Here is a 72089-nt window from a genome sequence, read left to right as displayed (position 1 = left end):
AATAGTTATTTCTGGCCTAAAAATTGAACTGTTTTTCACTCTCTTTCCTGCTGCAAAGATTTTCAGAGCAGAGATAGACAGTGGAGGTTACCTAATACTAACTAAGTGCTGTCACTTAATAATAACTGAATTATTTAGGAGGGTTTCTTTTTTCTTTCTTTCTTTCTTTTTAACAAAGGTAGGGTTATACCAAATGGTTACATAGCCAAATGGGTATGGACTATGCTACTATGTATAGTTCATACTGGCTGTTGCTATAAGTAGGATCATAATATGTAATTTCTGCATTGTTTCATGTGTCATGTTTAGGGTTTCCAGATTCTTCTCCTCCGGTGTAGGGTTGCCAGGTGCCCGGTGGTGGCAGGCAAACCTCCGGCAATTTGCCCCTTTGCCCGCCGACCAGTTGATGGTTGGCGGGCAAATGTACATGCGCTTACACGCCGCTGCAGGTCACTTCTGATTTACAACCAGAAGTCCTGCCTCGCAAGGGGCCTTATGCCACTCAAACGAAGAGTTTGAGTGGCATAAGGCCTCTCAAGAGGCAGGATGTCCGATTGTAAACTGGAAGTGACAAGCATGCGCATCAGCGCATCCACGCGTTGCCGCACGATCCTGAGATGTGCTTTAAATTCTCCCGCTGAAGGAGAGGTAGGATCTGGCAACCCTACTCCGGTGGGAGACTGTAGTGTGAAAGCATGCATGCGAGCGCCAATGCACACACATCACTTTCGGTTTAGCATCGGAAGTGCCGCCTTGCAAGGGGGCTTATACCTCTAAGTTTGAGTGGTAAAGCAGCCCTTTACCACTCAAACTAAAAGGAATAAGGCCCCTAGCGAGGCGGAACTTCCGGTTCTAAACCGGAAGTGATGTGCGTGGTATGCACGCGTGCATGCACATTTGCCTCCCAACCCTCAGGTGGTCAGCAGGCAGAGGGGCAAATTGCCGGGGGTTTGCCCGCCCCCAGTGGGCACCTGGCAACCCTAGTCATGTTAATGTTTATCCTTTTTTCGTTGTCATTTCAGTTCTCTGCACTCCAAATCCTATTGCATTATTTTATTAGATGTCCCATCCTGTTGATTTGCATTGATTTACTCTGAGTAATCCACCTTGAGTCTCAGTGAGAAAAGTGGACTATAACTAATGTAATTTAAGAAAAAAGATGTCTTCAGGTTTTCTGTGATGTTGGTTTCCTTCCATTTCTGCACGAGCAGCTCTGAAAATGTCTACAGGCCGCTTCCTACTTGTAGGGTTTCCCCCTCTGGTTTGGGTGATTCCTGGAGTTTTGGGGGTACAGTCTGGGTAGGGCAACGTTTGGGGAGGAGAGGGGAAGCCAGGTATAATGCCTTAGCTCACCCTCCAAAGCAGCCATTTTCTCTGGGGAAGCTGATCTCTGTAGTCTGGAGGTCAGTTGAAATTCCAAAAGAATTTGGCCCCACGTGGAGGATGGCAACCCTACCTTCATGTGTTCAGCAGGCCTTGTGTTAGAAGCGATTAACCAATAAAGAGTGTTCTTGCTGTCTCCGATGCATAGTCCTTTCTAATCAAAGGATGGTATTGATTAGAATATGGGTCAGGACTTAAGAACATAAGAAAAGCCATGCTGGATCATCATGGGACCGAGGCCCATCAAATCCAGCAGCCTGTTCACACAGTGGCCAACCAGGTGCCTTTTAGATTCAGCTGTCTTCTGGACCTTATCTTGGAGGCTGTGTGCAGACAATGCCAATGTTTTGCTTAAACTTGCTTAAAATTAAACTCCCATGTTGTTTTAGGGTTGCCAGGTCTCTCTTTGCCACCGGCGGGAGGTTTTTGGGGCAGAGCCTGAGGAGGGCGGGGTTTAGGGAGGGAAGAAACTTTGATGCCTTAGAGTCCAAAGCGGCCATTTTTTCCAGAATAACTGATCTCTATCAGCTGGAGATCAGTTGTAATAGCAGGAGATCTCCAGCTACTACCTAGAGGTTCAATCTAAGAGATTGATACGTATGCTGAATTAACCACTGTTGAAGAAATCTACAGCACCAGCTCAATAATTTAAAAATATCAAATAAGCCCACTAAATTTCTTACTATCTGGGCTACGTATTAAGGCATAAACTTAAACCAAACAGAACTCCAAACACTGAATATATTGAAATCAAAATGGTTACATCACCAGGCACTTGATGTAAAGGGAGAAAAACAATACTAACTGTTCCAGAGAACCAAACCACGTTGCAACAGAAGTTTCAAAGGAAATTAAGTCCAGCAGAATGTTCCATGGTAATAAGGTTCAACATAACATGGTCCCAAATGTTCAATCATGAAAGGTAAGGAGAAATCATAGAATAATCCAAGGTAAGTAGGTATTCCAAAGAAGTATATTTTAAATTGAATTCCAAAACGCCACCTCCGGATTTGTGTACGTTTCGCCAGCAAATGCTTCTTCAGTTGTAATGTTCAATTAGATGGGTCCATAGACCTCTGTAAAATAAGTACATGCACCTAATACCAAGAACTCTATAAACAAAATATTCCAGGGCCATATTATATATATCAATACATACCAATATCCAGCAGACCAAATGGTTCTAACTCTCTGAGGGCTGGTACCTGTAAAGCTAGGTGACGGCATAAATTGTGTGTCTCTCAGCTGAAGCTAATATGTTATTTAGGGGGATACTGATCTTTACAGAAACTTTCAGAGGAAGCAAGAGAGATCGAATTCGTTGTTTAAACCCATAGGGGCTAGTGTTTTAAAGAAATATATAAGACGCATCTCATTTCTATGTAGAATCTTAGACACATCCTCCAATTGATATCTTCGTGATTTATATTGCCAGAGTGCAAAAAATGACAAGTCTGAGTCAGAATGTCCTTTCTCAAGGAAGTGGCTCGTGAGCGGTGCCTCCAGGGTCCTAGCGCGAATCCTCTCTTTATGCTTGTCAATACGCAATTTTAATTGGCGACCTGTGGACCCTATGTACATAAGAAAACACGGGCAAATAATTGCGTACACCACGTTTTTGGATGCACAGTTAGTAAATTGTTGTAGTGTGTACTTGAAGTTGGAACTAGAAGAACTTACTTCTTTGATCGGCAAGCTAAATGGACAGAAAGCACATGCGCCACATTTAAAATGCCCGGATGGTAACGATTCTTCCCGTTTGGGAAGTCTATCAGTCCTTACTAAAAAATTACATATTGATTTAGTTCTTCGAAGTCCAAAAATTGGTGGTATTGAGCATCCCGGTATGTTCTCTAAAATGTGCCAATGTTTTCGTACAATCTTTTGTATTTCAAAGGACAGATGATTATATTCCAAAGAAACTGGCACTCGTAAAGGTTTGGTAGTGTCTCCCTCATGTGGTTGAAGTAAGGTATCCCTGTTTTTGGAAGCAACTTTATTCATGGCATCTGATAAGATGGTTTGATCATAGCTTCTATCCAAGAGGTTTTTATTATACACCTGAGCAGCCATCAGGAAATCTATATATGGTAAGTCTTCTGTTCCATTTCTTGATGTTGAGGTCAATAGGACCCAGGAGAATCAGGTAGCTGTAAAACCTTATCGAAAGCAGACTGATGTAGGAGCAGGGCTTCATTTTACATCTCATCATCCATTACATCTCAGGCGTAACTTAACATATAGCCAACTACTGAGGTTAAAACGGAACTCTACCTTTCAAAGTGATTTCCTGATGCTCAGGTGTATAATAAAAACCTCTTGGATAGAGGCTATGATCAAACCATCTTATCAGAATTCGATCTCTCTTGCTTCCTCTGAAAGTTTCTGTAAGGATCAGTATCCCCCTAAATAACATATTAGCTTCAGCTGAGAGACACACAATTTATGCCGTCACCTAGCTTTACAGGTACCAGCCCTCAGAGAGTTAGAACCATTTGGTCTGCTGGATATTGGTATGTATTGATATATATAATATGGCCCTGGAATATTTTGTTTATAGAGTTCTTGGTATTAGGTGCATGTACTTATTTTACAGAGGTCTATGGACCCATCTAATTGAACATTACAACTGAAGAAGCATTTGCTGGCGAAACGTACACAAATCCGGAGGTGGCGTTTTGGAATTCAATTTAAAATATACTTCTTTGGAATACCTACTTACCTTGGATTATTCTATGATTTCTCCTTACCTTTCATGATTGAACATTTGGGACCATGTTATGTTGAACCTTATTACCATGGAACATTCTGCTGGACTTAATTTCCTTTGAAACTTCTGTTGCAACGTGGTTTGGTTCTCTGGAACAGTTAGTATTGTTTTTCTCCCTTTACATCAAGTGCCTGGTGATGTAACCATTTTGATTTCAATATATTCAGTGTTTGGAGTTCTGTTTGGTTTAAGTTTATGCCTTAATACGTAGCCCAGATAGTAAGAAATTTAGTGGGCTTATTTGATATTTTTAAATTATTGAGCTGGTGCTGTAGATTTCTTCAACTACCTAGAGGTTGGCAACCCTATGCTGTTTTGAGGGTAGGAGAGGATAGAAATCATGGGGTATATGTGGCTTGCTGCACATGCATAGAAAAGAAACTGTTTGGCATGACAGAAGGGGGAAAGGAGGGGGCAGGAACTGGGTTTTTTCTTAGGTTGGCTGATGTTTGAAAACCCAGAGGAGTTCCCAGATTTGATTAAAAAGCCTAGCTTGAAACCTCTCTAATTTGGGGTCATGGCCCCACTAGTTAACAGCAATGTATGTGTATTGCACGGATGTCAGACTCCTCCCCCAAGTTCCAGAAGCATCCAAACTGATGCATAAACCCTGGTGGGGTTGAGCAGAAGGAGGTCTTCATGCCCCCCCTCATGCCAGTGAATATATGAAAAGCAGTATTTCCATAACAACAAATAAGCAGATGGTCAGCTGCTGAATACTTCTCAAAGGGCCCTTCCAGGTATACCTGAGTAACCAGAAACTGGTACTACTGTAATCCCACTTTGTTAATTTTTCCATTTTCAGTGAGCCTTTCCATTCAATATTTGCAGTATAGAAATGTATAAAAAGAAAGGAGCTTGATTTCCAAACAGAAACGTTTTGTTTCTTTCCATTCTCATTGTGATTATGCCAGCATGGTGTAGTGGTTAATAGCATTGGTTTGGAGCAGTGGAGTCTGATCTGGAGAACCAGGTTTGATTCCCCTCTCTTCCTTGTGAGCAGCAGAGGCTAATCTGGTGAACTGGAATTGTTTCCCCACTCCTACACATGAAGCCAGCTGGGGGACCTTGGGCAAGTTACAGCTCTGTAGGAGCTCTCTCAGCCCCACCTACCTCACAGGGTGTCTGTTGTGGGGAGGGGAAGGGAAGGTGATTGTAAGGCGGGTTGAGTCTCCCTTAGCTGGTAGAGAAAGTCGGCATATAAAATCCAACTTGTCTTCTTCTTCATAGGGGACGTAGAAACCATGGAGCATATTCTCATCCATTGCCCTTATGATGAAGAGATTTGTGGCAAATTGATTTGGCCTTGGACTAACAGGCTCTCGGAGTCAGAGAGGGCAAGGGAGTTGCTCTCAGATGAAAAGCCAAGGATTTATGTTGACACTGCTAAATTTTGTGCCGCCGTGTCCAAAATTAGGCACAAATTGTTGGGATGGCCTGCCTTATTATCTATGTATATAGTAGTTTCCTCTTAGGATTTTATGTAGTCTCCAGTACATTTTATACTTGGAATTCTTGGTTTTAATGTTTAATCTTTTAACTTTTTTTTGTATATGTCTGGCTAAGTGCCGTATCAATAAATGACTGACTGACTAATCACAGGGTCTGTAACAGGAGTGCTGTGTTATTATGAGAAGAGTATTACTATCTTTGCTTCTGCTCCAAGGAAGTAATAAATGCAGAAACAGAGAAAAGAGTTTATCTCTGGAAATTAACTGAAACTCTTTGTTACTGAATCCATTGGGTTCACATTGAGATCGCCCACGGGGGAGTCCTGTTTAAAGATAACGCTTGTTTCTCTGAACTTTGCATTATACTTTGAATGTCCTCCAGGACATATTAAAAAGTTCTTTACCTGCTTGTTAGCTGAAAAAAGTTTTTAAAATATTGGAAGAATGTGCGTTTGGTACTGACTGATCAAAATCTGAACTGAATGCACTTGGTTCTTTAATATAGTTACATCTAAACCAAACTGGGAAATTAACAGGGCAATTCTAAGCAGAATTACAGACTTCTAACAGCACATTCCTGAGACGCGCCAGCGTCCAGGGTGAAAGTCCCTTAGGAGGCCTGGCAGGACCTACGCCAGCATACGGGTGCACCACGCTGGCGTCCAGGCAAGGTACGCTGGCGTTAGTGGCCCCAACGCTGGCAGGAAGGCCAGGATGGCGGTTGCAGGCAGCTGCTGTGGCAGCGCTGGGCCGGGATGCCAATGGAGCATTCTGCGGGCGTCCAAACACCAGCAAAGGCCACGTCGTCATCCCAGGAGGCATTCCCGGGGCGTTACGGCATCCCTGGGGCGTAACGGCATCCTGGGAGGCGTTCCCGGGGCGTAACAGCGCTTGGCTGGGGGTGAGGCTGCCATTAGGCGGCCTCCTAAGCCATTTTGGCCTGCGAATGCCCCCTTTTTTTCTGCTGAGATATGCCACCTTTTTTGCGCCAGGAGGAGGTTTCGGTGGGGCTGAAACCTCCTTAGGAGGCAGTGCCGCTGTGTTGCCTCCTAAGCCCGGCGCAGGCATTCCGCTCAGGAATGCACTGTAAGTCCACTGTAGTCAATGAATTTTAGAAGATTGCAACTCTGTTTAGGATTGCACTGTAAGAACACTGGGTTGTAATGATGGGAAGTCATCAGTTCTCTGTATTCTTATGTCTCCTTTTGATGAGAACAACACGAAGGAGAGGAGAACCAGAAGGGAGGGAGTCAGCATGTCGCTAACCATTATAACACACTACCACTAAAATACCCTATTCCATGGGTCCCCACTGTGGTTCCTGTGGATGCCACGGCACCCACCGACACCTTTTCTGGTGCCTGTCAAGTGTTTTTAGGAAGTGGGGGGCCGGGCAGGGCCAGGGTTGCCAGGTCCCTCTTCACTATCAGCGGGAGGTTTTTGGGGTGGAGCCTGAAAAGGGCGGGGTTTGGGGAGGGGAGGGACTTCAATGCCATAGAGTCCAATTGCCAAAGTGGCCATTTTCTCCAGGGGAACCAATCTCTGTCAGCTGGAGATCACTTGTAACTGCAGGAGATCTCAGCTAGTACCTGGAGGTTGGCAGCCCTAGGTAGGGCTTTTGCTCAGCAAGGCTTCTGATCGACTATTGGAGATTTCATTGGCTATGCATATTTTTTAAAATGTTGCTTTGGCAGCAGCTGCCACCACAACAGAAGGATCTACGCTGTGCTACTGAAGTTCAGCTGTAGCAACCATTTTGTGGCTGGCGCCACCTTCTGCAGCAGCCATTTTGTTGTTGCACCCACCATATGTGTGTGTGTGTTTAGTGCCATCAAGTCGCTTCTGACTCATGGCGACCCTATGAATGAAAGTCCTCCAAAATGTCCTATCTTTGACAGCCCTGCTCAGATCTTGCAAATTGAAGGCCGTGGCTTCCTTTATTGAGTCAATCCATCTCTTGTTGGGTCTTCCTCTTTTCCTGCTGCCCTCAACTTTTCCTAGCATGACTGTCTTTTCCAGATGACTCTTGTCGTCTCATGACGTGACCAAAATACGATAGCCTCAGTTTAGTCATTTTAGCTTCTAGGGTCATGCACCCACCATGCCATGCCAGAATTCCAAATGTGCCTGCAGGCTCAAAAAGGTTGGGGACCCCTTCAATCCCATCCTGAAAGGCAAAAGCCTCTTCAGTCAATAACTTTTTATTCCTCTAACCATTCCCAATCAGCAAGACAATTTCATGTAACATAAGGTCCTGGCGAAGGGAATTTGAGGCTGCTTTCACAGTAAAGCCTTAAATCTGTCCTTCCCCCTGTATTTCCCATGTCTCTGCAGTGACTTTGCATAGAGGCATATTATGGAAGTTTGAGAGTCAAAGGGTTGGATCCTAAGCAAGCAAGTGCAGCAACATGAGCAAATCCGTGCTTCCCTCTTTTCTGCTACAGCTTCTTGTGCTCCCTGAAATCTCTCCCCCACCCCAGGGTTGGTGTCTCCAGAGTCTAGAATGATGGTCTCCATAACCACTTCTTACTTGCACTGCATACAATAGTTACAGTTTTAGAATAGAAGATGGAAAGGAAAATCCACATACTCCTGTCTGCCAAGAAGCACTTTGCAATAATGTGGTACCAACGAGAGAAAAAAAAGAATAGATGGCCCACTATTGCTCTCTAGTGGACTAGAAGGCAACTGCAATGTACTAAGCTGGTGTGGACAAAGGATTTTGCTACTGCAGTCTTGGGCAGAAAAACCTTCAAAGGGAAAAGCAGAGAAGCCAGATTTAAATATCTATAAAACCTGTATAAACAAAGGGGATCCCTCTGCTTCTTCCAGAATCTTCCTGGAGACGGAAGAAGTTGAGGTGTAGAGAGGATTGGTAGCTCCCAACCCTTGCCCAAAGGCACCAGAAGTCTATTTCATTTTTCCCTCATGGGTGTTCGGGCTTGGCAATACATTCCTCACCACTTCAATGATAGGAAATTAACAACCGGGAAGAGCCTGAGGAAAGAATGTGCTTTGGTTTGCCTTGCCATAACTATAACCCAATTATATATCAAATAGACAACAAATCTATAGACAACCAAGCAAAAGATTTAATAATAACACATGGTACGTCTCCGTCTTTCACAACTATTTCCCTCACAAGTGGCCTTTTTTTTTTTTTTTACCACAGCTTGATTCAAACTAGGAAGGGCTGCTAGGGACCTGATATGGCTGTTACTTTAGCCCTTTCCAATCACACATAAGCATTGTTTTATCTGAAAGAGGTAACACACATCTTTTCATTCTCAGGACACACATATTGGGAGGGAAGGTGGCATGGTGTAGCCGGATCTCAGAAGCTAAGCAGGGTTGTGCTCATATGGAAGACTGCCAAGAAAGACTCTGCAGTGAAAGGCAATGGCAAACTAGGGGCGTGCAGCTTCTTTCCAGTATTTTTCAGGTTCGGGTTTAATAAATGCAGAAATTTTTGAAAAACTCGAAAAGCCAATGGATTCGGCTTTTTTGGAAAATTGAAAATTTTCGGGTTTATAAAATCCTATACCAAAAAATACATGGCTCAAAGCTGAGCATACAGTTCTGCTCTGCTGGGGGGGTTCAGATTGTTGCTGCTTGCCAGCTCCTACCTTCTTGAGCAGCGCGGATCTGATGTCAGCCGGCAGGTAAGTAAGGTGAGAGGGATGTGTGGAGGCAGGTACGAAAAGGTATTTTTGGTTTTTTTTTCTGGTTTGAATGCATACCCCTATGGCAAACCATCTCTGCTTCTCACTTGCCTTGAAAGCTCCTTGCTAGGGTCACCATAAGTCAATTGTGACTTGATGACACATACATACGTATGTACACACATACCGGAAACCTTCACGATTTCGCTGTTCAGAAAAAAAATAGCAATTTCACATATTGAAAAGGAGTGTGTGTAGTGTGTTCTCCCCATGTATGTGGTAAAGCATAATTACTGAAAAGGGCTATTTACAGTTGACCATCCCAGTTCTAATCTGGGAGGGTGGTTTGAGTTATGCCTCAACAGCATTAATGTGCAGAGCAGGACATTGTAGCCCAGCTTGTTGTGTCCCTAGTCTCTCTCCAAATACAGTGGCACCTGCAGCATTCAGTCCCCAATTGAGTGGGATCTAGAGTTGCCAACCTCCAGGTGGGGCCTGGAGATCACCCAGAATTACTACAGATCTCCAGACTACAGAGGTCAGTTCCCGTGGAGAAAATGGCTGCTTTGAAGGGTGGACTCTATCACTGAGGTCCCTCCCCCTCCCAAATTCCCAAATCTCCATGAATTTTACAATCCGGAGTTGGCAATCCTAGTGGGGACATGGAGGATGGGTTTGGGTGGACTGAAGGAAGAAGACGAAGGAGGAAGCAGAAGTAGAAGAAAACTGGGAGAGGAAAAAGATTCTCCTTGAATTTTCACTGGCCTCAGTTTGCAGACATGGGACATTTCTTTTTGTATTATTTGAAGTACTGTCTGCTCTCGTATAAACCTACCTGACCACTGTGGTTAGGTTCAAGTGACCTTCTTTGGGTGCCCTCGTTGTCTGAGGCTGGGTGGGTGGCAACTTGAAAAATGGCCTTTTTAGTTGTGGCATCAAAATTATGGAATTCCTTCCTGAGGGATGGGTGAAGACTTACCTGTTTCTTCTGGCATTTCCTCCCCTTCTTCCTGTGTACCTGTTTTTACTTGTGTGCGTGTTTTAATTGTGTTTACATTTTGTTTCATTGTTGTTTTTAATTGTTTTTGTACGATGTATTTCAAAAGCAGTTTTAATGTTTTGATTGTTCACCACCTTGAGGACCCTAAGTTGATTGGAAAGGAGCCATGGAAATGTTTGAAATAAATAAAATAAACATATAAATATACAAAAGATCCCTTGTTAATGAGCTCACAAATCTGACCTGGACTGTATGTTGATAGGTCAGCAAATTCCCTGCTTTTTGGGGTGTGTATCTATAACAAACATTTGTTGTAGTCTTATATCAACTCTGACAAAAAAAATCAGATTCTTTCTTAAAAACGGTGTTTTAGAGAAGACAGTTGCCCATTATTACTCTGAATTACAGGCATTGGGAAATAATCACTGGTCTTGAGTCCTAGCCTATCATTTCATATATGACAAAAGAAATAATCTAGCACAAGTTTTATTGCTGAGGGTTCTAGTGAATAATGGGCCAGTGTCCTCCACAGACTATATTTATTTTATACCAAGGAGGGGCTCGGCTCCTCCCACATGCTTTTCTTTATTGTACCAAATACATGGTCTTTGTTCCTGGTTTTAGTATTTAAGTCAGTTCAGCTGGCCTTTTCACTGTCATAGTTGGGGAGAAAGCTTTTGTGTATCTGAAGACTCCTTGCAGGTAAAATATTTGCTATGACTTTACTGCTTGTGTAGACTGATATTTTTCCCCCCTGTAATTCAAAATGACTTGTTCCTGCATAAGAGGGTTACCGCATTGGACCAAGGTCTATGTGGTCCAGCATCCATTCCCCAACAGCAGCAAACTGAAAGTTTACAAGTAGAAGATGAAGGTACCAGTCTTCCTCTGGAGTGGCCTGCCAGAATGGGTGCTAAAGGCCCCTTTTCTTTCTGCCTTCAGGAAAGCTTGTAAGACAGTTTTATTCCAGAGGGCAAACTGTTGTGGCAGATTTGGCTGAGCTTTTTAGCTGTGCATTGTTTTAAAATATTGCTGATGGGTGGTTACGAAGTTTTTATGTTCTTGCAGCTCTTGTTATTTTGCCAGCTACCTTGACTCAAAGGAGACCAGGTGGAGCTTCGGTATTTTTAATATAAGAAAATAAATAAACATGGAGCTGCCACCGAAGGCTTTATCTGGCTCTGTAGTTTCTGGCGCCCTAACATGGATAGTCCAGGCTAGCCCGATCTCACAGATCTCATTAGATAAGCAGAGGCAGCCCTGGATAGTACTTGGATGGGAGACCACCAAGGAATACCAGGGTCTGCTATGCAGAGGAAGGCACTGGCAAACCACCTCTGTTAGTCTCTTGCCTTGAAAACCCTACTGGGTTGCCATAGGTTGGCTGTGACTTGACAGCACTTTACACACATAGTTCCCTGGCACATATTACTCTTCTCTGGAAAATGCAAGATCTCTGGTGCTTTTATATATTTTAAAAGAGTTAGGTGTCTAATAGTGAGTTAGGTGTCTAATAGTGCATTCCTAAGGAGAGCTACTCCAGTCTAAGCCCATAGAAATGAATGGGCTTAGACCGGAGTAACTCTCCTTAGGAATGCACTGTAAAGGTATAGTTATCAATGGGAATAATACTGCTGATAGAACAGAAGTGCTGTTAATTGTTGTCAATATATGCCTGCTTGTGTGACAACTGTCCCTTGTGGTTGGTAGCTGATGAATGGGATAGAATCATAATCAAAATCAAGACCTCCTCCACAAGGCCATGTTATGCCCTCTGCTAGGGAAAGAGATTCCCACTTTAGTAGCCAATGAGTCTTATTTGCTTTTGTAAGTGTGCTATAAGATATTTTCCTTTGTGGCAGAAGAGGAAAATCCTTGTTCTCCCTCTGGTTCTACAATTGTAATGGCCCTCGTGCAGAAACAGCCTGTGTAGACCTTCGCTCCAAGATCCTGAATGCGCTTTCTGTCACTTCCTGCATCCTAATCTTTTAGCTGTAGTTTTCAGACTTTGTATCTTCAGGGAACCATTTCCATCTAAGGAACATCATTCATTTTTTAAATATTTTTTGCATATTATTATGAGCCTTCTCATTTTTCCCCATTGTCAGTGCTGCAATTCCAGATTAATTGCGTACAGCATTTTCACACTATTGATATGCAATTTTGATGGCAATAATTGTATCAAATGTTATTAGCATGGCCAGGGGAAAAGTCTGCTATCTATGCCATCCCATTTGGAGTGAGCCTTTGTCAGGAAACTGATCAAAATAGCGTGTTCATGAAATCTGGTAACATTCCAGCTTTCCACATCAGCTTGTCTTTTCAGGAATAACTTTGTATCAGCCACAGAGCCCCAAACATATTCCAATTAGTGTTCTGGGACACACGCTCAGTAACTGCAGGGTTCTGATCTATATGAGGATGTGCATTAGAATGTGTGTGTGTTAAGTGCCGTCAAGCCGCTTCTGACGCATGGTGACCCTATGAATCAATGACCTTCAAAACATTCTATCATTAACAGCCTTGCTCAGATTTTGCAAACTGAGGGCCGTGGCTTCCTTTATAGAGTCAATCCATCTCTTGCTGGGTCTTCCTCTTTTCCTGCTGCCCTCAGCTTTTCCTAGCATGATTGTCTGTTCCGGTGACTCTTGTCTTCTCGTAATGTGACTGAAGTATGATAGCCTCCATTTAGTCATTTTAGCTTCTAGGGTCAGTTGAGGCTTGATTTGAGCTATAACCCACTGATTTGTTTTTTTAGCTGTCCACGGTATCCATAACACTATAATACACTAAAAACAAAAAAACAAAAAACCATTTCACTTGACCACTTACGAGCTAGCAGTAGGGCTAGCTGTCTACCAAGTTGCTTCTGACTCATGCCGGAAGTTCTAGGGTCAGTTCGGGCTTGATTTGATCTATAACCCACTGATTTGTTTTTTTGGCACTCCACGGTTTCCGTAACACTCTCCACCAACACCACATTTCAAAGGAATCTACTTTCTTCCTATCAGCTTTATTCATTGTCCAGCTTTCATACCCATACATAGTAATAGGGAATACGATGGCATGAATTAACTTGATCCTGGTTGTCAGTGACTTGCCCCAACTTATTCTGATGGTGGTGATGATTCCTTATTTCAATGGTCCATCCAGGCCCAGGGTACCAACTTTTCTTCTCTTCTTTTTCTCTGTCCCTCAGACCCTCATTGTTCTCAACATTGCAGGCTACTCATGGGTTGATTTGTTGTGACAATATGGTTATAACCATAGAATCATAGAGCTGGAAGGGACCACCAGGGTCATCTAATCCAACCTCCTGCATAATGCAGGAAATTCTGAACTACCTCCCCCATCCCCCCCCAGTGACCCATATTTCATGCCCTGATGAAGGCCAAGATGCCCTCCCTTCTCATGATCTGCCTAAGGTCATAGAATCAGCATTGCTGACAGATGGCCATCTAGCCTCTTCTTAAAAACCTCCAGGGAAGGAGAGCTTACCACCTCCCGAGGAAGCCTGTTCCACTGAGGAACTGCTCTAACTGTTGGAAAATTCTTCCTAATTGATAGAGGCTGAGTATGACTCAGCATTTGAAATAAATGGCCATGTGGTCAACATTTGTTTTTTTAATCCAGAGAGGTTATATGCATTGAATCAGTCTTGCGAGTGATCTGACATGAGCTTGGCCTGCAACTCAATTGGTATTGTATTCCACTTTTTTGGGGAGGTCCTCAGCTGTAACATATCTAGTTCTCTTCTCAAAAGGTACAGACAAAATCACAAAATAAGTGTCACTCCACAGATCTCACCCCTATTCTATCTAAGTTCCCAGGAAAACCTGGAAAATTCTACACATATCTCCTCCTTGCAGACTGCTCCAATGAGTCCACCTCTAAAGTGGCCAAACTCTGTGCTGAGACCTTGTCCATGAGAATGCAGATGTTCCAAATGTTTTATGTATAATTAACTACAGCACAATAAGGTTATGCATTTTAATGGCTGTATATTAATTTTATATATGTATTTAAATTGTGCTGTTAAACTGATGTTGACTGATCTCTTGATCATAATAAATGTTGAATGTTAATTGAAAATAAGTGTCACATGGCTGATATCAACCGCGAAGGTCAACAGTACTGAACTGGTCCTCAGTCTCTCTCCACATTTGTTAATCATCTCCTTGGAGCATTCTCTACTCTGCTGTAAGCTCATCCACTTTCCTCCTCTGGCTCTTTCAGTACTCTCTACTGCCTTCACAATTTGGTGAAAAGCCATAGTGTCTTTTAATAATAAACCCCTCTCTCTCTTCAAATTCCTTCTAAAAGTCCACTTGTTTGGCAGAGTCTTTCTTTTAAAAGTAAAACAGCTATACAAATGCCAAATGATTCAAATACATGCACTATTTCTGATACCATTACAATAACTTTTCTGCACTCTTATTTTTGTTGCTGGGGTGCCTATACTGCATCTTTTTTCCCCTTTTCTGCACGTGTTTTGCTCCCTCTAATGGTCACTTCATTTCATTGCTGTATGACCAGTTTATTCCCACCCACTTTAAAATTGCAGGGAAATAAGCCAGAGACACAGCAATGAAATATTGAAGGAACCACTAGAGGGAGCAAAACACATGTGGGGGGGGGGAACCCTAACACAGTATGGGTGCACATGTGATGAAAATAAGTGTGGAAAAGCCCCATATCTACAGTAGAGATGTAAGCTGGGGCTGTGAGACAGCAAATTCCTTCAGGCTGCCCCATAAACTAATTGTTGGCCAAGCTGACATTTGAACCAAGACTTCCAGCTCAAAGCCTGATTACGGATTATGGTTTCTTCCGCTTGCAGGCTAAACAACCCCTTTGGATACAAATGCAGTCATGTGTATATTTTATACAGTGGTAGCACATCACTAGCTCTAAACAAGGATGTAACTACCCAATATGCCTGACACATACAGGGTCATGGGTGTGCAACCGGACTCACAGTACATCCGGGCAACTCAGCTTAAAAAGTGCCTGTTTGCTTGGTGCTGCAAGAAGGAGATTCTGGTTTCCCACCCTGCTTTCACCAGCAGGAAGGGTGATGGTGGTGGGCCTTTTGCACCGTTTCTTGGGCTCCATGTGAACACTTTTTAAGGTGAGTTCCTCCAATGTACATCTGATTGCAAGTCTGGTCTTGCAGCTATGACTTGGCTTGTGCTTTATGTATCATGTAGCTCGGCCCTCAGTGTGAAGCAGGAATAAACCAGGAAAATGATTCTTTCATAATTAGTCTTTCTCTCTCACCCCTGGAGAAGTATGCTTAATAGTGAACAAAGATACATAAATGTGCATCTCCCTTAGTTTTTCCATCAATATCTTGTTCTTTCTCTAACGGTCTGGTTACATGATGCATAAGCAGCAAGTTGGGTTGGAGAATCCCCAACCATACCTGCGTTTCATGTATAACCTGGGACTGTGTGTATGTGAGGGGCCAAATCAGCTCCAGAGTGTGGCGTGGTGGCAAGAGGGGCTTCATCATTCCCTCCTTTCCCAAAAAATGGTAATGTGGGGGGGAGGCCTGTTGTTCTTGCTGCCAGTTCCAAGACTTGTGGGTTCCCCCAACCCATGTTTCACCTGTGATGTAATCAAGAGTTCATGGTAGTCGTTTCATTTTATCCTCACGCCAATCCAGTAGGCCAGGCTAGGATGAGATGAGACCAGGATGAGATAAATCACCCTATTTCCTAGCTAAGTGAGGATTCGAAGCCTGGTCCAAATCTGGTACTCTGTCTACTACACCACTGGTTCTTGTTCTTCTGAGGTAATATGCTGAACATAATCAACCGTCCTTTCAATTAAATCACTGTAGCCCCTCTATCAGTATAAACATAGGCCAATAACACTTTTGGTGCTTTTGACCTGATTTCAGTTTAAAATGTTGGGTTTTTTTTTAAATTTCAGACATGCTTTCCCTACTCCTGATACAAGCTCTGCTCTCCAGCGTCATTTGGAGTCCTGTGAGAACAACAGCCATCTTTAGCACTCCTCCCTCTCCGCCTTTAACAATGGGGTCACTCAGCAGCGCCACTGAAACTGAAGACCCTAAACAAGCCTCTGCTGTTCCCCCTGATCAGAACCCGAAGACAAATGAAAACAATCCAGTCACAGATGGTGAGAGTCGAGCAAGTTCCCAGATTGTCGTAACATCTTCAGCAACCTCTTTCTCTAATGGGGCAGGTGGGGTGGAAAATAGGAACCCTTCAGAACCAACAGCTACCTCCATGGGACCCAAACAACAAACAGCTTTAGAATTGCTCACTGCTGCAGACATGGCACATACATACCCAGGAATAGATGGTAGGGAAAACAGCAGTAGCCGTTCTATGCCATTTCCTGGCGCTAACAAAGGCCCGGCATTTGCTGACGGCTTAGCTTCTGCCTTCTCAAATACACCAAACAGCACTGACACCGAGAGACACCGTTTCTGTAAAATTCCAGGGACTGAAGAACAAAAGGGAGCCCAAGGTGAAAAAGGGAGTACGGGTAATTTTATCACTTAATGCCTTTGGCTTGCTGAAATCTTTTTTTAATGAACGCCATTCATTTATTTCCTAATTAAAAACAACCGGATCAGTATCATACTGAAAAAAACAACCCAAATCCAAATTCTGTGTGCAATGAAGTAAAAAGATACTCAGTGGTGGTAAATGAACAAATAGTATCTCTTGTGGCTAAACAAACCGCTGGTACACAGAACTCCGAAGGCAAATGAAGCCGTGGGTTGTAAACAAAACACACAAGGCCCCTTGCCCTGTTGAGCCCAGCTGTGGTATCACATGTCTGATCCACACGGCGTGCTAACTCTCCTAATCCGATAGTGTTTGGTAGTACGGTATCCAGAACGTTTTGATCAGCCAGGTATTATGAACTGTTGTGTACCTGCAACAATGGAGCATGACTTGGCCTTAAGCTGCTTATACTGAGGGGAAATCGTTGCTTTTGGAACCAGCTTCTGGGAAACCTGGTGGCTCTCCAGAAGCTTAGCAGGTGTTCCTCAATGAAAGACTAATAATGGCAAATACACTTCGCTAAAGGCAATTTATCTACCGTTATCGATTGCTTCCTAAGGGACAAAAACAGACAAGAGGCTGGGAAATCAGTGACTTGATCTTCCAAGCATCTTTCAAAGCAATATTTCCCCTGCATGATTTCCCCTATCAAAGCCACCCCCTCACCCCTGCCTGCCCTGGATAGAAAGAAAGATGGGCCAATTCAAGTGGGTTACCTGTATATTATCTCAAAGCAGAAACAGAGGCTCCGTGGGGCCATTTTGGGTTGGGAATATACTTTAGTGGAGAGACTTTCCTTCCCTTCACACCAAAGTCCTGACCAAATTGCCCCCCCCCCCACGCTGGTCAAATAACCATAAATAAATGAACTGAACTCCCCCCCCCCCACAAACATCTGATTTTTACAGGGGGAATCAAATGTCGGAACTCTCTTCACAGAACTCCTAGAACCAATTATAGTTAAACAGATATGCAAATGTGAGACTTACATTGGTCAGAATGCTCATTTACATCACAAATTTCAATCGCCTGCTTCCTTTCCCACACAAACTCGGTGAACATAAAGTAGTACGAGAAAGGCTCGAATGAAGTAAAGGGGGTGGGGAAATCACCTAGATTCATGCACTATATCCTAGTTTGGACAGATCTGCTTTACAGACTTCAGCAGTGCTTAGTTTGGAGGGGAATACAAATGTGTTAGACGCCTCCTGTGAAGCAATTAAAAAAAAGTTCAGTCTTTTCTAGAGGGGTATATAATTCACCATGATGAGCTATAATGGCTCATTTGGAATCTCACCAGAGCACTGTGTAAATAAGTACATTTTAATGATACTTTAAATATGATCTCTGGGACTCCTACGGCTGCGATCATTGACCCAAAGTATGATGTTGGCTTTCATGGTGCCCTTATTGCCTTTTCATGCATACTTTTAATAATAAGATCTATAATTATATATTTAGATATTCGATTTGCACGCCTATCATAATAAACCAGTATTTAAGGATTCCCAGGATGATGTTAGGTGATTTTTTTTTTTTTAGGCAGAATGCAAGACGGTGACTGTTTGAGAATCAAGTAGTACTGTAGTTATTTTTTTATTATCTTAAAATTCCCCCACCAACCAGCAGGATTATGGGATACATGCCTATTTTGATGTATTTTTTCAGAATATGAATGGAAAATCCATCAGGCCAAGACTGTCCATGAGTCTAATCATGTTACTGCCCCGAGTAAATTTCATATACAGAGTACAAAGACTCAGCTGCAGCTGCTGGCTGATTTTGCGATGAACAAAAGTTTCTATAGATGAGTAACATATCCAGCTGTATTCACATAACCCAGTGTGACCTCAAAAACATGCTACTGATGATACAGCTCACATTGGGAAAGGATTGATGCCAGGATGAAGAGTTCTGTACCGTATCCTTTCTTTTGCATGGATCTCTCATCTTATTATTTGTACTCATGTCCCAGCTCAGAAGATATTACTGTATTCAGCACTGGTTCTACACATTATTGGATATTATACAATTGCAATAATGCACCATCTAATGGTAAATGGTTGTAGGAGTGCAAGATCCTATGATGTGTGGCTCCTATCCAGAATCTTTTACAAGCGAACAGAGCTCATATCGAAGCTAGATGGTATATCATTCATTGGACACGATACCATATTCCTGCACCAGAAAGGAAAGGAGAATTAATGGCACTGTTAATACTTGGGCTGAACTTTATTTTACTGTTTTGTTTGATAAAGATATTTAATTCCTTTTCTGTGGTAATGTATGACAATGTGTTTCTTTTTCTTTCTAGATCAACTAAGGCTTGCTAGAACTACAGGAGAAGCTGGGAACCCTGGCCCTATTGGCCTTCAGGGACTGAAGGGAGATAAAGGGGATTTGGGGGCGTCTGGTCCAAAAGGTGACCCTGGAGTAAAAGGAGATCCCGGAGAGAAAGGAGAAAGAGGCCTAGCAGGCGAGACAGGAGCACAAGGTTTGGCAGGGCCACCAGGGATTCAAGGGCCTCCAGGTATGAAAGGAGATCCAGGGGTAGATGGAATGGCGGGTGTTCCTGGAGAACAGGGGCTGATTGGACTTCCTGGCAGAAAAGGAGAAAAAGGACAGAAAGGAGACTGCAACCCAGTCGAATCCATAGCATTCTCAGCTGGCCTTCTGAAAAGGAGAAGCTTTCCCTTGCCAGGATCCCCAGTGAGATTTGAGAAGATTTTCCTGAATGAAAACGAACCCTATCATGCTGAAACTGGCATATTTACTGCAAGCACAGGGGGTATCTATTCTTTCAGTTACCACTTGAGTGTTTCCACCAAACCATTGAGGGCTGCGCTTTTCCATAATGGCCAAAGAATTCTCCAGGTGTCTAGTGTAAAGGAATCTCCACAGGGTGTTACTCAGGTTTCTGGATCATTGTTGGTTCAACTCTCCGAAGATGATGAAATTTGGCTTCAGATTTTGAATGGTTCTGCGAATGGCCTGATGGCTGATGAAACTACTGATTCCATATTTTCTGGGTATCTTTTGTACCCTGAATAAAAATAATTAAAATTATGAATGGGAATTCTGAAATTACTCAAAATTTGTCAGAGTCTGATACAAGTTTTCTGACTTCAGTGAACAGATTTCCCACTTTCTGTTCCGGATGATAATGAAATGTACTTTTGTTTATGCCACACCTAATGAGTTAGATCCCACAGATTTCCACAGGCACAAGGAGAGGGGTAGTCTTGCTGAATCCCTCCTACCATAGCAGTCCAAGTCATCCCCCCCCAATGCTGCTCCCGGTGGATGGGGGACCCCAGGAATAGCTTGAGGGGACTGGTGAAAACCACTCCCCCTTGTGCATGCAGACATCTCCAAGGCTACATTCCCACATTGTTTCCTCTCACATTTCAAATTTAGTGTTAAAGTTCGAAGCTATAACACAGCAATGGCCAGTTTTAAAGTAATATCAGTTGCCTAGCAAACACAGAGGATTCTAACACGAACATCTGTAATAAAACCATGAGATTTTACACTAGATATCTAGTTCTCTCGAGAGTCTTCCAAGCAATACTGCTAAGTTCCTTCACTCCTGGCCTGACAATGTCCTTCCAACTTGGCCATTGGACACCATCACAGTGGCTTTTAAAGCAATGTTTTGTCAGTGAAAGCAAACCTATTCTCTGTTAGACGTGCTGCTTTCTGCTGTGCTCAAGCATCTCTGGATCAAGGCTTTGTGCTCTAGCGTGCATTTCCTCCCCTCATAATTCTAATCATAAACACAGTTAGTTGGAACTTAAATCCCATTGATTTCAGTAGAAAGTGCTTCTAGTAAAAATGCTGAAGATCACAGCTGAAGGGAGCTTTATTTTCAAAACAATAGTTAACAGCATATGGTTTTTGCAGAAACGTCTGTTTAAGCTAAGATACGGTTTATCACAGTTACATGATTGTCGTTATTAGAAATGCAGGTACTGAAGTTACACTAGAAAGGAGAGTTTTCTGGACCGGGACCAAATTATTGATCTTTGTGCAAAATAAATCTTCCTATGGATGTTTGTGATAGTTGTTGAGGCATAAAGGTGGACAGCAAAGGACCTCTAATAATTTTTCCTCTAGAAAATTGATACTGTTCTTTAATTTTAATCGATGTGTTGTGACCTTGTTACTTTATAGCAGAATGATTTCAAACAAGTTTTTCGTGCAGTGTTTTACTTCCACTGAATATGTTAATGGCTTGTGGACAAGTTGGCGTATCGTTAATAAATTAAAACTTTGGACATTGTAACCTTTGAATAAGAATGTGTTTTGTCTTTGTCAGTATTTGGTCCAAATCTCCATAGCTGGTTTTTGACATTAAAAAAATACACTGGGAGATTCAAGCTGCAATCCTAAGAACACTTTCCAGGGAGTAAACCTTTTTGAGTAAAATGGGACTGAGTCCCAAGTAGACCTGCTTAGGTTTGCTCACTCAGTCATAGATTTTTCCATAAAACACAGAATTCAGTGCCGTACTGGTGATTTTCTTCACTGGATTTCATAGAGAAAGTAGAGGGGGGGAGGGCTAGGTCAAATGTGGCAGACACAATCCATCACAGTCCCTGTCCTCTGAAATCTCTGTTAGTACCCCTTTTCGTGGGAAGGAAATGTACAGATGCATGCATTGGCTTCCTTGCTTGCAGAGGGCAGACACACGAGCCATTTAGACAGAGGGAGGATTAATCTCAGTCACAGGAAAATCCATGCATTGTCCAAGTCACACAATACAGTGATGGATCATCACACATATTGAGGACATCATGGAGACTGCACACTCCTGATATGTGTGGTTTCCAGGCTCCCACTGCGAGTGAACATAATATCTGCCTAGGTTTATAGAGAGATAATCCTACCTCTTCCCCTCTTCTAGACAGTCACACGGTCATGTAATCCAAGAGAAACATTTTGTTTGGAAACAACCAAGGAAAGCACAAAGAACAAAATCTGGGTATGGCGTCAAGCTTAAACTGGTGGATAACTTTGCTGATACATAAGTAACATTTAAACTTTTTGATTCAAAGTTTGCATTATAATTAAGATGCAATTGATTGAACTGAAGTAAGCAATTTACTTACAAATTGCAAGTGCAAATTGCCCATTTGTAATGACATTGCAGATTTTGTGCCTGTTATTATATTTCATTTCGTTTTCCAATTTTTGGTTGGAGACCATTAACAGAAGTGGATTCACCCCCCTCTTAATGCAGTGGATGTATCACTGTGAACAATAAATGAAAGGCAATATGAAAAGGCAATATGCATTTTATTGGTTTCATACTGTTTATTGCTGATTGCAATGGAGTGTAATTAGAAAAATTTAACTCTATCAACATTAAAAGGGATTTTTGGGGCCATGCATCACTAACAGATCATTTTGGCAGAAGTTCAGACTTTATCCTAAAGTTGTGATTTTGCTTATGATATTACCACTGTGTAGAGAATATTTGGACATGTGCAGGAGATGCTCAGTCTCTCGTATCCCCAACAGAAAATGTGCAGTACCATTTATAAGAGGGGAAATGATTTAAAATCCACATTGTCTTTGAGCTTGAATACGTTATTCTGAGTCAGACCATTAGTCTATCAAGGTCAGTATTGTCTACTGTGACTGGCAGCAGGGTTTATGGCAGAGGTCCTTCATATCAATTACTAACTGATCCTTTTCTTAACTGGCGATGCCAAGGATTGAACCTAGGACCTTCTGCATGAAAGCAGATGCTCTACCACTGAGCCGCAGCTCCTCCTCCTAACAAGAACACATGACACTGCCTTGTATACCATGGAAGATACTCATCCAACTGTGGGTGTTCTACTTCTAAATCCTCACCCAATGGTTCTCTTCCTCCACTTCCCCAGAAGGTTGGACCAGAACCAACGGGTTAAAATCAAAGGAGTTTCCATCTAGACATTAGGGAGAATTTTCTAACAGAGCGGTTCCTCAGTGGAACAGGCTTCCTAGGGAGGTGGTAAACTCTCCTTTCCTGGAGGTTTTTAAGAAGAGGTTGGATGGCCATCTGTCAGCAATGCTGATTCTATGACCTTAAGAAGATGGTGAAATGGAGGGCATCTTAGTCATCTTCTGGGCATGGAATATGGTTGCCAGGTCCCTCTTCACTACCACTGGGAAGTTTTTGAGGCAGAGCCTGAGGAGGGAAGAGTTTGGGGAGGGGAGGGACTTCAATGCCATAGAGTCCAATTGCCAAAGCGGCCATTTTCTCCAGGTGAACTGATCTCTATTGGCTGGAGATCAGTTGAAATAGCAGGAGATCTGCTACTACCTGGTGGTTGGCAACCCTAGCATGGAATAGGGGTCACTGTGTGTGTGTGTGTGGGGGGGGGAGGTAGTTGTGAATTTCCTGCATTGTGCAGGGGGTTGGACTAGATGACTCTGGGGGTCCCTTCCAACTCTATGATTCTATGAAGTCCAGGGTTGCTATGCAAAGGCAGGCCAAGTCAAGTTTTATTCATGTTGTGGTCACAGACCTTAACATCCCAACTACTCCCCAAAAATTTAACGTGCAACATATGTTAATCCAAAATCACAGTCACGTCTGCAGCCACATGTCTAATAAAACAACTAAAGCTCCCCCCCACCGCAGTCAAAATAATTTAGCAGCATATTACAGACCATATCGAGACATAGTTTGCCTCTATCAGGCCTGTTAAAAACCTTTCCTTAGTTTGAATGCTATGGTGAAAAAGGAGGCCACTCTCTGTGCCACAAGTAAATTTACATCCACCAACAAGAATCTTACTTGCACTTCTTCTGAAACCAGCACCTGTGGGATGCGCTGAATCAGTCTAGGTCATTTTGTAGTATACAGGGAACAATGAAAGAGGATACGGGCAGGTCTTCTATCTGGTCATCAGAGCAGGGGCAAAACCGTTGACTATATGGAACATTTCCATACCTGCCTTGGATGACTGCGGATGCAGAGGCAGCCAAATTCCAATGACAAACCAGCTCTGTTTGTCTCTTGCCTTGAAAACCCGATGGGGTCACCAGAAACCAGCTATGACTTGACGGCACTTTCCACCACCAAGGATGGTATTCCTGCTTTTGGGTCTCTCTCCCTCTCCCTTCCTTCCCCCTCTCTCCTTTTACACTCTTGGTAAACATGCACCCAGTGGGGCTAAGCATGGCTCACAGAGATCTGATTGACAGCATTTGAGATGGGTATTTCACTGCACCCAATGGCCTGATTAAGTATAAAGCAGTTTCCTGTGTTCCTCTCTGCTTGTAGAATCATAGAAGCATAGAGTTGGAAGGTACCACCAGGGTCATCTAGTCCAACCCCCTGCACAATGCAGGAAATTCACAACTACCTGCCCCACACACTCCCAGTGCCCAGAAGATGGCCAAGATGCCCTCCCTCTCATGGCCATCTAGCCTCTGCTTAAAAACCTCCAGGGAAGGAGAGCTTACCACCTCCCGAGGAAGCCTGTTCCATTGAGGAACTGCTCTAACTGTTAGACAATTCTTCCTAATGTCTAGATGGAAACTTTTCTGATTTAATTTTAATCCGTTGGTTCTGGTTCGACCTTCTGGGGCAATAGAAAACAACTCAGGACCATCCTCATGACAGCCCTTCAAGTAGTTGAAGATGGTTATCATATCCCCTCCCAGTCTTCTCCTCTTCGGGGCTTGTGTCTCTGTCTCTGTCTCTCTCTGTCTCTGTCTCTGTCTCTGTCTCTCTCTCTCTCTCTCTCTCTCTCTCTCTCTCTCTCTCTTTGTCTCTCTCTCTCTCTCTCTCTCTCTCTGTGTGTGTGTCAGCCTGCATTGTACTGCTTGACCCTAAGAGTCTTGGATCAGGAGCCTCTAACTGTATCTTGAAAGAAGACCACTAGTCTTATTTCTGACAAATCACATAGCCTGTGATGCTAGGATGATTACTAGCCCAATCCTCAAATCCCCTATACCAGAAAAAAAGAAAGGAAAAGAAAAAGGGGCTGTAACTATTGTTACAATACAAGCTGGAGCTGATAGCTAGCCCTGCTTGAGCTTCAGCTAATGACAGAAAAATCGATCAAGTATGTTTTAAAGACTATTCTTATTTGGAAGCTTTCCAGATATATTGACAAAATGAATGAATGAATGAATATACCATAAGTGAGATAATGCTTCCACGGAGGATGCAAAAAACAGGTGACCTTTAAAGATTCTTACACATCGCAAGCAGATAATTTATATGAATAGGTTAGCAAAACACAAAATGGGGCAGGCTTTATTCAGTTCAACAATAAAATAACAGAAGTTTAGTATACTTCACAGGGAAAGGGATTGGAGAAAAAACTAGTATCAAAGAAAGGTACAAATTTTCTATATAAATGATGAGTTGTTCAACAAGTACAGCAGAGGTGTTATTTTACTTAACCCAGATTTCCAACTCTTTAAGGTAGCTTAGTCCCAGAACCTGCACACAGAGGTTCATGTGTGTACTCTGGTGCCTAAAACTAGGAAGTATGGAGATTCTCTCTTCTTCCTTCCTTTTTCTCTCTGGAATTACTTTGCAGCGCTTAAAGTAATTCTCTCACAATACTTGGCCAGGAATACTTCTTTCCTCAGAGACGCATGATATTGACCAGGTGAAGGTTTTTTAAATATTTAAATGTTTAGGTGTAGTTTTTCAGTCATCATGGAGAGCTCAGATGACCCATGACACTGAGAATGCCCAAAGAGTGGTATCAGCTACCTTGAAATTATTATTTTTTTCCTGAAAGGGGTCTTGGCTCACATATACCGTACAATGTCAAAATCCTCCAGGGCAAAGTGATACCTCAACTCATATATGGCCTTGCTCCAGCAGAAGCACCGTGCTGAATCCAACCCATTAAAAGGAATAAATTGTAAAATATATTACAGACTATATCCTCTCATCCCTCATAGGCACCCCCAGATAAATCCAGTAGACATGTCCTCACCCCCCCCATTGACTAAGACCTATATTCTATTGCATATTTAGGATAACAGTTAATTTCTATGTAAGTATAACCTGGATAGTCCAGGCTAGCCCAATCTCATCAGATCTTAGAAGCTAAGCGAGGTTGACCCTGGCTAGTACTTGGATGGGAGAACAGCAAGGAAGTCCAGGGTCACTATGCAGAGGCAGGCAATGGCAAACCACCTCTATACGTCTCTTGCCTCAAAAACCCTGTGGGGTCACCATAAGTGAGCTGCGACTTGACGACACTTTCAACCACCACCAAACACAGCTTTAATACAGTGATAGGTTCATGGAGAAGAGGACCATCAATGGCTACTAGCCATGGTGACTAAAGGAGGCCTGCATCTACAGAGGCAGCAGGTCTCTGAATACCAGTGCTGGGAGGCATCAGCAAGGGAGGCCCTTGACCTCTATCCTCTGTTTGGCCCTCCCACATAACTGGTTGACTGTGGTGTGAAACAGGATGCTGAACTAGATGGATCACTGGTCTGATCCATTCGTAGGGTTGCCAATCTCCAGGTACTAGATAGAGATCTCCTGCTATTACAACTGATCTCCAGCTGATAGAGATCAGTTCACCTGGAGAAAAATGGGTGCTTTGGCAACTGGACTCTATGGCATTGAAGTCCCTCCCCTCCCAAACCCCGCCCTCCTCAGGCTCTGCCCCAAAACATCCCGCTGATGGCAAAGAGGGACCTGGCAACCCTAACCATTAGCGTCTCCTTATGTTATTAAATTAGGGTAGATTCACATATTCTCACATCTTTCCTCTGGCAGCACAGAGAGATATCATGTATGAGGAAAGAAGAATACACCCTCTGTAGAATATAATTCAGTGACTCTCCATAGCTTGTCTGGTGAACAAGTGTGGTGAGATGGACCCTGGATTCAAAAAAACCTTAGGTGTGATCCAGCCATGCAGCACTTGGGAATGATAGTTCCCAGATGTTACCCGTACGAGTCGGATCAGGGGACCCCTGACCTGCCTTGGGCCATGCATAAGATTTCTCTGAGCCCTCACATCTCTCACAGGTGGGCAAAGCTATGGCCTGGAACCAGTTGCCATCTCTGTGCCTCAGCAGTCCCACCTCTAAGATGACAATAATCAAGGTCTACCATTTAGGTTCATTGAGAAGGGAAATTCAGTAATTCTCATAAATTCTTTGAAAATAAAAATGCTCTTCAGTAGTAGAAGAAGAAGAGTTGGTTTTTATACCCCAATTTCTCTACCTTTAAGGAGTCTCAAGGCGGCTTACAATAGCCTTCCCTTCCCCTCCCCACAACAGACACCTTGTGAGGTAGGTGGGGCTGAGAGGGTTCAGAGAGAACTGTGACTAGCCCAAGGTCACCCAGCAGGCTTCATGTGTAGGCGTGGGGAAACCAACCCGGTTCTCCAGATTAGAGTCCAATGCTCTTAACCACTGCACCATGCTAGCTCTCAGTAGCTGCCACTTAATATACAGCTATTGAAGGAAAAACCTTGTTGTCCTGGAAGACAGGTGGTGGGGAGTGCCTGAAGAACAGGTATCAAAGAGGCAACTGAACAGCAGGCTCCTGACCTGTAGACGGCACTGGATTTGCATTTACTCCAATTTCAGCATCATTCTGGTGGCTTTCTGGAGGAGTCACCAATCCCCTTTTTTCTCTGCCCACTGTACCCTCTCATTGGCTATAATTAAAGAAACGAAAGAAATAAAATAGATCACAGCCCACTGGAGGACAAGACTGGCTTCTCCCGTGTACTGTGCAGTGTGGGAACGCTCGATAAAGAAGAGATTATAAGGTAGGAGATGCTAACAAACATTTATTTATCTTGATGAAGGGGCTTTTTTTTTTGCAAGTAATGTGTTTCAGATGTTGGTTTACTATTATTGATTAAAGCAATTGTATTTAAAACAAGTGTGTAGCTGAAGGCTTTCCCCACATCTTTTCCTGAAGAAAAGCTCCAAGTCATGTTTCATAGATAGATAGATAGATAGATAGATAGATAGATAGATAGATAGATAGATAGATAGATACAGAGAGAGAGAGAGAGAGAGACTTTTCTTAATACTTTCCACTGTAGAAACTTTTGGAAAGTGGAATTTCTAACTTCTTTTATTAGCAGGCAAAAGTAAATAATAACCGGCTTATAAAGCTGAATAGTTAAATAAAGGCTAGTCACACACAAGTAGACATTTTGGCAAAATTCAGTTTTTGAGGGAGAGCAGTGTAGTGGTTATGCTGACGAAGAGGAGAGAAACCTGAGTTCAAGTCCCCGTGTGGTCGTGATGAAACTCATTGGGTGAGCTTGGGCCAGTCGCTTCCACTCAGTCTGACCTACCTCACAGGGTTGTTACAAGGATAAAATAGAGCAGGGAAGCAAGGCACATGCTATCCTGAGCACCTCAGAGGAAAAGCGAGATAAAATTAATAAATCTGCGTTCTCAGAGGATCTTCTATGGAAAAAGAGGTCTTCAGGTCAGCATATGAAAAGTTTTTTTTTTCATTTAATGGCACAGTGACAAATAAAAAAAGGATAGTTCCATACCAGGAAAAGTTACCCATTGGAATCCAAGGGACACGTTATTTGTGACTAATATATGTGTCACTAATTTTAATTGGATTTAAGCATGAGTAAGGCTGAAGTTCTGAGCACAATTTGAAGTAAGCCTCAATGAACCCAATTGGATTGAATGCCAAAGGAACATGCAGAAGATTAGACTGTACCACTCTTTACATTTCTGATTAATAAAAATGTGACGGTTTGGCCAGGATGCTGTTCAGTATTTAACCTTGCACGTTTATTTACATACGGCTGCTTCTGGTGGAAAAAAGCAGCACTCCCTTGCTGGACTGGGAAATAAGCCTGCGGACGGGATTCAGAAGTGCGTTGGCATAGACATGAGTGTTGCCATGTGAAAGGTTATGTACGGTATCCAGTGGCAACCCATTCACTTTACATTGTGTCAACTGCGGGAAGAGGGGACTATATACCTGATACCAGAACAACTACTACAACAAAAAACAACCACAAAAGGAAGGACTTGTAGCTAAGTGCCAGAGCACACACTCTGCGTACATAAGTTCTTTGGCATCTCTTGAAAAAGGATCTTAGGTAACAGCCCTGGGAAAGATTTTCTGCCTGAGATCTTGGATCTGTTCTGTGGTCAGAGCAGTCAATATCAGCACAGGTGGTCAGTGGTGGGATTCAGCATAAGACAGCATCATAGCCTCATAAGAATTAGCCTGAAGGTGTCAGGTGCATATCACGGGACATTTGCAGAAGTGACACTGTGAGGAGAACTTTATCTGAGAGGGTGATGACTTAAATGGGGTGGGAGGTGAGGGGTGGACAGGCTGTCCAAAGCATGAATTAGACACCAATGAAGGAAAGAAAGTCTATAAGGTGATATAGCATGAATGGTGTGGTCTCATGGCTGAACATAAAAGCTGCCTTATATTGAGATAAACTACTGGTCCATCTAGCTTAGTACCATTTACCCTGATGAAAAGTGCTTCTCTGCAGGGTTTGAAGCATAGGAAAAGTCTTACTACCCAAGATCCGTTAACTAGTGATACTTGGGACTGAGTCTAGGAGTGTCTGTGCACACCATGGGTTCTGCTTCCGAGCTATGGCCCTTTGTGCATATATGACCATTTTCTTTTATGTTGTTATGCATTGGTGGTCCATAAAACAAGGACAGGAAGTTCAAACTAGATCCTGATTTGTCCAACACCCATTTTTAGAATAGGGACTGCAGTGAAGGAACTGAGGCCCAGGGCAGAATATAGTCCCAGTCTATATTTTGCATTTATTACTGTTGGGACTTAAGCCAGCAGTGGGCCATGAAGGGGAGGGGCCATGGCTCAGTGGTAGAGCATCTGCTTGGCATGCAGAAGGTCCCAGGTTCAATCCCCGGCATCTCCAGTTAAAGGGACTGGGCAGGTAGGTGATGTGAAAGACCTCTGCCTGAGACCCTGGAGAGCCGCTGCCGGTCTGAGTAGACAATACTCACTTTGATGGACCAAGGGTCTGATTCAGTATAAGGCAGCTTCATGTGTTCATGTGTTCAGTTTGGTTGCCGACCATTGGGCCACATTTTGTTCTGACTAAAAGAAGGCAGAAGCACACTAGCAGAAGAAATGGAGAAAGTTTATTTGCACCAGTAGGGGAGAGCAGGTTTGGTCTTACACAAAATGACTCTACAACTTGCATAAAAACTGCCCTGTCAGCCTTGCTTGTGGGTTTGAGCAGCTGGATACCTGCTCTTCTGACCTTTCCCTTCCCACCTCTCCTGTCACTGTTTTGGCCTAAGCTGCACAAGAGCTGGATCCGACAGTTATGCACAAGGCAGGTTGTGCAGGTTGGCTTTTCCTCTGTTTCTGGACCATCTGCATGCCACTTGCCACATATGTGGTACATATTGGTACATTACACACAATGAGGGGAAAAAACCTTGGGAAGACGTATTCTGTGGCCATGAAGAAAAAACGGAGACTCTACCCAAACAGCCAATTCCCTCAACAACTGCAGCATGACACTGGAAGTAAGGGAAATTGCATGTGTTTGTGTGTGTGTGAGAGCGAGCGAGAGAGTGAGCAAAGGAGGAACCAGTCCATGTCAGGATTTAGCCGTGTGAGGAGAAAGGGTGGGGCAAACCTTGTGGCCTCAGCCAGACTGGAAGGTTCATTCACATTTCAGTCCTCCTCAGCACAGGCTCATAATTCTCTCTGATCAAGAGACCCATATATTAGCTGCCTCCTTAGCCTGGTGTAGTGGTTAAGAGTGGAGGACTCTAATCTGGAGAACTGGGTTTGATTCCCCACTCCTCCACATGAGTGGCGGACTGTAATCTGGTGAACCTCCACATGCAGCTTGCTGGGTGACCTTGGGCCAGTCACAGTTCTCTCAGAACTCTGTCAGCCCCACCTACCTCACAAGGTGTCTGTTGTGGGGAGAGGAAGGGAAGGTGATTGTAAGCCAGTTTGAGACTCCTTTAGGGTGGAAAAAATCGGGGTATAAAAACCAACTCTTCTTTTTCTTCCTCTGCAGCTTTTGAGCATTCTTCCTGTTTCTCTTACCTTGCTTGTGAGGAGGTCCTCACTCACAATGCCTTTACTCTCAACCAGGCCATTACTTATGACAAGACCTCCCTTGAGCTTAAGGGAAAACCATTTGCCTGGAGGAGCTGCCTGTCCACCAGTTCCGCAGCACTGCTGCCATTTCCCACATAGATCCCCTTCGCACTCTGCCATTGGCCTTCTTCCTTTCCCACCTATATTTTGTTGTTTTTTTCCCCAAAGTGGGATATTCTCAAACCCACAGAAGCACTGTCCTCCGGACTCTAGGGACTGCAGTCATCTCAGTAGTCTGTTAGCTATTCCATTGAGGCTGTGGTTCTCCTGATCCTCTCTCTGGAAGTTTCCTTGAAGCAGAGGGTGATGTGATCACAGATGTAGTTATTTAGATTTATTGTGAGATCTATCCAAAAGGCCTGAGGAAATGAATGAAAAATGTTTATGAAAGAAAAGAAAGAAGGCCAATAAGCAGCAGGCAGGAATCTCAGTCCTTGATGCTGAAGGGTTCTTTATCTAATCTGTCATCAAGGGATGGTGGGAATGTTTTAAAAGTGAAACAATTTTTTTTTTTAAAAAAATAACGTGAATAACACTACTAGGATGTTTTATTGGCCTCTTCCTCGCCCCTTAAATAGACAACAAAGACAATTTTAGCAAAGGCATTCTGATTTTCTTATTTTGGTCCCAAATATAAAATTCTTTTAAACCAATCCTAAACAAGAGTAGGAAATGTATTTAGATAATTGGCCATTTAGATAATTAACACTGACCAGATACCTGATTTCAAAGGAACGTGACACATTCATTTTTTAGATGAATTAATTGTTTGTACCGAATAGAAAACGAACACGTGGGGAACTCTTTAACATTTCTAAACTTCCTCATGACACAAAAAAGTCTATCTTCAATTGAATTACCAGCATATATTTTGAGGGATGAGGGATGAAAAGCCAGTGAGGCAGACACCACCGATGACAGATTTTAGGAGACATTTAAAGGTAGCAAATTGTCAAGATTTCAATAGCAGAATCTTGGATTGGCCCTTCATATCCCTTCCTGTCTCTTCCTCCCCCCCTGCCCTTACAAAATACTTCTCGAATAATAACATTTGAAAAGCCTTCAGGAAAAAAACACACATGAAGATACTAAAACAGATTATCTGTTTTGAATGGCTTCTTAGCAGAGCCAGTTATATTCCCAAGGTTATATGTGTGTGTGTGTGTGTGTGTGGGGGGGGGCAGCGATACTCCATCCTTGGCACTTCTTAGATGATGTCTGACTCTGCAGATATTTTATATGTTTCTCAACTGTGTTGTATGTGAATGAAGCAAGCATTCAAGCACTTCTAGGTTTCCCTCTTGCCTTTGTCAGCCTTGGCAGAGCAGCTGTTACCACTCTACTGTTCTGTTTGTTGGTGTGGGGCATTTGATAGTAATGGGTCTTTCCAAAGATTCCTTCTGAGTGTTTAACAGCGCAGTCCTAAAAAGAATTAATCCAGTCGAAGGCCATTGCTTTCAATCTGCTTAGACTGGAGTAACTCCTTTTAGGGTCCCTGCTGTAAGTTGGTGTTCTGCTCCAGTAAACCTCACAGGCCATTACCTTGCTAATTGTTGGAGCTACAGGACTCGTACAAAGCTACGGATTGTCCTCCGCCTTGGAGTGGAATATACCAGGGCTCTCCTGAAAAGGGAAGTGGCTACATAACCTTTCCCAACTTGCTGCGACCTGTTAAAAAAAAAAAAAAAACCAAACCAAACAACCTCTCTGTTGTTTGGCTCTTGGCTGACTCTGAACCTGGAGTTCAGATGTGTGTCTTGTTATTAGCTTATTGGCACAAAGCCTTTCACCGTATTGAAAATTGAACCGCCATGTGGAGTATGCACACAGATCATTGTGCATACATGACGTCTGTCATTCACATTCATGCAATGATCGAGATTATGCTGGATAAGAAACCTTTTCTGTTTCCTGTGGACAGCAAAAGCCAGTGCTAGAGAAAAAAAATTCCTCTTGAATCATCTTTAGAAAGAGCAGTCAGGATTTTCTTCTCATATTTAGATAACCCGACTTTGCTCTTTCCTGCAACCAAGCTATCCAAATCAGTTGTTTTATAAATAGGGTTGCCAACCTCCAGGTACTAGCTGGAGATCTTCTGCTATTACAACTGATCTCCAGCCGATAGAGATCAGTTCACCTGGAGGAATGGCCACTTTGGCCATTGGACTCTATGGCATTGAAGTCCCTCCCCTCCCCAAACCCTGTCCTCCTCAGGCTCCGCCCCAAAAACCTCCCTCTAGTAGTGAAGAGGGACCTGGCAACCCTGTTTATAAAGCCTCATATGAATATGTGGCTTCAATAATTGAAGGGTGTGGGAGGAATCATATGGGCTCTTGCACGGGACTAAGAAATAGAGGGGCACTGAATTTTGGTTGAATTCCTTTTCCGACAAGGGCCTCTAGGCCTGGAAGATGACATACCTAGTTTGACAGTAAGTGTAGAGAGTATATTAGGCTGAACTCCTGTTAGCTTGTAGTTATCAGCTGATTGATCCTTGTGTATGCACTTACTTATGTGTACTTCTGCTACAGCATTAGTTCAAAAAGAGAAAGGTGTGATTGTGTCATGGCCCAGGCTTCAACAGGCGAAACTTCATCAGAGGAAGAGCCTGACCAGGGAGAAATAACGGGCATTGCACCTCAGACAGCTGAGAATGCAGGGCAGGGCGAAGGACAACAGGTAGGAGTAAACACCAGCCCCGCTGAGGAGTTGGAAATAATCACAGAATCACCTCCTTTGGCACAACCAGATGCAGCTGCAACTCCACAGAAGCAGGACCCACCCAGCTCACCTGAAGCCACTCAACAACAGCACAGGCAAAGAGGAAGAATGGAGTTGCAAAGTAAAAAGAGAAGTCCGCGTCTACAGGCACTAAGGAGACGGCTCCAAGACTGTGAGTTGTCTGAGGATGAGAACTAAGGCAAAGAGAAACAGCTTAAACCCAGGCTCGGAACAGACAGACGTTGCGAAAGCAATTGTTGCAAAAGGATCTCTGACTTTTGTTGCTGACGCTCCTAGACTTTGATAAACGGACTTCTGACCCTTGGACCGGACTTTTGACTTCCCCTCTGCACGCCGACTTTATTTTGGTTTCCAGCTCCTGGCGGGACTCCCCCGGATTCCTGCATTCCTGAGATAACAGCCTGCTCTCAAGACCAGTAGCCGGCAGTAACCCGAGACGACCTGGCCTAGCACAGATTGTGAGAAGCCAGCAGGAGCGTCAACCTTGATAAGTTAGACGTTTTGACATTCTTGCCTCTGGATACTGGTTCAGAGTGTTACTGACTATCCTACTTCGATCACACAGGAGGATGGAGCAGGATTTGATTACCTGGCACAGCCGGTGCTGGGAACAGGATCACACAGGACACATGTCCTTTTACAAAGCCCTAAAACAGATCCAAGTACACAGATTGATGCATGCATGTACACACGTCAGTCCTTTGCTGTTCATGCTTCTCCAAGTGCAATTCCGAAAGTGCTTATCCATTGCCCCCCAGATGCTAAGATCATGCGTTCTCTGGCCTACCTGTCTTGCTTACCTAAATTGAGGTGTCCCCTACAAGTTCTAAATGTATAGATTATTCCATGTTCGGAATTGTGGAAAGAGGAAGCAATCATTTCTACAATTTAGATTTAAATATGTCACATGAAATATATATCTCAGGCATGCCCATCCTGTGATCCGCCAACACAAATGCAGCTTGCCAGCCATATATGGTAGTCAACTAAGGGCTCATTCATTCACAGTTCTCAACGAACCCTGGATACCAAAAGTGCCAGACCCTATTAATTCAAATGAGGTATAAAATTGCATTGGAAGACTGGGATGATGCTCAGCCAATGGGAAGGCTAAAGGGTGTTGCTTATGAAAAGACTCCATGTGTCCCATGCAGGCAAGGGCTGGATGCTGTTCACTTAGTTCCCTACCAGTGTCTGAAAAAAGCAAGAGTCCAGAAGCACCTTAAAGACTAACAAAATTACTGGCAGGGTATGAGCTTTCGTGAGCCACAGGTCACTTCTTCAGATATGTGATCTACTAGTGTCTGAAAAGAACTAACCACTGCAAGAACAAAGAACATATGAATTTTAACATGATTACCTTTCTTTTTTAATGAAGATCTCTTATCCCAGTGAAGAGGTGGAAGATTGTCTACATTCTTCCTGGACTGGAAAAGCTAGCAACGTTCTAGCTCAATAAAGTAAGATAACTCCGCACAATCTTAGTACCGGAAATGTTGGTCATGGAGATCACCACATTCATTCTTCTGTTTTATTTTATCTTCCCACAGCAGAGGGATCCAGTAGCTACACTTGTCACATATTTACAATTACCATCCTACAAGGACGCACGAGATTCGTAGGAGGGAAATCTCATTTTTTTTGCCCCTCTTTCCTTCACTCAGCTTGTTCACTAACAGCTCCACCACCTCTGCCTCCCTAGCTCATACCTGCTCCCCCTACCCCACTTGCTTGCGGTCTCACCACTTCTGCCTGCCTGGGCAGAGTCAGCAGCTATCTTGCTGGTGCTAAATGCACAGCAGCATTAGTGGCCAAGTTGTACAGTGCTGGCCACTAGGCCCATTGCACAGCGAGGAACCTGCAAGGACTTGCAAGGGGAGCCTCACTTTCTCCTGTATCCCCTTCCCACACTATTTCTTCTTTCCCTCTTCCTGGCAACCACCCTATCCTCCCTTTTCTCTTCTTCCTTCTCTCCTTCCCACCCACCAACCTACCTTTTATCTGCTCCTCTTCAAATACATTATTTATTTATTTAACTCATTTATACCCCACCTTTCTTCCCGATGCGGATCCAAAGCAGCTTACATCATTGCCTTTTCCTCCATTTTACTCTCAAAAACACTGTGAGGTGAGTTAGGCTGAGAACGTGTAACTGGCCAAAAGTCACCCAATTAGCTTCCAGAGCAGAGTGTACATTAAAACTTGGGTCTTCCAGATCCTAGTCTGAAACACTAACCGCTATACCATAGTGGCTTACATGGGGTAGCTGCTGATGAACAGTAGCAAGCAGCTGGACCTGGGAGTGTCATGTAAATCAGATGGCCCTGATAAATTCTTTCTCAATGACCAAAATAGCCTTGGAAAGCAACCTCCCCCTCCCCTTCACTGATATAAACCACAGCTTGAATGCTGGCAGTACTGTTGCGGCAACAACCACTGTGGGCATTTGTTTCTTAAAGCTACAGTGCTGTTTCTATCATTTTGGGGTGTTTTAACCCCCCCATGTTTTTTGAAATATTTTATATTTTCCTGTAAATTTGGGGCTTTTTCAGGTTTGTAGAAAGATCTTCAATGTCTATTCATGACTCCATATTTAAGTATTCACAGATTTCACAATGCTGAGAATGAGATAAATTGATGATTGCTGTGACCATGACAACATACTGTGAGCAAGTACTTTAAATGACAACCGTCATAGTAGCAAATGGAAAGATATCTTGTCAGCTGGTTGTGTGAATGATGGTAAATGTATGGACATAATTCATATGGTTGTGGACTGAGAGGAGGGTCAGTCCATGACAGAATTTCATTCTAAAGATTAAGTTATGAAACAAGCTGCAATCTCCTCACCTCTTCTGAATTAAATTACTTAATGGAAAATTTTATGAAATAAAGAACAAAATAGTCTATCACCAAAAGACTGTACCTTCCCAATGCATTTCTTTCATTTTCTTCTTGAATAACACGCTTAATTTTGCTTCCATTTATTCCTTCCTATTAAAACCTTTCAACATGTGTAATTGTGCTTGACTTCATAGTCATTATGGAATTATCGCTGACTGAAATTCAACTTCGCAGTGGTCTAAACGAACCACTGTGAATGTTCTTCCGCTGCTCTGAATATTCTAGCTCACTAAAGCTTATACACCAGATGCTTCCTCAAGTTTTATTAAAGTTGTTATAAGAAATGTTACAGTGGATAAAATTATATAAAGCTGTCGGTCTTGATATTTCCATATGCTTGAAAAGAATTCTGGAACGCCCCCCTGCACGGACGTGGTCTCTATGCCGTTGCCGGTGCCATGGAGAGGCTGCGCCGGCGGAGGGGAAAGGCTCAGCTCCTCTGTGCTTGGGCACTGGCGGAGCCACCCTCCCTGCTGGCGTAAGCGAGTGTAATCTCATGATTACACGCACTTACGCCGGCGGCGGGATTAGGCCGCCTCCGAAGAAGTTTCGGGACCCCCCAGGAATGGGCTGCAAGTGTCCCAAAACAGCAGGGGAAAAGGTGCCAAAAATCACAGTTGGAGTGACAGCATAACGTGACTTCTGCAGCTAATCTGGAAGTGACATCATTGCATTGACACAACAAGCTATGGTTCACTGGAAACCCTATGGTAAAGCCAGAGCATTGCATTGATGCAATTACACACTTCTAGATTCACTCTGGAAGTAACATCATGCTGTTGCTTTAACACCCTTCCCAGTCTCCTACTGAGTGCCAGCTGGCAGCTGGCAACCCTAGCTGCTATGGGTGCCAGCAGGAGGTTGTTGGGGTGGAGCTTGAAGAGGGTGGGGTTTGGAGAGGGGAGGGACTTCAGTGCCATAGAGTCCAATTGCCAAAGGGGCCATTTTCTCCAGGTGAACTGATATATATTGGCTGGAGGTCAGTTGTAATAGTAGGAAATTTCCTGCTAGTACCTGGAGGTTGGCAACCCTACTAGCTGGAGATGTGAGGTAGGGTTGCCAGGTCCCTCTTTGCCATCGGTGGGAGGTTTTTGGGGAGGGGAGGGACTTCAATGCTATAGAGTCCAATTGCCAAAGCGGCCATTTTCTCCAGGTGAACTGATCTCTATAATCTGGAGATCAGTTGTAATAGCAGGAGATCTCCAGCTTGTACCTGGAGGTTGGCAACCCTAATGAAGGGATCTGCATGGACCAAAACCATTTGGGACAGAGACTGTAATAAGGAAGAGAGTTGGATGGAGTTCAGTGCAAAAGATGATTGCTTCCAACCCTCTGTTCAGTAAACACTCAGAAATAAACCTGATTAACCTTTGTGTAATGGGGAAAATACTCTCCCACACAAGTAGCGAATCTGGGTTTGTTACTATGTAATGAATGAAATGGCCAGAAGTTTCTTATTGAGAAAAGGAAGACTGTTTATGTGGTTTCGGTTTGCCTTAATTTTTTGGTATAAAACTCTGGTTCTAATGTTGTTTAAAAGGCAAAGTTAAAATCCTCAACACCCTGACAAGCCCTTACCTGCCAGAAACAACTGAACATGCTGATTGGGCTAGGCTAAGAAAACGACAGGGTTATAATGCAGAAAGAAACAGGGGCTTGTTGGTGAAAATAATGTGGAAAGTGGCATCATTCCAGAAGCCAGCACTTGCATACGTTTGATAATTTATAGTCATGAGATTAATTAGCTCATGGAGGAATTTTCCTTATCTTGTGTAGGAAAAAGCAAGGCTTGGGTAGCAGAGCGGAGTGTATGAATATATTTTAACTGTCCCTAGGCAGCTGCTTAGGTGAGGGCCAGTTTTATTAGAGATAAGGGAAGAATGTGCATATAGAAGCATATAGGAACAAAAAAAGTTTAATTAGTTGAGAGGGGCCCAAAGAGTTTTTTAACAGCACAGAGATGAAGCCTGCTGTCTTTTGGAGCAAGCAACTAAAACTAGAGGCAATGTAAGTGTATGCTAGCTTGCTATTTCTTGAAAAAAATGTTGGAACTCAGGTGAAGTATAGTTTGACATTCATAACATAATTCAAATCTAGCTACGTGTCATCTTTCAGAGTGTTCTATACCTTCATCTGGAGCAGGGCTGTACCCATGAAGTTGAAGATAGGCTATCAGCCAAGTGCCATGAGGTCATAGAATCATAGAGTTGGAAGGGACAACCAGGGTCATCTAGTCCAACCCCCTGCACAATGCAGGAAATTAACAACTACCTCCCACATCCCCAGTGACCCCAACCCTCCCCCCGCCATGCAGGAGATCCACAGAGGACTTGATAGGTCTCCTTTTTTGCACAAGACTGCTAAAGAAGGGTGGGAGTGATCATTTAGGAATCTGCGATGCCATGTGACAAGTGGGCTGCATTTTGTTTCGAGGGCCAAATAGTTTGCAGACCTGCTTTGGAGTAGTTCTTACTCCTTTATGATTTGCCGTGATGGTGGCTCCTAAAGGCTTATAATGTACTCAGCTGAGGAAAGAACTCCATTTCCTCGTTAGAAGTAACACACAATAGATGAGAGCATGACTTGAGCGCTTTTTTTGCTGTTTCCATCACATCACCGGTCAAATGGGTTGGATTTGAGCACATTGTTCGTTTCCCCCCCAAACACAGAGTGATGGAACACAGAGTGATGGAAACCCACTGGAATTAGTTATTTGAAGGGCTTCAGTGGGTTCTGGATTGTGCTGCCACCACTCTTTGGACATCTGAGGCTGCGGGAAGTAGCAGAAGACCATTGCACAATGGACCCTTTGAGGGCAAACTGTAACACTTCAAAAGCCCTTATGGAGTAACATTGCAAACTCCTTTGCCTTGCAAGGCACAAAGTAAACTGTTAAAAACTGGTTTCTCTCCTAGTCCCTCTATAGTACTGGGAAAAAACCACACACACTAATTTCTTGGCCACTTCTTGATATCCTCTTATTGCTCCAGAAAGTACTTGATTGCTCTTGCAAAGATATCAAGTCTCAAAGAGTAGAAGCAGGAAACTTGCTCATGGTTCCTCCTCTGGTCACTTCTGAGTCTAGCCCATGAGGGGACATCATGTACTGCAAACAACTTGTGAGCATCCTATGGAGATGATTTTACTCACTGTTGTGTTTATCTTTTCCAACAGCAGCAGTAATGTGGGGCGTAAACTGGCGTTGGTCCATCTTCATCATAATGAACATTGTTGCTGAGCTGAACATAGAGGGTAAAAGTACCCCATCCCCCAAGCACACTAAGATCAAAGCCATTGGAATGGAAGTCACCGAAAATCTTGACATGTCTGTTGCCCCTCCCACTGAAGATGGCCTTTTAACAGAAATGGCCGAAACCAGTGACACGACGATGGAACTGTCCACGCCAAACTACGCCTTCAGAACTGCCACCACGCTCTTTCCATTTGAAAACTTTACCCTTGATTCGGCTGACTTCTTCTTTAACTGTTGTGATTGCTGTACTCCAACTGCAGGACAGAAAGGGGAACCCGGAGAACCTGGCCTGCAAGGTAAGGAAAAGCAAAACCAAAGCTTGCTGGTGTTATTGTCTCATCGAAAAAGAATAACAATACCATTTTGTTATTAATATATCAAAGAACAATCAATCATTGAACAGTATTTAATGGGGTGGGGTTACCAGCTTCCAGGTGGGGCCTGGGGATCTTCTGGGATTACAACTGATCTCCAGACTACAGAGATTAGTTCCCCTGGAAAAAATGGCTGCATTGGAGGGTGGACTCTATGGCATTATACCCTGGTGAGGTCCTACCCCTCCGCAAACTTCACCCTCCCAAGACCCTACCCCCAAATTTCCAGGAATTCCCCAACCCAGAGTTGGCAACCCGGGGGGGGGATCAAACATTTCACCATTAATAGAAAAGTTTCACTTTCTTCATGGGTCAAGGGACACATATAAGAGGTGGGGAGGCCAAAAGAACAGCCCAAAAGAATGGGACAACAGCACTTACGGACTGTAGCAAAAGTAGAGATGCCAGCCTCCAGGTAGGACCTGGGGATCCCCTGAAATTACACCTCATCTCCAGACTACAGACCTCCATTCTCCTGAAGAAAGTGGATGCTTTAGAAGGTGGAGTTTATGGCATTGTACCCCACTGTCTTCCCCAATTTCCATCCCCAAGTCTCCAGGAGTTTCCCAACCTGGATCAGGCAATCTTACCTCAGCATCCTCTGTTGGTGGCTAGGGGAGACTTGGCAAGCCTAAGCAAAATTGTGTCTGCCCCAACAATCTGTTTCTAACAGGAATTCATGTGAAGGCTCCTAGGAGCCATGTTGGTGTCCTAAAAGGAAAATGTATGTGTGTGTATGCTTCTGTGCGACACACAAACAAGATGTAAAGTCAGGGTTTCCTTGCTGTCTGCCTGCAACTAGCACTCATAGGTATGCTTACAACCCAGCTATATTTTCAAAGTTTTTGTACAACAAAAAAAGACAAAAAGTTCATAATTATTGTTATTTATAAAGAAATTAAGAAATCTAGGCACAGTCCAAAGATATAACAAGACGTAACCTGCATGCTTACATGGCAGGGTTATTCCTAAATGCATGCATGCATTCATTCATTCATTCATTACATTTTTTAGCTTGTTCTGCCTCCAAGGAGATCATGGCAGCATACATGATCTTTCCCCAGCCCTTTTCTTCCTGGCCACAACCCCGTGAGGCAGGCTGGGCAGAGAGGTGGTGACCGTCCCGAGATCATACACCCAGAGAGCCTCATAGCTACATGACAGTCTGAATTTGTAACCAGCGGTGGCTTTATTTTTCAGGGAATATATTGTTTCATTTGATATCGCTCCTTTGAATTGGTGGTTCTCTTCAGTCCTATGATATAAGAATTCTGCCTCTTGACTTTTTAACACAGGGTTGAAAGGAGAGATGGGAGAAAAAGGCCTTCCAGGTCTGGCAGGAATTCCTGGGCTACAAGGCCCCAAAGGATTCAAAGGAGAAAAAGGTATGGACCGTGATAACATGAGGAGGGACAGTGATATGGTAGGGAGGGAATGGCAGCGTGGTATAGTTCAATCTCATTAGATCTCGGAAGCTGAGCAGGGTCAGTGCTTGGAAGGGAGACCACCAAGGAAGACTCTGCAGAGGAAGGCAATGGCAAATCACCTCTGAATTCCTCTTGCTTGGAAAACCTTGTGGGGTCGCCATAGTCAGCTGTGACTTGACAGCATTTTTCATCACCACCAAGAGCCACTGAGGGATGTGGAGTGGTATAGTATAGCCCAATCTTGTTATATCTCAGAAGCTAAACAGAGTTGGACCGTGATAAAGTGAGAAGGGACAGTGACCTGGTAGTGAGTTAATGGCAGTATGGTATAGTCTAATTTCATCAGATCTCAGAAGCTAAGTAGGGTCAGTGTTTGGAAGGGAGACCACCAAGGAAGACTCTGCAGAGGAAGGCAATGGCAAACCACCTCTGCTTAATCGCTTGCCTTGAAAACCACTTGCTGAGGTTGCCATAAGTCAGTTGTGACTTGATGGCACTTATGTTTCCCACAAAAAGACAGAAGCCATGTGATAAATTCTTTCTTAAAGCCAAGTTTCTATTAATTCTGTTCAGATCCATACCCACTTAATATAGCACAGACAGGGAATTGGGTGCTTCCAGAGGTTTTACATCTTTGGTGGCTATGCCTTTTAATTAAAAAAAAAAAAACCTCTTCCTTTTTCTTAAACATTTGACATGTTTTAAGTTGGAAATATCACAATTTCACCATCAAAGTCCCGTGTCTTATGGTTGCCTTGTCAGCTGCTGTGGTACAACTGGAAATTTGCGACACTGTAGATGAAGGCACATGCTCTGCTGAGGATGGAGGTTTGCTCTGTCTGTCAGCCACTAATAAGCTATGAAATGGCTAGAGGAAATCCTAGGCACAGTGGATCAAATCCAGGGCTTCCTCAATGGACCTATGAATCTCAGCTAGAGGGTTGTTGGTAACATAAGAACATAAGAAAGGCCCTGCTGGATTAGACCAAGGCCCATCAAGTCCAGCAGTCTGTTCACACAGTGGCCAACCAGGTGCCTCTAGGTAGCCACAAACAAGACGACTGCAGCAGCACCATCCTGCCTGTGTTCCACCGCACCCAATATAATAGGCATGCTCCTCTGATACTAGAGAGAATAGGTATGCAGCATGACTAGTGTCCATTCTAACTAATAGCCATGAATACCCCTTTCCGCCATAAATATGTCCTGTCTACTGGTTCCTTTCATCTTTCTTAAAGAGAAACAGGTTGCAGATTTGGGAGAGCCCTGGGAATGATATCCTCTCATAATCTCCCTGTTAAGCACACTATCCCCTAGTGCATATGTGCATGCACGAATGCACACACACATAACCTTCTGAACAAGAGATTGGGGTGATTTTTTCTCACTGGATAACAGAGTGATCCTTTCTCACTCCTATGAGCCCTGTCAGCACCGGTAGGGTTTGGAGGAGTATAAGAGTCCTTCTGTGGTTCCTCCATGCATCTCTCCCAGACATTGCTGTGGATTGTGTGACAATCTCTCTCTCCTGCTTGAAGCAGATGGGGCCAGTATTTCTGGTCTGTGGTACCCCCTCCCCTGCCAGGCCATGGAATCTGGCATATGCTCCATCATGCATAACTGTGGCTAGTTTACACATTATCACCACAAGGATGCTGCTTTGAAACTGTGAACTGTATGCAGTATGTGGGTCAAGGTCTCCATGATTTTCCATATGAAGAATATGAAGTGGACAGAAACCATTACATGGCTGTAATGGTATCCAAAAGTGTAAATGTACATTAAGATGCTATGTGCTGTATTTGTTGCTAGTCTAGAAATTGCTAGTCTAGATGTTAGTTTTGTCTGTACAATCAAGTTTAAAAATATTTAAGGATTCAGCTTTCTTTCTTCCTAATTGTGCTAAGGTCATGAGTGTATCCAAGAAGATAATTTAAAATAAAAGATACAGTGTCAGGATGCTGGAACCAGGAAATCAGCTTGGAGTTCCTATCTGAAAGTATTGTTTATATATGCCCTCCCTTACACACACATTCTATATTATCCTTTCCCATAAATGATGTAATCACAAAATCCATGTTAAATATAGATAGTTCATAGCTTCTGCTGTCATTATGAACCAACTTGGTGGTAGCCAAGAAAGAAAGTAAATATATTCTTTGTAGTTCCATGATAAAACTCCAATTAACTAGCTTTGTTATTCATAGGCCATACAACAATTGTATTCATGGAAGAGACACTTAAAATGTTCATTTTCATAACTGATCCAACCTAAGAAAAAGTGTGGTATAAATCACTTAAGAGGTAGTAGTGCCATGAAACATGTTAATAACAAATGATACTATGGTGAAAATGTCTTAGGAGATAAAGGAGAACATGGTGACCAAGGAGCAAACGGAATCCCAGGATTTTCGGGCAAACCAGGAGAACAAGGTACGCCATCCATAATTTGAGGGAAGCATGGTGTAGAGGTTAAGAGCGGTGGTTAGGAGTGGTGGGCTTTAGTCTGGAAAACCAGGTTTGATTCCCCACTCCTCCACATGAGTGGCGGACGCTAATCTGGTGAACTGGGTTGGTTTCCCCACTCCTACACATGAAGTCAGTTGGGTGACCTTGGATTGGCAGCATCTCTGCCAACTGGTGAGCCAAGGGGGAGTAGAAATAACTGAGGCTGGATTCAAAAAAGCAAGGAGCTTAGATGTTGTTCCAGCAAAGACTGAGGGTGGACTGAGGTCTCAAGAACTCCTGCAGTGAAGTGAGAATTCAAGTCCTGCCTCTCTGGAACAGACTTCTAGAACTTAAAAGTGTCACCTTTAGTTATGGTGGAGATAGCTCTGACAGGCTGGAATTCTTCTTGACCTTGTTCAACCTGAGAGATGTTGAGAAGAGACCTCAGGGACTGCAGCTGATTCTATGGTGGAGAGTTCAGAGTCTGAGGGGAAAGGCAATGAAACTTCCCTGGGTGAGAGGACTGATCAAGTCTCCCTAGGCTCCTCCTGGATGTCAAAGAGGGTTCCTGGAATTTCCTCAGATGCTGCCTCCTTAGGTGATTCCAGGAAATCCTTGTTGTCAGAGTCTTCAGCTTCTTCATACTTTAAGGGGAACCTGCTGCTCTAATCCATGATACAGGGAAGACAAGTACCTGGTCCTTCACTCTGGGAAAGGACATTGCAGCCAAGGTCAGTGTATGAAACAGACAACAGAGTTGCTTGAAGTTTATTTTTCCTTATGACTGTGTGTATTTCTTTCTTTGCCATTTGTAGGTGAAAATGGACTTAAAGGTGACAAAGGAAACTATGGCCTGCCTGGAGTGAAGGGTCAAAAGGGTTCCAAGGGGGACACATGTGAGAATGGCACCAAAGGAGATAAAGGAGACAAGGGAGAGCTGGGATTGCCAGGGATTGATGGGGAACACGGAGAAAAAGGAGATAAGGGGGATGTTGGCGAGAAGGGTTACTGTGGTGATCCTGGCGAAAAGGGGGATAAGGGAGAAACAGGGGAAATTGGACTTAAAGGGGAAAAGGGCATCAAGGGAGATATGGGAGTAGATGGCATGCATGGGGCAGACGGGCCAAGAGGAGAAAAGGGTGACCCAGGTGTCAGAGGTGAAAAAGGTGACCCAGGCCCAGTTGGGATGACGGGACCTCCTGGGATGAAAGGATTTCCTGGTTTCAAAGGAACCCGAGGAACTCCTGGGAAAAAAGGTGCGAGAGGACCGAAAGGTTCAAAGGGGGAGGCCTCCAGCATGCCAAGATCAGCTTTCAGCGTGGGCTTATCCAAACCTTTCCCACCCCCGAATGTTCCTATTAAGTTTGACAAGATTCTTTATAATGACCAGGAGAATTACAATCCTTTAACTGGGAAATTCAACTGCAGCTTTGCTGGGGCATACATCTTCTCTTACCATATGACCATCAGAGGGCGGCCTGCTCGAATTAGTATTGTGGCCCAAAACAAGAAGATGGTCAGAACTCGGGAGACTCTGTATGGTCAGGAGATAGACCAGGCTTCATTCCTTACCATTTTGAAATTAAATGTCGGGGATCAGGTTTGGCTGGAGGTTACGCGGGACTGGAATGGGGTGTACGTTAGTGCGGAAGATGACAGCATATTCTCTGGCTTCCTTTTGTATCCGGATGATGTATCTGAAACCCTATTATAAGCGTGGCTTTAAGAGAATTACCAAGAAATGCATCCTCCCCCTGTTGTTATTTTAGAGAAATTTATGTCATAATCCATATCCTAGTTCATATATTTCTATGTATAATGAACTACCTTCATTGACAGAAGCACCCTAAATATGAGCATGTATTGTGAGGTAATAATTTTCATGACTACTTAGGAAAATATCATAAAAATGACATTCTCTTAAAATAGATTTTTTTCACACTTTAGATCGGTGGTAGCTAATTAGGTTACTGAAATTACCCCATGGTATCCCTTTAGTTTTTTATTAATGCAGACATGTTCCAGTCTCACACATGTTTCCCCTGCTTTGGAGTTAAGATCAATATTCTAGAATCTGAATAAGAGCTGTAGAATTTTACCCAGAATCAAATACACTGAATATGAAAAATATCCTTTGATCATTCCTTCCAATCATGTGAATAGACTTTAAGAATGTTTGCTGCTCAATCCAGCATCAAATGATAATATAACACTTGATGTAGAGTCTGAACCATATAATCAATGTATAAAAAAAAACCTTACCATGCATCAAATGGCTGTTGTGCTTAAATAAATCATATTCATTTGGAACTCTATATAATAAAGAAAGAGGACTGAGAGTGTTTTATTCTTTTTATGTGACATGTAGAAATGAAACAAACTTGTTAACAAATTGAACGATCAAGTAACGCAAAAGCGAATGATGAATATGAACACGAGCCATTATTTATGGTCTGGGCGGCATGAACAATTGTAATTCTTGACAGAAGATACATTATGAGAAATTTGGCCAATGCCTGGCCTGCAGCATTAAGTCCCATTTTCTATTTAGCCCTCCCTAGCTTAGGTTGTGCACCTTTTCTTCCAGGCTTAGACCCTCTGATATTGGACTACCAAACTTTGTCAAGACGTTCCTTTAATTTCTTCTTCAGACTTGCTTAAGATTCATAACCTCATCACCCAGTTTGCCAAATGGGCTTTTATCAGGCTCACCCTCCTCCTTATCTTTTTCACAGTGGCTCCAGCTATTAGCAAGATAAGGAGGAGTCAGGGAGGTAAAGGAGATTCCTGAGTGTTTGTATGTGCCAGTTAGAGGAGAATGCAGCACAGGAAGGTTGCCCACCTCCAGACCCATCATCTTTCCCACAAACTCTGTGTGTGCATGTAAATTTGGGTGGAGAATGTGGGTAGGTGGAGAAGCAAAGGGACTCACTTCGCCTCCCCTCCCTTCTCATCTTCACCATATAAGGCTTAGTGCAGTGATCCCCAGTGTGACCACCATGAATCAGAAGAGTTGGTTTTATACCCCGCTTTTCTCTACCTTTAAGGAGTCCCAAAGCGGCTTACAGTCACCTTCCCTTCCTCTCCTCACAACAGACACGTTGTGAAGTAGGTGGGGTGGGGGGGGGTTGAGAGATTTCTGGAAGAACTGTGATGAGCCCAAGGTCACCAAGAAGGCTTCATGTGAAGAAGTGGAGAAACCAACCTGGTCCACCAGATTAGAGTCCACCACTCATATGGAAGAGGGGACTGTCCAGCCTCCCGTGACCCATGGCAACCCAAACCACAGGGTGTTCAAGGCAAGAGACAAATGTACATGGCTTGCCATTGCTTTCCTCAGCATAGCAACCCCAGTCTTCCTTGGTGGCTTCCCATCCAAGTGCTGACTATGGCTGATCCTGCTTTGCTCTCAAATTCTGATGAGCTTGGGCTAATATATGCCCTGGTGTAGTGGTTAAGCCAGTGTGAGATAGTGGTTAAGGGCAGTGGTTTGGAGCGGTGGATTCTGATCTGGAGAACCGGGTTTGATTCCCCACTCCTTCACGTGAGTGGTGGAGGCTAATCTGGTGAACTGGATTTGTTTCCCCTCTCCTCCACACGAAGCCTGCTGGGTGACCTTGGGCTAGTCACACTCTCTCAGCTCCACCCACCTCACAGAGTGTCTGTTGTGGGGAGGAGACGGGAAGGTGATTGTAAGCAGGTTTGAATCTCCCTTAAGTTGTAGAGAAAGTTGGCATATAAAAACCAACTCTTCTTTTTCTTCCTTGGTGTCCACCTCCTTCTTCCTCCAAACAGCTGTCCCGAAAGCAGACACCAAGCGCTATATTTTGTCCTCCTCACCAGAGCAGGGTGTGCTTCAAAACACCACAGGAGGCATCACCAGTGAGCAGCATCTGTGCTCAGAGCAGGGGTTGACGCAACACATTTGACAGTGGTTCTACTGCTGTTTCTAGCTGCTTGTTTATACTGTGTTAAGGAGCGTTGTGTTCAGGGGTAACAGCGTTTTCTTTTCAGACAAGTTCTCCTGCTAGCCTGGTCTACTAACAGGACACTGGGATCAAGACCACCTGCGCTGATGGGGACTTTGACGGCTGCAGTTGCCGTAATAAGTTGCTTGATGCAGCAGTCCACCCTCAGCAGTGTGTGTTTTTCATAAAGGCTGTACCATTTGTCACTGCCATTAACCTGAGGATCGGTAAGACATCCCAGCTCAGTACAGCTTTCTTTCATCTCCTCTCATGGGTACGACACAAAAGGAATGTTTACCAGTGGAGCTAAGCTGCCAGGTAACCTGCAGCTTCAGATACTCAGGCCCGTTTGAGAGAAGAACAAAAGTACTTCAATGGCAACACAGTGGCTTCATGAAAAATTCAGGATATCACAACTCCACTTCAGAGCTTTCCTTGGAAAGGAGCATCACATTATCTTGTTTGTAAAAGCCATGGCGTTTGCGGGAACAAGGACAAAGCATATTTTTGTGATGCACTAAAGCATTGTGATGCTCAGTTGTAGGCCCAAAATAATGTTTCAGGGAGGGGCAGAACTTTTCATCAAATTTGCTGTTTTCCTTTATGAAACCCCCTTATGAATCCCCTCAATTTAAAATTTATGGCTTTTAAAAGTGATCCCCTTTTCACGATTCTCAATTCCTTGCTTCACTGTCATTTCATGTTATCTTTACCACCCGCTCACCTCCCACCGGTGGGTGGGGGGTAGGGTTACCAACCTCCAGCTGGTGGCTGGAGATCTCCCGCTATTACAACTGATCTCCAAGAGACAGAGATCAGTTCACCTGGAGAAAATGGCTGCTTTTGAAGGTGAACTCTATGGCATTATACCCCATTGAAGTCCCTCCCCTCCCTAAGCCCCACCCTCCTCAGGATCCCCCCCCCAAAAAACCTCCAGGTATTTTCCCACCCAGAGCTGGCAACCCTACCAGGGGGACCTGACATCCCTATGTTTATTTGATCAGAAAAGCGTCTCCTGATTTGCTATAAGCTCCAAATTGCATTTGTATTGTTCTTGTATTTATTTATTTTTGCATTAAGAGATCAACATAACCCAGATGCATTTACAGCTGAGGAGATGAAATGTGGTTTCTCCAACACCATGGCAGTGATCCACATTTGTGCCCTTTGTGGCTACTTTGTGCAGTCAAGGAACCAGTCACAACCAGTCACAACCATCAGCCTTATGTGTGGCCTGGCCTTGCTTACTCCTTCAGCAGCTTGAGATTGGGCATGGTATAAACTTCAACAGGAACACAATTGTCAGGGGAAATTACCTCACTTGGATTCCCTCAGTGACCAAGATGTGAACACCTGATTGGACTCTCTCAATGTTCCTTGGTGAAGTTTCTCTCTAGCATAGTACCATATCAAGCAGCTTTGCTGGGAGTACTGTGGGGGTGAGAAGTGGCATGTTGACCCCCCCTCCCACCTACAGAAATGCAGACATATCAGTTGCAGGTGTGAGAAAGGATGACAGTTTAATTTCAACCAGTGTTCAGACTTTTGCACAACCTGCATTTCATATCACCTGAGCCTCTGAACCTGGCCAGTCCCTTTTCCCTACTGTTCCTCCCTTGGTTCCTCTTTTTCCTTCTCATGCACCTCCTCTTAGCCTTTCTTCAACTCCTTCTCTCTTTCTTCTGACCTTGACTCCTGCTCTACCTTGGGCTCCTCTTGGTCCTAACATTCTTTCTCCTCCACCATTCTCCCTTGCTGCTCCATGCAGACCCCTTTTCTAGACTGTTTATTTGCGGTCCTTGGCCAGATAAAACAAGATACATGGACCAAAATGGTCTTACTGACAAAGGTTTACAGTCCAAGTCTTAAATCACTTAAAATAATAATAATAATAATAATAATAATAATAATAATAATAATAATAATAATAATAAAATAACATCCAAGTTACATCTGCCATTTGGAGTAAGAGACTACTCTGTGGCAATGAATTTTCATTGCAGCCGTACAAAATTTTGCTACCTGAGAGGTGATTGAGGGATTATCTCCTTGTAGGAGCTTTTTTATCTTTTCTCTTTCCCTGTTGGGTCCCATTCTCAGTATGAGGGGCTCAATAAACTTAGAACGGGGTACAGTGTAAAAGTTACAATTCAGGAGAACATGTTCAGTGGTTTCTAAATCCCCAGATTTACAGGGGCATAGTCTCCCTGCCCTGGGTATCTGCTTGAATTTCCCCTCTAATATAGCAGAGGGTAAAGCTGCGCACCTAGCAAAGGTAAAAGCCCTCCTATATTTGTTTATCTCTAAGTAACAGAGATAGGCTGCTGGTGCAAGGATGATTCTGGAGTGGGGGGGGAGCCATAAATAGGGGCACTCATGCCAGATCTACTTGTCGCTCGATATCTTTAACCCTTTAGTTTATAGTTGACTTCGCTTGATCCCACCCTAACTGAAGTAGTGCGGGGGGTGGGTGGGTTTAAAACCCAGGTTATTTTGTTTGGACCCCTTTTCTAGCTTTCCCTTTCTCCAAGTCCCAGCCCAGCCCCATTTCCCCTGTCCTATTAGAGCTTCCCTTGCAACCATACCTTCCACACAGCCTCTGGCTTCTCTCAGCTTGGGCTGAGTCACTTCCGTTGTCAGCTCATGACCCACCTCTGCTGCAGCAAGGCCACACAACTGACATCACCAAACAGCTGATGGGTAGGCATGGGCCACCTGGGGCCACCCGCTCTTCCTCCTTGCCACTGAGCTGTGGCAGCTGCCTGGAGGCCATCCCCAGTTCTTGGTTAGGGTTGCCAACCTCTAGGTAGTCCTGGAGAAAAAAAGGCTCAGTGCTGTGCGGATAATGGAAGAGATCCAAACAGCACTCACAAATATATAGAAATTAATTTATAAGGTGCAAAAGGTGCAAAAAGTGAGCATATATATACAAAATACAATCCTATACCATAAGATACACATACAAATTTCTCAATATCAGTCCAGCATAATACAATAAGGTTTATAAATATCCTGTGAATCAGGTAAGTCAATGTATATTGTCCGTGGTGGACTTTTTTATGCTTATTAGCAGCTGGAGAAAAGAAGTCTGAGGCAAAAGCCACGACGCGAGAATGTCAATCAGGATGTGTCGTCTAGATCTGGATCACGTTTCGCGTTGGCTTCATCAGCTACATGTATCTGTACACCAAGAAGTTCATAAAATAAACATAATTTCTAACGGGACCAAAAAGGATTTCTGCTTAGGTCTCCAGGTAATCAAACCAAATTTGGTTTGATTATGTTTATTTTATGAACTTCTTGGTGTACAGATACATGTAGCTGATGAAGCCAACATGAAACGTGATCCAGATCTAGACGACACATTCTCTTGTCGTGGCTTTTGCCTCAGACTTCTTTTCTCCAGCTGCTAATAAGCATAAAAAAGTCCACCACGGACAATATACATTGACTTACCTGATTCACAGGATATTTATAAACCTTATTGTATTATGCTGGACTGATATTGAGAAATTTGTATGTGTATCTTATAGTATAGGATTGTATTTTGTATATATATGCTCACTTTTTGCACCTTTTGCACCTTATAAATTAATTTCTATATATTTGTAAGTGCTATTTGGATCTCTTCCAACCTCCAGGTAGTAGCTGGAGATCTCCTGCTATTATAACTGTTCTCCAGCTGATAGAGATCAGTTCACCTGGAGAAAATGGCCACTTTGACCATTGGACTCTGTGGCATTGAAGCCCCTCCCCTCTCCAAGCCCCGCCTTCATCAGGCTCCGCCCCAAAAACCTCCCAACAGTGGTGAAGAGGGACTTTGCAATCCTATTCTTGGTGAATCTGTGGGACTGCTAGAGGGGCTGGTGTGGCAGTTGAGTGGTTGAATTGCTATTTGGTTGGAAGCCATTTGAACTACAGGGCCATGTCATTGTAGCTTGTGGCTGCTTTTGCTCTGTCTGCGAATCTAGTAATTGAGATAGTTTAGGAGAGACACATATCCCCCAGGGTAATGTTCAGGTAATTAAAATGACTTGATTTGTACTGTAAAGCACAGCATTGCTTGTCGTTTGTACTCTCTTTGTATTTGTCCATTCATACACATCCTTTAAATAACCAGCATCAGCCTGCATTGCTTGCTTTTTGGCACCTGCACAGTTAGTGACATCTGCTCAAAAAACGACTGATTGCAAGATTAGCTAGTCTCATGGGCAGACCCCAAAGACACACAGAGGAACCTGCATAGTAAGTCTCAACCAAAAAAAAGTCAAATGGGTGTAAAAACTGGAGACAGCAATATCAGCAGCAGTGTGGGAGTGAAGTGGCGACTGTAAGAAAGCAGCGTAAACATGCAAGGACACATTGCAATCATGCACACTGCATGTGTATAAATTCACTCAGATACACATGAACATTTTGCCAAAATATTGGCTCTTTGCTCACAACTGGCAAACAAGTTATGAACCAAACTAGTACGTGATTAAGTATAACTACTTGAGATGAGCCTGATCCCTGACTTTTATTATTTATTTATTTGAAACATTTTAATGCTGCTTTCCTACCCAATCAGGGTTCACAAGGCAGCAAATGTAAAAACCCCCAAACATTTAAGCAAGTAAAAATACAGTTAAAATTATATTATTCAATTAAAAACATGGATAGTGGGAGACAGATAAATCTCCCTGGGGAAGGAGTTCCAAAGTTTTGGTTGGTATCTGCTTGCCTCACATTACCTCCCCACCCCCCGCCGCCCCAATCCCTGATGATGTGAGTATGGAATTGGGGACTTTGTCCCCTTCACAGAGGCCATTTATTCATGGTAATTAGCAGTGCGTTCCAGGCTGAATTGCCCCGCATATTTTTTGAATTTTACATGCTGAACCGGAAGTGGCTGTGAAGCCAGTGCAGACCGGCTTTGCATTACTAAAGAGCTCACTTAACGTGATCTTTGGCATTTGCCAAAGACTCCTCCTCAAAGAACCATGCAAAACAACAGCGGCGCATTAGCTATGCACATGCTAATGACTCTGCAATCAGGAACAAAGGAGCAGGCGAGTGGTGGGGGTGGAATTTCTCCTTTTGCGTTGGGACCGTGGATAGGCATTTTTAAAAGTCGCATTTTCAAAAAGAGCTTTGAGTGAGCATCAAAATTGACCATGAATAAATGGCCAGAGATTAACTAAGAGGTCCTTGTGGATGCAATGAGCTTATGCGTGCCTCAAAATCCCTGCTGCAATGGCCAAGGTATGCGATGGGGTGCACATTTATTTCTACAGCCATGAACATCATAATTTTTTGTTTTGTTTTGAAATGCAAGCCTATGTCAGGCTTATGTGCCAGGTAACCCCAGTCTTTGAAACATCCTTCGTACACAGAATCTCAGAAGATTAATTTCTCCTGATTTGAACTTATTGGTGAGGATGAGGGCAACATGGGTAAATTAGTCAAATGTGAACATTTTTTTATTATGCTGTAAAAATGTGTGCTGGGTGCTGGAGAAGCAGAAATTACTGGAGAATCTTAGCCCGCAGCAGTTACTTCTGGAGATAAGGCTGTTCAACTGAGCAAGCAGAGCTATAAAACATAACCCTAAAGATTAAGATAATGTTTTTAGCTCTTTGATGGGTAGCCCCCCGTCTAAGATGTGGAGCCTGGTCAATATGCCTCAGGCTTCAAAGAATACACTTGAATTGTATTTATCCAGGCTTGTAAACTTTCCTTTTAAGTAGCAGAGTTTTAGAATAAATTGTGGCAATTCACTGCTTTTGACATTATTTGCGTATTGCTGCTGGAAATTACAGGATGTCAAGAGATATAACATCAGATTTTTGCTCATTTGAAAATGACCTATTTTTAATCTTTGCTTTTTAGAGTTTTGTTTTGCCTTCCTCCATGGAACTCAGGTCAGTGGACAACATTTCTTTCATTATATCCTCATAACAACTCTTTAAGTGAGGTTAGACTGAGACAGAATGATTAGCATAAGGTCACCCATAGGACTTCATGGCTGAGTGGAGATTTCAATCTGAACCTCCCAAGTAGGGTTACCAACCTCCAGGTGCTAGCTGGAGATCTCCTGCTATTACAACTGATCTCCAGCCAATAGAGATCAGTTCACCTGGAGAAAATGGCCACTTTGGCAATTGGACTCTATGGCATTGAAGTCCCTCCACTCCTCAAACCCCTCCCGCCTCTGGCTCCGCCCAAAAGACCTCCCACCGGTTGCAAAGGGGGACCCAAGGCCTAGTTCAACACTATAACCACAGCATTCTATACAAATGCTTTAGTATTTCCATGCTGATGGGTGGCAAAGAGTACACTGCCCTGGCTTATTATTGTCACCAAAAAGGCAAAGAAAGCTATCACTTGTTCTAATTAGGGTTGACAACTCCTGGTTGGGAAACTTGTGGAGTTTTGGGGGTGAAGCCTGAGGAAGGAAGGGTTTGGGAAGAGGCGGGACTTCATTGAAGTATAATGACACTTCTCCAGGACACTTCTCTTCATAGGCCTAGTGTATCTGGAGACATGTTTCCTCTCTGCCTCCCACCTGTTCAGTCCTCAGCATGAGATGTAGCAGTAGGGTTGCCAGGTCCTACTTCGCCACTGGCAGGAAGTTTTTGGGGTGGAGCCTGAGGAGGGCAGGGTTAGGGGAGGGGAGGAACTTCAATTCCATAGAGTCCAGTTGCCAAAGCAGCCATTTTCTCCCTGTGAACTGATCTCTGTCGGCTGGAGATCAGTTGCAATAGCAGATCTCCAGCTAGTACCTGGAGACTGGCGACACTACATCGCAGGTTGGGTGGGAATGGGATTGCAGGCATGCCTGGAGGAGACCAGCTGGCTGTGGAGAAAGGGGAATAAAGCAACCACCACCCCACTATGGCCAGCTTGCTCTTTTCCTAAGTGGTTGCCGCGGTTGTGGTGGTTGTAGTTGTCCTTTCTGTGACCTGCTTAGTGTCCTCTCAGCAGCTGCCCAGGTGTGAGGATGAGAGTGCAGAGGCTGTGGAGAAGGGTGAGAGGTGGTTGGTGAATCAGCCAAAGCTGAAAAAGGCACTGCTCCCTGAGAATCTTAAAGAACAGCCAAGAGGTCCATTAAGCTTCGAATCTGCTCCTTCAAGGTGCTCAGCCTCATCTAGAATAGGGTTTTCCCCAACCCACCAACCTGTTGACATAGTGAATGGGGGAACAAAATGCTTGAATGTACTCAGAGTCTGATTGCTGTTAATATGGTGAATACCAAGTATCTACAGGATCTAAGCCGCCACCCACCATCCATCACAGCCACGTCTGTCAGTTTGTTTCTCTTTCTTTAAGCATTTCTCCACTTTATGCTACAACCAATGGCTCTCGGCTGAGAAATCATTTTCTACTAAGTGAAATCTAAGTCTTGGATTTATGCTGGCATTGTAAGCCTTAACGGGTCTCCATTCTGGTCTCCGAGTTATTAGAAACGCTATGTAGGAAAATTGGATTTTGTTTCAATGAGGACAAACTAATAAAACAACTACTGGTTTTTATTTTAGTTGGGCTGTGATTTAAGCGAGTAATACTCCATTTTATAGGACCCTTGGAGTACTCATCTGACATTTCTAGAGGTCTACATAAACTTTCATGGCCTTATAACAGTATATTAAGCTACAGGGTCTTCATAAATATGCAAAATAGCTTTAATAATATCATCTATGATTGTTCATCAATTTGGTATCAAAAGAGCACCAATTTAGTCAATAAAAATGTCTGCCTATAATGCTCATATTCTCTAAGTTTATTTTGCTTTATTTAAATGAGTTAATAAAATGTTGGAATAGTTGCATCACTGTACTTATATGCCTGAAATTGTTTGTGTGGACATTCTGGGACTTCAGTCTATTGGCTTGTGTTATGGATAAACAACTTTGTTTGGAGATAACCAAACACAACACAGTTTTGCAGGTTATAGAAAACTGTCTGAGAAACTCAAATACAGCGGTTATTTATTTACGTCCTCTGAGAGCAATGCTCGGTACATAAAGTGTCTGTGTTTTATATTTTCAGATTTAAAAATGTATACCAGGAAACTGAAACATGGGGATTGGATTGCTATTATTAATAGTTCCATAACACTTTTACATCCCAAACACGCACCCCTAGCTTCCATGGGACATGTTTCCAAGTGTTCAGTGCTTTAGTCTCTTCTTGTGGCCTTAGCCAAGTACAGCAGAGATATTGCAGCATAACTTGTGGTGAGAATAAGAAGATCAAGATGAATGTGGTCTCTTGAAGGGCAAGTTATGCAAGTTAACTGGGCAAGTTATGCAAGTGAGAGACGAAAGGGGGTGTAGCTAGCTAGTACCTTTTTCTCCAAAATGGATGGTTCTTCCATCCTGAATTTTATCTTCATGACTACTCTGTGATGTAGGCTAGGCTGAGAAACAGAGAGAGAGAGAGAGAGAGAGAGAGAGACAGACAGACAGACAGACAGACAGACAGAGACAGAGAAATAGTAACTAGCCCAAGATCACCTGCTTTGTAGAGGAGTGAGGAGTTGAATTCTTGTTTACTGATGCTAGTTTGTTCGTGACAAGTTCATTTAATGAATAAGAGTTTCATTTTGGACATTTCTGAAATGAACCAAGCCTTCGCCTGGTATGGTGGTAGAAAGTACTGTCAAAATAGGAAGAACTTCCTGATAGAGCTGTTCATCAGTAAAACAGGCTTCCTTGGGAGGTGGTGGGCTCTCCTGCTTCAGAGGTTTTTAAGCTGAGGCTGGATGGCCATCTGACAGCAATGCTGATTCTGTGAACTTAGGCAGATCATGAGAGGGAGTGCAGGAAAGGTTGCGTCAATGCTTGGCTCTCGTGGATCTTTCTTACATGCTCAGGGAAATGCCGATCACCACTTTGGGGTCAGGAAGCAATTTCCCCCCAAGCCAGATTGGCCAGGGATCCTGGAGGATTGGTTTTTTTTTTTTTTTGCCATCTTCTGGGAATGGAGCAAGGGTCACTGGGTGTGTGTATGTGTGTGTGTGTGTGGGAGATAGTTGTGAATTTCCTGCATTGTGCAGGGGGTTGGACTAGATGACCCTGGAAGTCCCTTTCAACTCTATGATTCTCTCATTCTAAATTGCAGCTGACTTATGGTGACCCCATAGAGTTTTCAATGCAAGAGACGAATAGGCCTTTTGCCATTGCCTACTCTGGGTTTTCTTGCTGGTCTCCCATCCAAGTACTAACCAGGACCAATCCTGCTTAGCTTCCGAGATCTGACATGATCAGGCTAGCCTGGGCCATTCAGGTAAGGACTTCTCTTGGTTTAGGTTAGGGTTTTCAAGATCAAGATTACCTTTACATTCAAGTCAACTGGGAAGAAAAGTCATCTAACAACTATGAGTGGGTGCTTAAATGGGGCGACTGGTACATTAAGGATATTCTTCCCTTGTGCAAGAAATATGTTTATTACAAGTGGATAAAAGTGTATGAATTTAAAATAACAGTATTTGATTCTAAAAATGCATAGACCCTAAAATACATTATGGGTGTTTGGTGTCAACAAGAAGGTATAATCATTTCTGCTGGTTCTGAAGAAATCGCTGATTTTTCCATTCATGTCTTTGAAGCCCCTCGCAGAAATATGGCAGTCCTACCTAGTAAGAAAGCTTAACTACAGCCATGATCTACTGTAGGTTTGCCAGGTCCCTCTTCACCACTGGCGGAAGGTTTTTGGGGTGGAGCCTGAGCAGGGTGGGATTTGGGGAGGGGAGGGACTTCAATGCCATAGAGTCCAGTTGCCAAAGCGGCCATTTTCTTCAGGGAGACTGATCTCTGTCGGCTGGAGATCAGTTGTAATAGCAGGAGATCTCCAGCTAGTACCTGGAGGTTGGCAACCCTAATCTACTGCTGCCAGCCACAATATTTGTCAAAGGCATCCCTAAGATATGTGACAAAACCTGGGTGCCTGTATTCACAGGTTTTCCCCCCTCACTTTCTGAAAAGGGAAGCAGCTAGCTTGAAGTCTCGAGTTTTTGTTCCCAACTCATCATGATAAAAGAATGAGAAATGCTTACCCCATAGCCTCAATCGATTGCTGTCCTAGTTCAGGGAAAGTAAATGTTGTGTTCAAGAACTTTTCATTAACTCCTGTATTTCCTCCCCCAGTGATAGTGACCTGGGGAAATCTAATTACCGAGGAAACTTCTATCCAGATGTAGCATCTGTCTTTCAATGAAGTCCTGCTGTTTTTACAGTTTCCGCGCCAGGGTCGTCTAAGGTGCAGGCAAGGCAAGGGCCCAGACACAACGCGCACAGTCAGGGACTCTGCCATTGCCATAATATCTTAGGACCCTTCTGGTGCCCAATTATCTGCTCTAAACACAAGACTAAACTGTCCTTGAAGACCAGCTGCCTGGTGGCATGGGAGGATGTGTTTCCCCCCATAAAACTAATAACAAATGCAATTGCACATTAGCTCTTCCTCACAAATTCCCCTTGCAGTCTCATCAAACGTGGTGGCGGTGGGGAAACTGGGTCAGTTCATTTATTAGCGAAGAAGACGGCACACTCTGTGGGTCTGTTGGTTCCTGGCACTTCACGATAATAGGTCCTGTGGTCTCCCATTAAGATGTAAATTGGTGAAGCAAATGTCTGCGGGATTGTGGTCTCAAGGAGTGTTTCTGATGCTTCCCAGAAGAATGCAGCTTTCATAGCTGCTGGGGACTGATTAGTTCAGCTTGTCTCGGATGACAAATGTCACGTTTTCTTCTTGGGCATATGCTTCTTGGCCTCTTCATGCCGATGTCATCAAAAAGGTGGTGTGAGAGACCCCAGCCCAGAGTTATATTTGTACAACGATGCACCATTGCACATGGGAGCACCTACATTGACCTATGAAAGGGAAGTATATATAGATTTACTCTTTCTGTTGAAATGGCATGCGGGAGCTCCATGGCTGCCCCATAAGTGACACATCTGGAAAAGATCGTTAGACAGCAGTCTCTGGTTGCCATGACAGCGGCTGCTTTGGGATATCCAAAGTAGGGTAACGGAGGCCAACGCTCGCCTTGGCTTGAATCCTTTCTGCTCATAGAATGCACTTCTGCTCACCAGAGAAGGGAAAGGTGATATTTGCTCACTCCAGCCAACTCACTGCAACCTACTTTTTGACCCCATGATACTTCTGGGATAGGGTTGCCAGGTCCCTCTGCACCACTGGTGGGAAGTTTTTGGGGTGGAGCCTGAGGAGGGCAGGATTTGGGGAGGGGAAGGATTTCAATGCCATAGAGTCCAATTGCCAAAGCAGCCATTTTCTTCAGGTGAACTGATCTCTGTCGGCTGGAGATCAGTTATACTAGCAGGAGATCTCCAGCTAGTACCTGGAGGTTGGCAACCCTAGTCTGGGAGTCCACTGACTGATCCAGAAGTGCATGATTTTGGGGTTAATAGAAGATTACAGGGAGAAGAGGGAAGGTTGGAAAGTTGCCAATGGTTTTGTACAGATCTGCTTGTGTTGTATAGGATTCACTGCCCAGTTTTTGTATCCCAACAGCAGGTATTGAGAGGTATGTTGCCTTTGAATATTAGGGTTGCCAACCTCCAGGTACTAGCTGGTAATCTCCTGCTATTACAACTGATCTCTGCTTTGGCAATTGGACTCTATAGCATTGAAACTCCTCCCCTCCCCAAACCCCACCCTCCTCAGGCTCCGCCCCAAAAACCAGTAGCAAAGAGGGACCTGGTAACCCTACTGAATATGAAGGTTCCACTCAGCCATGCTGACTAACAGGTATTGACAAATGAGGACTTACAAGGACTTAAAGGGGGCATCTCATTTCTCCCTCCCCAAGTAGCTGGACAGTGAAGAAAGCTGATAGGAAGAAAATATATTCCTTTGAAATGTGGTGTTGGACGAGAGTGTTACGGATTCCGTGGACTGCCAAAAAAACAAATCAGTGGGTTCTAGATCAAATCAAGCCTGAACTGACCCTAGAAGCTAAAATGACTAAACTGAGGCTGTCATATTTTGGTCACGTCATGAGACGACAAGAGTCACTGGAAAAGACAGTCATGCTAGGAAAAGTTGGAGGCAGCAGGAAAAGAGGAAGACCCAACAAGAGATGGATTGACTCAATAATGGAAGTCACGACCTTCAATTTGCAGGATCTGAGCAGGGCTGTCAAAGATAGGACATTTTGGAGGACTTTCATTCATAGGGTCGCCATGAGTCGGAAGAGACTTGACGGCACTTAACACACGCACACAAGTAGTGCTTTCCCTGAAAGACCTCAATGGAATCTAATGCGATACAGTCCACCTTCCAAATCAGCCATTTTCTCCAGTTGAACTAATATCTGTCGCCTGGAGATCAATTGTCATAGCAGGAGATATCCAGCCATCACCTGGAGGTTGAAGAAAAGATCCACAACAGCACTCACAACTATAATAATAAAGTAAGGATTTATAAAGTGAAAAGGGTGCAAAAAAGTGAATATATATACATAAATACAAGGGTACAATAAGATACAAATTATCAAAGGAATCCAGCACAGATAGAAATTCAATTGAAGAATATAAGCATCCTGTAAGCCAGGTAAGTCAATGTATATTGTCCACAATATGTTGTTATTTCTTCTCTGTATATAACAGGCTGGACGGTAGACAGCGATGGCGAAGCCACAACGAGGAAGTATCAGGACGTGTTGTCTAGATCAAAAGCATGTTTCGCATTTGGCTTCATTTGCTACATGTATCTAAGAGAATTCATAATAGTCATGATAAATAAAGTCTCAAACAGGACCAAAGCCTTCCTTGTGTAGGTCTCTCAAGGGCTGCTCCTTCGTTCCTTCCCTTAGCAATAGTAGTTTGCATAGCTAACCCTATCTTGCCCTCCCTCTCATGATCTGCCTAAATTCATAGTGAGTCATAAAATAAACATTGCTGTCAGATGTCCATCTAGACTTTGCTTAAAACTTCCATAGAGGGAGAGCCCACCACTTCCTGAGGAAGCCTATTCCACTGAGAAACCGTTCTGTCAGGAAGTTCTTCCTAATGTTTAGCTGAAAACCCTTTTGATTTATTTTCAACCCATTAATTCTGGGGGAAAGAAAACAACTCCTCTCCATCTTCTATATGACAGCCCTTCAAATATTTGAAGATGGCTATTGTATCACCTCTCAATTATCTCCTCTCCAGGCTAAACGTACCCAGCTTCTTCAATTGTTCTTCATAGGACTTGGTCTCCAGACCCCTCACCATCCTTGTCACCCTCCTCTGGACACATTCCAGCTTATCAACATCCTTCTTAAACTGTGGTGCCCAAAACAGAGAATTCCAAGTAAGGTCTAACTAGAGCAGAGTTAGACATCATATATGAACCTCCTTGTGCCTTCTGCTTTGGTTCTGAGTCTGACTTGAAAGTTGTTAATAGAATTTGGAGAGCAAAATCATATATTTGTTTTAGTATGCTAGGATCATGGGAGGGAAGATGGCATTGTATAGCCCAATCTTGTCAGAACTCAGAAGCTAGCAGGGTAAGTACTTGGAAAGGAGACCACCAAGGAAGACTCTGCAGAGGAAGTAGGGTTGCCAGATCCCCCCTGACCACTGGCTGGGGATGAGGGAGGAGGGTTGCCAGTTCATGGTTGGAAAACCCCTGGAGATTTGGGGATGGAGCCTGGGGAGGACAGGGCCATAAGGTATGATGTCATACAGTCCACCCATGTCTGTGGAGATGAGGTGTAATTCCAGAGGATCCCCAAGTTCCACCTGGGGACTGGCATCCCTAAGAGGAAGGCAATGGCAAACCACCTCTGCTTCTCACTTGCCTTGAAAGCTCCTTGCTAGGGCCACCATAAGGCATCTGCGACTTGATGGCACTTTGCATGTGAATGCTAAGACCAAACTGGATTTCAGGAACCCCGGACCAGCATTTCCTTAGGCTTGACTTCGCTGGTGTTTGCTGCTGCAATCCTAGGACACCAATTCACCCTGCAAATAAGTCAAGAGTGAGTTTTCTGCCAATAACCTCTGCTGTCTCTGGAGAAAACTGACCCTATGAACTTCTTGCGACGTGGAAAAGAGGCACAGCAAACCAACACACCATCACATTGCAACAGAAATAGAAGCTGCAGTTTAATTGGCTGTTAAAGGTTATTTTAGATGGCTTCTTGTTGCGTGATGGCACTTCTGACAAAATTATTAGTCTGCAAGAAGGCTTCCTTGTGGGTGTTCTCTTTTCTGGCAGCTGAAGCATTGCTCTCCTATTGATTTTATGAATTTTGTTTGCATTCTCAGCTAAAGAATGAGAACCAAATGTAGCTCGGCAGTTCAGCTACCAGTTCCCAAACCAAGTTAAGTTCACAACTGGGGCAGTGGGAGAAGAAGGCCTTGAAGGTATGAGTTCTGTTACAGTTTTTGATAGCCACCATGGTGCAGTGGTAATTAGAGTTTTGCACAACAACAACAACAAAAGATAAATTTTGGGGTTGGGTTTATTGGTCCCAATTTGTTTGGTATACCCGGAATAAGCCGTACCAGTTAATATGGGTATTTGGAATATTTTTGGGTTTCCCAAAAAATTTGGGCCCATTATAGTCAATGGGGATTTTTGTGAAGCTGCTGGGGGGACATTTTTGGAGGTAAATTCCTCAAATTTGCAGCATGGCTGCAAGGACTCTCTTTCGATGGCCACCAAAGTTTGGTAAATGTTGGGACAGGGGGTCCAATTTTATGGGCCCACAAAGGGGTCACCCCCATACTGCAGGTATTTGCGAGCTGAGTTGTCCATCGGTTTTCAGGTTCAAAAGTTCAGCGTTGCCAAGGATTGGTGGAAAGAGCCAATTCCAGGCTGGTGCCTCAAAGTCTGGGGTGTGCCTTTGTTTCTGGGTCACTTTGCATTATGTCCATGCAAATTAGCTTCCATATGGAGGAAAAAGGCTTAAATGCAAGAGAAATAAGGCACAGAAAACATTCTTTTTGGTGGCATCCTGCGAGCAGTCCTTTATTGTGGTCATGAAAAATCTGATTCCAAGAGATGGTCACGGTGTGGGGAAATGAAGCCTCTACTCGGGGCGACCTTCTTTTGGAAAGCAGGTTTTCATTGTGGGTGTGTGTGATATCAGAGCTGACTGAAGTCATGACCACGGGGGCTGTCTGAAGAAGATTGCTCATCCACGTGGATGAAGAAATCTCCTTCAGAAGCCTGATGGGTGGCTGTTGAAGCGGCTCTTTTAGTTGGAGGGTATATCCCTCCGGATGGGACTGGGTGAGCCCCATCTTTTAAATAACCCTATCTCAAAAGGGCCCCAATTATGGGGCCCTAACAAAACCAGTCAAAAAAAAAAAAGAAAAAAAAAGGGGAGAAAGCACAGAGCTATGCTTCTGAGCAAAGGCGAATAGCTGAACCTGAAAAGCCGAATAGCTATTTGGCCTTTTTGGGAATCACCTATTCAGCTTTGGCTTTATCCCCAGGTTTTGCCATTTGATAAACCCAAATGCTGAAATTTACCAAAACTGCTAATTTTGGGTTTATTTGTGGTTCAGGTTTATTGATAGGCACAACCCTAGTGGTTACAGTGTAAGACTAGGATCTGGAAGACTCAGGTTCAAATCCCGGTTCTATCATGGAAGCTTGGAGGGTGACCTTGAGCCAGTCACACACTCTCAGTCTAAACTACCCAACATGGGTGTTGTGAGGATAAAATGATGGAGCATAGAACAATGGGAAGAAAGGACAGATTAAAACATGCTACAATAAATACCAGTGACCTGTCATTTCTGCCAATTCAGAGATCGTACAGAACAGGGTTCCCATTGTGGAATGGCCAAATGAGGAGGTTGATATGAGAGCAGATCTACTTTGAGATATTGTAAATTATGTTGCTTGGCATTACAACACCAGCACCTTAAATGGTGCCTAGAACCAATCTGGTAACTAAACAGACCCAATGTAGTGTAGTGGCTGGAGTGTCAGACTAGGATCTGGGAGACCCAGGTTGGATCCCCCACTCTGCCAGGAAAGCTTGCTGAGTGATCTTGGGCCAGTTACTCTCTCTTACCTCCCTCACAGGGTTGTTGTGAGGATAAACATGGAGGAAAGGAGAATGATGTAAGCCAATCTGGGTCCCCATTGAAGAGAAAGGTGGGGTATAAATGTAATAAATAAATAAATAAACAAGGGTAATCTTTATGCAAGGGTGGGCAATTAATGATGTATTTCTACTTTACTTGGAAGTAAGCCACATTGAAATCATTAGGACTTTTTTGAATAAATGTGGTTTGGATTGGACTACATGTTTCATCGAGGTGTGAAGAATCAGAAGTGATCTCAGTAGTTGTTTCTGATTAGCCCTGTCCACTTACTGTGGTTCCAGCCTGAACACTTTGCTGTTTAGCTCAACAGGAGCCAGTGCTGGTCAATTGATCATTTAAAATTTGCATAAATTGACATTTTAAATGTCGACAATTAGATATTTCCTCCTGAAACTTCCAGCTGCTTTCTCCGTTACAACTACGTACCAGAGTTAAGTAGCTAGTCAGCTATTGACAAATGCAATGATCAACACAACACTTGAGATTATACCAGTGTTTCTCAAACAGTTTGAATGTACCCCTTCCTAAAGTTATTTAAACCTCTTCCCACCTTGGAAAAACCCAAGGACATGATCCATCCTAGTGTGGACATTGTGCCTGTGCAGGAAAAGATCCCCATGAGGTTCAGAATACCATGTCCACCTTCACTGGTGCGTACACATGCACAGCTACAAGGATTAGGAAACCTATGTACGCCTCTTGTTTCCCCATCTACCTCTCCTGGATCCTGTTGACTCATGAAGCCTCTCCTAACTTTTTATTCGGACCCCGGAAAAGCAATCAATTCTTTGTCTTTGGCTTCCCTGGCAGCTTACCTCATACTGCCTCAGGACCCATTTTGGGATATAAATATTGGTCCTTTGGCCATTCACAGTGTGTGCATCTTGGATCAATGCAAACAGCCCCACTTGTATGTAGGCTCTTTTCTTCGCTCCCAGAAATGCTGGCCATTTCCCTCTTCAGAACTGCTTTCCCTGGATGTCCCTTCAAGATCAGTAAATATTGCCCATCCCTGAAACCCTATCCAACTTCCATCCTTACCCTCTTAGATCTTGTATGATTTGTATGTGTATATCCATTGCTTGAAAGTATATTCCTTATTATTTTATTCCTTAACAAAACCCATTTTAATTGTACAACCACCTGTGCGTTGTAGAGTTTTCTCCAGGACTATCCTATACACAGGTTATTGATCCCCAGTTACCCCCCTCTCGCTGCTTGTCTCCTCAGCCAATTCCCCCAGCTAAAGTGGAGACTGCCTATTTAGGGTAACACTTCTATTCTACCTCACAAAGTTGCTGTGAGGATAAAATTCAGGAGGGGATAAATGCATAGATGTTCCTTGGAGGAAAGGTGGGATAAAAATGTAATAGAAATACAGGGTTCTGTAGAGCTACTGTACAGTAAAATAGACTGTGCCCCCCATCATTTTGGGAAAGGGGTTGAGTGAGAAATGGGAGTGAGGGGGAAAAGAGCTTTCTTGAATGTGAAGCAAGAAGAACTGAATAGTAGAAGGATACTTAAACTGATCTCTTGTTTTGGCACAGGGGTGCTAGAGATTCATCAAGGAAATGATGTGCCATATTTAAGAAAGGGAGATGACTGAAGCTGAGAAGCATGGGAGAGGCTGGTAGAACACACACACACACAAATGGATCAGAAGAGTGGCCAATGTGAGTCTATTTTCTTGTCTAATTTTAATTTGCTTTGGTTATGAGAGCCAGTGTGGTGTAGTGGTTCAGGTGTTGGAAACCCAGGTTCAAATCCCCATATGCACCATGGAAGTTTGTTGGGTGACCCTGGGCCAGTCACACACTCTCAGCCCTGACCCTGGCTAGTATTTGGATGGGAGACCTTCAAGAAATACCAGGGTCATGATGCAGAGGCAAGCAACGTCAAGCCACCTCCCCATGTCTCTTACCTTGAACACCCTATGGAGTCGCCATAAGACAACTGTGACTTGACAGCAAAAAAAAAAAAAAAAAAAAAAAAAAAAAAAAAGGGAGAGAGAGAGAGAGTGAGAAGTCTGAAGTTTTTCTATGGTCTAGGATTAAAACTCTCCAAACCCAGGCTCCATTGATATTGTCTAACATTTAGCATGTCTAAAAAAGTAGCATTTATTGACATTTGTGTGTGCTCCAATATACCTTTTAGTTTATTTGAACTGATACCTCGCCCCAGCTTATGAACAGAGCAGTGACAGATAGATAATTTATTTGCAGCCCTTAGCCAGATAAAACAAGATAAAATAGGAAACATGGACTAAAATACTCTTACAAGCAAAAAATTATAGTCCGAGTCTTATAACACTTAAAAGAAAAAATTACAACCAAGACACATCTGTCAATTGGGCTAAGAGACTGTTCTGTGGCGTCGAATTTTCATTGCTGCCGTGCAAAATTTCGGAACCTGAAGAGTGATTGAAGGATTATCCCCTTGTAGGAGAGCCTCATTCCTTTCTCCTGTCCTGTCAGGTCCCATGCTCGATAAGAGAAGCTCAATAAACTTTGAATGGGGTAACATATAAAAATTGCAGTTCAGGAGGACATGCTCAATAGTTTCTAAATCCCCTGATTTGCAGGGGCAGAATCTCTCCTCCCAGGGTATCTTCTTAAATTTCCCCCCTAGCATAGCAGATGGTAAGGCTGCACACCTGGCCAGGGTAAAGGCCCTTCTATAATTATCTCTAAATAGTGGAGATAGGCTGCTGGTGCTAGGATGTATTTAGAATGGAGGGGACAGCAGTGACATACAGGAGCAAATTTCCAACACAATTCTCTTCCATCACATTACCCCAGAATAATGTGGTGTGAACAAAAACTGACGTGTTAAATGGCTGCGCTTCCTGTTACCTTGTCCAATATCTCAAGATCCGTTTGCAGTTTTTAGAACAAAACACAGTAAGAATATTAAAATGGGTGAAAAAGATCTTCTTGCTGAATGCTCAAACTGGCCTCCTTTTTGCTTTGCGTTGTTCTTCTGTGATGGTGAACAGCCAGAACGCGACAGCAGAGGGCAATATTGCTCTGCAGCATGCAAAAAAGGTAGCGAAATGGAATTATCTCAGGCGCAAGAAATCATCTGGGAAAAAAAGGGGGAATTCCTAACACCTGCATGTCCTTTACCTTGACTCTGAGCTTCATACAAAGACAGGGAATGAAGAACAAAATACTGCCCCGTTAGAGATAGAAGAGGGTGGAGATCCCTGACGCCATTCCTGACATTCTGTTCTCAGGATACGAAAGTGCGTCAGCTCTGACAGCAGCAGTCACCCCTCTGGAAGGCAGAGAGGACTGAATCTAGCCCCCCCTTTCAGCTTTCCATTGGATGAAGAGGAGAAAGGGAAGTCTTGATTCAGTTCCAATGACCTCCCAAAGGAGATCAGCATTGTTAAAGCTAGTGCATTGGCTGTCTTTTGCAGGCCATGGTGCATTTGTAATACTTAAAGGATAACACATCAAGCCTATGGTAAAAGGACCCTTGGGCAGGGATAGGGGAAATGGGCTTTTAATCCTAAAGACTCCACCAAGTTCCTGCCAGTCTTACCAGCTCTTCTAAGATATCCTCTTCTGACTCAGGGGGAAATAAAATCCTAGTTCAGACACCTCCCGGAAAATGCTTGCAATTTGCATTCAATGTTCTTCAGAGAAGAAAAAAAATGCTGCTCCTTTTAAAGCCTATTCCCACCCCCTCTAGTAACAATTCACACCAATGCTAAGGGGGGAAAGGGCCATTTAATTCCTTTGAATAGCAAGACACATGTCTCAGACCAATATCTTCACACTGTTCTGCTAAATAAGAAATAGATAACAAGATTGTTTCTAATTTCTGGAGCATTCAGTGTAGAAACTTCACAGCTCATATTTCAGATACATAGATCTGTCAGTGACATGCTCAGGGCTCTTCAATAGACATAGGAAGCTGCCTTATACCAAGTCTAACTACTAGAGCCAGCGTGGTGTAGTGGTTATGAGCAGCGGACTCTAATCTGGAGAACCAGGTTCGGTTCCCCAGTCCTCCACATGAGCAGCGGACTCTAATCTGGAGAACCAAATTGGATTCCCCAGTCCTCCACAAGCAGCCTGCTTGATGACCTTGGGGTAGTCACAGTTCTCTCAGAACTCTCTCAGCCTCACCTACCTCACAAGGTACCTGCTGTGGGGAGGGAAGGGAAGGAATTTGTAAGCCACTTTGAGACTCCTTTTGGTAGAGTGAAGGGGGTATAAAAACCAACTCCTCCTCCTCCTCCTCTTCTTCTCCTCCTCCTCCTCCATCTAGCCTAGTTGGGTGTTTCCAACCATCAGCAGACTTCACGGAGCAGGATTTTCTCACTTCCCCTTTATGCTCCACCCATCAAGCCTCTGCCCCCAATTGCACAGTGGACTCTCAGGAACAGCATAAGAGTCAAAGTGTGGGTGCGCAGTGGGAAGGGAGAATTGTTAGAACTCACCATCCCTCTTCAGCAAATGAAAATACCCTGGTATGGTAAGACCTGCTTGGTCCCGTATCTTCTGCTCTGACCAGGGGTGGCTGCCCAGGGTCTCAGGCAGAGAAAGGCCTTTAAGTATGGATTTGAACCTAGATCATCATGTCCAAATGCAACAGTCTTGTCTATTGCAGCATGCTGGGTTCTTGTGAATCTGTCTGTGGGCTTAAAAAACAACAACAAAGGAAAAAAAGTTCGCAATTCCAAAGTTTATCCAACTGGGCAAGCTCAGATGTCCACCAACAATGACTAGCAAATAATAGAGTTTGGTCAAGTGCTGATTAACAAATCAGGCATCCAAATACTGCAACCTCCTGCTGTGATTGAGTCTTCTGGAGTCAAATTGCTGGCGCATAATTAGACACAGTTTTAAAAGAGACAAAACGTATTTATTAGCATATGGCTTATGATAATCACACCAGATTTAACTTTCTGAACATTTGCATCAGCATGGGCATGGTCTTTGTTATGAGATGCTTTCCCTTAAATTGCTCAGCATCATCTGCACCCATCTATTAACTATCAGGTGTCAAGCAAACTCCAACCTGTTCTCTTGCTCCTTCAACATTGAAGAACCTTTCATTCTAGGTTTCTACTCATTTTCTCTGTTCTTTAATTCCTGCTGCCAGTCTTATGTATGGGTTGATTTTGATGCATTTTTTATTGTTGATTTTTGTAGAATTCTTTTGTTTTTAAACCATCTTGGGGGCTTTATGCACAAGATGCAGTAGACATTTTCCAACTATATTTGAAAGAATTAAAAAATGCCCATTTTGAGACATCTCACTGAGGAAATATACTCCCCCCCCCATAAAATCTGAAGTTTACATAGTGAAAAATGTTCTCCATCACCAAAACTCTTTGAAATGGCTCATGCATTTGGTTCATTCCAATATGACTGGCCACATGTCTTATGGAATCAATGAGTGTGTGTGTGAGAGATCCCCTCTCTCTGAGTTTACTTCTCCAAATCAAATGTTCAGACGTTGATACAGAAACAAAGGATTTATTGAAGACATCAGGAGATGAGACAGGCACAGGTAGAAAGTTGCAAGTGAGGCGCTTATCGGGGTTACAGAATATATTGACTCCAGGGCACTGGGGCACTGGGGTTCACACTTATTGTTATGGGAAGTTACAAGCTTGGCATAATACAAAACATCAAACGAGTCCCAGGAAGTCTGCTGGAGCTATCACACTTCCAAGGCCGCACCGGCCTGAGGGAGTACTGACAGGAAGAACAGCGGGGGGGAGAAACCTGGGGCAATCAGGTCAGGCGCCTGAGACCAGCAAGTGAGAACTGCTTTTATGAGTTCACAGATAACAAAGCAGGTGATGGAAAGCAGAGACACAGAGACCCTCACATTCTGCCCCCCTTAAGGCCCCCCTCCCGCGGCCTCGAAAGGACGAGGCTTATCGGGATAAGCGAGGTGGAATTCTCGAACTAAGCGAGGGGCCGCCATGTGGGGCGCGGCCACCCACTCGTCGTGTGCGGACCCAAGGTGTTTCCAACGAACAAAGTAATACAGTTTTCCTTTCTTCCATTTGGAATCTAAAACCTTGGATACTTCCAAATGGGTATCCCCTCCCACCACAGTAGGAATCTCTGGTTCGGGAGGGGGATGGAACTGGGGAGCTGCCACATAGGGTTTGAGAAGGCTTATATGAAAGACTGGATGGACTCCCTTGAGGGTCTTTGGGAGTTCTAGTTCCACGGTAACCTCGTTGATCACCCTGGTGATGGAGAAAGGTCCCACATAACGGTCACTAAGTTTTTTGCAGGGACGAAGAGAGCGGAGGTTTTTGGTGGACAGATAAACTTGCTCCCCCACCTTAAGCTCCCATCCCGGAGACCGGTGTTTGTCTGCCTGTTCCTTGTACTTGCTTTTAGCCCTCTCAAGGTTTTTGAGCAGCCACGGCCAGGTAGACTTAACCACCTGTATCCACTCCTGAAGCTCGGGAGTGGACTGGAGATCTGGCGTGACGGGGGCGGAACCGAAAGGACCAAATTCCGTCCCGTATACTACTTGGAAGGGACTAAAGCCGGTAGAGGAATGGGGCGCATTGTTGTACGCATATTCGGCAAATGGCAGCAGGTCGACCCAGTCGTCTTGGTGGAAATTCACGTAGCAACGCAAATAACATTCTACCACCGCGTTTACACGTTCAGTTTGACCATCAGTTTGGGGGTGATAGGCGGAAGAGAGGCCCTGTTCCTCAACCCCCATCAATTTTAGGAAAGCTCGCCAAAATTTGGCCACAAACTGGACCCCCCGGTCGGAGAGGACCTTCCTCGGGATCGAGTGTAGCCTGAGGACGTGTGTGACAAACAGTTTGGCCAAGCCCTGAGCTGAGGGAAGACCCGCACATGGAACGAAATGAACCTGTTTGGAAAAAAGGTCCGTGATTACCCAGAGAACCGTCTTTCCCCGACTAGGAGGTAGGTCGGTGATAAAATCCATGGCTATGACTTCCCAGGGACGGGAGGGGTTCTCTAGCGGTTTGAGAAGCCCGGGGGGTTTTCCCATCCGTTTCTTAGCTGTGGCGCAGGTGGGGCAGCTGCGCACATACAGCTCCACATCGGACCTCATACTTGGCCACCAGAATTGCCTCCTTACCAGGTGAAGAGTCTTTACGAAGCCAAAATGACCCGCCAACTTGGCACCATGTACAAGTCCTAATACCTCCTTGCGAAGGGAAGATGGGACATATAGCTTTCCCCCTTGTACCCACCAGGTGTTAGTTCGTTCCATGCCCGTGGGGAGGAGATGGTGCTCCTCCTCCTGCAAGGAGGCGTCTTGGAGCCGCTGCTGGAAGGCTTCCGGAATACCCTTGAGCGTAGGGGGGGTCCCTGGTTGACGGGCCTGGGATCGGGTTGTGACGGCTAAGCCCGGGACCTCCCCTCGCTGCTCGGGAGTGAACAGGGAGTCGACCGGACGGTCGAAATCGTTGCGATACTGGGGAAGTCGTGACAGAGCGTCGGCTAGGGCATTTTCTTTGCCAGGAACATGCTTGAGAGTGAACCGGAATTTGGCGAAAAACTGGGCCCACCGAATTTGTTTGGCGTTGAGCTTTCTAGCTCCCTTGAGAGCCTCAAGATTTTTGTGATCGGTACACACCTCAAATGGCAGTTCGGCCCCTTCTAAGAAGTGTCTCCAAATGGTGAGTGCGTGTTTGACTGCTGCCGCCTCCTTCTCCCAAATGGCCCAGTTGATTTCGGACTGGGAAAACTTTTTGGAGAAGTAGGCGCACGGCCGCAACCGCCCCCCCTCATCCCTTTGCAATAGAGCCCCACCCATCGCCACATCGGAGGCATCCACTTGCACCACAAAAGGCTTAGTGCAATCCGGGTGAGCTAAAACTGGTTCGGACGAAAAAAGTAGCTTTAATCGTTCAAAAGCCTGCTGGCAGTGGGGGGACCATTGCAAGCGGGCCGAGGGAAGAGCGGCGCTAGCCCCCTTGTCTTTGGTACGCAACAGGGCAGTGAGGGGGAGCACTACTTGGGCGAAGTTGGGAATGA

General features: G+C 43.9%; 1 protein-coding gene across 1 annotated transcript; it reads left to right on the top strand.

Moving 5' to 3' along the window:
• Window positions 1-16307: 16307 nt before the first annotated feature.
• On the top strand, window positions 16308-45793 carry OTOL1 (otolin 1). The gene is made up of 7 exons (XM_056850379.1): window positions 16308-16785; window positions 19126-19840; window positions 32181-32266; window positions 39730-40104; window positions 41478-41567; window positions 43971-44042; window positions 44873-45793. The coding sequence occupies exons 1-7, from the start codon at window positions 16308-16310 to the stop codon at window positions 45769-45771; spliced, it is 2715 nt and encodes a 904-aa protein (XP_056706357.1). The 3' UTR covers window positions 45772-45793.
• Window positions 45794-72089: the final 26296 nt, after the last annotated feature.

This window comes from Euleptes europaea, chromosome 5, assembly GCF_029931775.1.
Source record: "Euleptes europaea isolate rEulEur1 chromosome 5, rEulEur1.hap1, whole genome shotgun sequence".
In the NCBI taxonomy this organism is placed as follows: Eukaryota; Metazoa; Chordata; class Lepidosauria; order Squamata; family Sphaerodactylidae; genus Euleptes; species Euleptes europaea.
This window is presented reverse-complemented; position numbering and strand designations above follow the sequence as displayed.

Bases quoted from the DNA above. Each gene is read 5' to 3' on its own strand.
- OTOL1 (XM_056850379.1), top strand. From the start codon at position 16,308: ATGGGGTCACTCAGCAGCGCCACTGAAACTGAAGACCCTAAACAAGCC. The intron at 32,267-39,729 runs GTGTGGGGCATT...CTTTTCCAACAG, and splicing joins CTCTACTGTTCTGTTTGTTG to CAGCAGTAATGTGGGGCGTA. The intron at 41,568-43,970 runs GTATGGACCGTG...AAAATGTCTTAG, and splicing joins AGGATTCAAAGGAGAAAAAG to GAGATAAAGGAGAACATGGT.